This window comes from Phodopus roborovskii, unplaced genomic scaffold (assembly GCF_943737965.1).
Source record: "Phodopus roborovskii unplaced genomic scaffold, PHOROB, whole genome shotgun sequence".
Taxonomy (NCBI): Eukaryota; Metazoa; Chordata; class Mammalia; order Rodentia; family Cricetidae; genus Phodopus; species Phodopus roborovskii.
In genome coordinates, this window is record NW_026126434.1 from 29039509 (window position 1) to 29105922 (window position 66414).

General features: G+C 53.4%; 6 protein-coding genes across 10 annotated transcripts in view; 2 read left to right on the forward strand and 4 right to left on the reverse strand.

The window, feature by feature from the left end:
* Positions 1 to 7338: 7338 nt before the first annotated feature.
* Ring1 (ring finger protein 1) lies at positions 7339 to 10786 on the reverse strand. Its single transcript, XM_051187226.1, has 7 exons — positions 10705 to 10786; positions 10492 to 10617; positions 9542 to 9702; positions 9223 to 9438; positions 8482 to 8871; positions 7882 to 8155; positions 7339 to 7728 (listed from the first exon to the last, which is right to left on the reverse strand). The coding sequence occupies exons 2-7, from the start codon at positions 10567 to 10569 to the stop codon at positions 7627 to 7629; spliced, it is 1221 nt and encodes a 406-aa protein (XP_051043183.1). The 5' UTR covers positions 10570 to 10617; positions 10705 to 10786; the 3' UTR covers positions 7339 to 7626.
* Positions 10787 to 12210: 1424 nt separating this feature from the next.
* Hsd17b8 (hydroxysteroid 17-beta dehydrogenase 8) lies at positions 12211 to 14147 on the reverse strand. Of its 2 annotated transcripts, XM_051187227.1 has the most exons (9): positions 14088 to 14147; positions 13714 to 13931; positions 13516 to 13632; positions 13313 to 13405; positions 13141 to 13226; positions 12973 to 13057; positions 12794 to 12836; positions 12556 to 12630; positions 12211 to 12402 (listed from the first exon to the last, which is right to left on the reverse strand). In XM_051187227.1, the coding sequence occupies exons 1-9, from the start codon at positions 14131 to 14133 to the stop codon at positions 12386 to 12388; spliced, it is 780 nt and encodes a 259-aa protein (XP_051043184.1). In that variant the 5' UTR covers positions 14134 to 14147; the 3' UTR covers positions 12211 to 12385. The 2 variants fall into 2 exon arrangements, with proteins under 2 accessions (XP_051043184.1, XP_051043185.1); XM_051187228.1 differs by lacking the exon at positions 12794 to 12836.
* Positions 14148 to 14350: 203 nt separating this feature from the next.
* On the reverse strand, positions 14351 to 17511 carry Slc39a7 (solute carrier family 39 member 7). Its single transcript, XM_051187232.1, has 7 exons — positions 16923 to 17511; positions 16668 to 16836; positions 16507 to 16560; positions 16235 to 16375; positions 15971 to 16117; positions 15636 to 15832; positions 14351 to 15165 (listed from the first exon to the last, which is right to left on the reverse strand). The coding sequence occupies exons 1-7, from the start codon at positions 17340 to 17342 to the stop codon at positions 14893 to 14895; spliced, it is 1401 nt and encodes a 466-aa protein (XP_051043189.1). The 5' UTR covers positions 17343 to 17511; the 3' UTR covers positions 14351 to 14892.
* Positions 17512 to 18077: 566 nt separating this feature from the next.
* Positions 18078 to 24087, forward strand: Rxrb (retinoid X receptor beta). 3 transcript variants are annotated; one of them, XM_051187231.1, is made up of 10 exons: positions 18078 to 18356; positions 18918 to 19132; positions 19610 to 19766; positions 20103 to 20282; positions 21617 to 21789; positions 22268 to 22397; positions 22593 to 22725; positions 22829 to 22932; positions 23181 to 23286; positions 23386 to 24087. In XM_051187231.1, exons 1-10 carry the CDS (start codon positions 18131 to 18133, stop codon positions 23531 to 23533), a joined length of 1572 nt encoding a protein of 523 aa, XP_051043188.1. In that variant the 5' UTR covers positions 18078 to 18130; the 3' UTR covers positions 23534 to 24087. The 3 variants fall into 3 exon arrangements, with proteins under 3 accessions (XP_051043188.1, XP_051043186.1, XP_051043187.1); XM_051187229.1 differs by having other exon boundaries at positions 18084 to 18356; positions 22841 to 22932; XM_051187230.1 differs by lacking the exon at positions 18078 to 18356 and adding an exon at positions 18388 to 18731.
* Positions 24088 to 25472: 1385 nt separating this feature from the next.
* Col11a2 (collagen type XI alpha 2 chain) lies at positions 25473 to 52047 on the forward strand. Its single transcript, XM_051187233.1, has 66 exons — positions 25473 to 25782; positions 28103 to 28252; positions 28348 to 28558; positions 29204 to 29366; positions 30989 to 31180; positions 31927 to 32004; positions 32625 to 32687; positions 33309 to 33485; positions 35713 to 35772; positions 35877 to 35918; positions 36130 to 36192; positions 36494 to 36568; positions 36987 to 37073; positions 37313 to 37369; positions 37638 to 37691; positions 37778 to 37831; positions 37915 to 37968; positions 38128 to 38181; positions 38341 to 38394; positions 38478 to 38522; positions 38628 to 38681; positions 39121 to 39165; positions 39404 to 39457; positions 39622 to 39666; positions 39788 to 39841; positions 40047 to 40091; positions 40323 to 40376; positions 40459 to 40503; positions 40690 to 40743; positions 41052 to 41159; positions 41571 to 41624; positions 41887 to 41940; positions 42063 to 42107; positions 42336 to 42389; positions 42486 to 42530; positions 42629 to 42682; positions 42769 to 42822; positions 42961 to 43014; positions 43323 to 43430; positions 43552 to 43641; positions 43820 to 43873; positions 44065 to 44172; positions 44291 to 44398; positions 44511 to 44564; positions 44679 to 44732; positions 44869 to 44976; positions 45070 to 45123; positions 45338 to 45391; positions 45562 to 45615; positions 45740 to 45793; positions 46082 to 46189; positions 46892 to 46945; positions 47137 to 47190; positions 47304 to 47357; positions 47892 to 47945; positions 48186 to 48293; positions 48393 to 48446; positions 48548 to 48601; positions 48833 to 48940; positions 49068 to 49121; positions 49296 to 49331; positions 49536 to 49589; positions 49705 to 49972; positions 50850 to 50962; positions 51201 to 51407; positions 51847 to 52047. Exons 1-66 carry the CDS (start codon positions 25701 to 25703, stop codon positions 51985 to 51987), a joined length of 5208 nt encoding a protein of 1735 aa, XP_051043190.1. The 5' UTR covers positions 25473 to 25700; the 3' UTR covers positions 51988 to 52047.
* A 6747-nt stretch (positions 52048 to 58794) lies between these two features.
* LOC127224272 (HLA class II histocompatibility antigen, DP beta 1 chain-like) overlaps positions 58795 to 66414 on the reverse strand; it is an 8815-nt gene continuing 1195 nt past the window's right edge. The window contains exons 2-5 of one of the 2 annotated variants that reach the window (XM_051187236.1): positions 64503 to 64769; positions 60866 to 61147; positions 60266 to 60376; positions 58795 to 59371 (exon numbers count right to left, since the gene is read on the reverse strand). In XM_051187236.1, the coding sequence (XP_051043193.1) occupies positions 59322 to 59371; positions 60266 to 60376; positions 60866 to 61147; positions 64503 to 64769 (710 nt within the window). In that variant the 3' untranslated portion in view covers positions 58795 to 59321. Of the gene's footprint in view, positions 60377 to 60865; positions 61148 to 64502; positions 64770 to 66414 lie in introns of both variants that reach the window. The other variant, XM_051187235.1, reaches the window with a different exon arrangement.

The following is a 66414-nucleotide window of genomic DNA, read 5'->3' on the forward strand; positions in this document are numbered from 1 at the left end:
CTTGTCCATGGATTACCCTTTAATCCTCAAGGACAAGGGATTGTAGAGCGAGCTCATCGCACCCTAAAAGAATGCTTAATAAAACAAAAAGGGGGAGTAGGCCAAGGCTGAACTCCCAAGGAAGGAATATCTTTAACCCTTTTTACCCTCAATTTTTTAATTTTGGATGTTGATGTCCTTTCTGCCGCTGATCGTCATCAGTGGCAAGGAGGGAGCCTAAAAAGCTATGTGAAATGGAAAGATGTGATCACCGGGTTATGGCATGGTCCTGATCTGGTGCTGGCATGGGCAAGAGGGTCTGTTTGTGTTTTCTTCCAGGATCACCAACAACCGTTGTGGGTCCCGGAGAGGTTTATAAGAAAGTGCAACAAACATGAAGAGCCTGCTGTTGCTGTTGATCATCAGCCTGATTTGGCCACCAGTGCAGATGGAGTCACTATGGGGGATCCTGTCGGTGTTCCCAAGACCCATGCCGATACGCTATGATGCAAAAATGTTTCCCCGACTTTTTAGTACTAATAAGAGCTTAAATTTACCTTATTTGCCTTATGATAGTGAGATTGCTAGTATAAATGAAAATAGGAGTTTTGTTTTAACAGGAAGCCTATGCTTTTATGTGATATTAGTGATAAGAATCAGTGCATTATGTTATTTAACCAATCTGCAGCTTGGTTTGTTGTGCCCACCACGGGAGGCCCCATTAGGGAGGTCAAGGCCTCCTGGGTAAGTGGATGGTGACCTGCTAAGAGTGAGTTTGACAAGCCAGCACCCCAAAAGCCTAAGTGGGCCCCTCATTGTTTGAGTAAACAAGGAGGTGGTTTCCTTCCCTGGACGGGATGTCAATCAGGAGAGGTTGTTTGGGCGAGCAAGGGATATTTTACCTTCTCGCCAGGTATTAGTACCAGCTTCAATAAAACCTTTGCTGGGAGAAACTTTACTGATCAGGATCCACAGCAGGTGGATATTTCCAACCCTTTTGATCTCTGGCTCTTGTGCGGCATTAATGGCAGTTGCACAGATTTGTCCCCTTTCCTTATGATAAGGGGCAGAGTTCATGGGGTGGCCGAATTTGCTTGGTCTACCTCTGAGCGTTTTGGTGAATGGTTCAATCCTAATCCTCCTCAACCTAGCTGATGGATTCCCGTGCCTATTGATGCCCTGAGTGCTATGACGGTGTTTAGGCGACAGAGAGATTTTGGCATTACAGCAGCCATAGTTGCAGCTATCTCTTTTGCAGTTGTGGGTTCAGTTGTCGGGCGCTATCGCCTTGCCTGCAAGAACGATGCTCAACAACAGGATTCTTCTGCAGCTATGTTTATTGCGCAGCTCATTACAGCAAGTTGAGGGAAGACCCCGAGGAGGAAAAAGGGCTCTGCTTATATAGAGGAGCTGTGTCCGTTACTGATAGTTGCAGAGGAGCTGTGTCCGTTACTGACAGTTGCAGCCTGCAACGCTCGTAACTGTCACCCCATGATGTGGATCGCGCATCCGCGCCTTGCTGGCTTATGGACAGGAAACCGGCACCATCTTCGGGAATGGCACCGGTGGCTCTCTACATCTCCCCCTTTTTTGTTTTATAAACGCAACAGGCAAGGGTAGTGGTCTGATCTCCAGTAACGTAATGAACATTGTAATGACCCTGAATCCTGGTAGTCAGCCAAGTCAGTGCCATACCCGTCCGGCATCTTTTCCCTGGAGGTGGGGCCTTGGACACCAACCCACATGCAACCAGACTTGCCCTTCTCGGAGCTGCTCATAGCTAGAGTCAACACGGAGTGCAGTGCTAAGCCAAATAGCCTGAGCGTGAAGAATTTATTACAGTAGGCTAAACTAAAGAAGCACCTGTCTGCCTGCAATGGGAAAAAACCCCACAGAGCATTAGGGCTGTTTCTGGTAAAAAGTGGACACCCTAACCTGGTGCAATGTCATAGAAGACTCAGGGTGCAAGGGCTATCCTATTGGACAATTAATGTCCATTTTTAAACATGCTTAGCCACATAGTGGGAGAGGAGCCTATCTCCATAGCAGCTAGGGCTTGAGTGATAACCACTTTGTCATGTGTCTGTTGAGCACGTAGCTTACACACCAACCAGAGCAGGAGCACCACCCCACCACATAAAAGCAGGCCAAACCCCATTACACCCGCCCACTCCTTAAAGTGGGAAAAAGAGGTGGAGATCCAGGAGAACGATCCTTCTGATAGAGAGGCATTCACACGGGTGGAATTCACATGGACGATGACCATTCGAAGTTGGTCCATCAGGCTATCAAATTCTCCTGTCCATTCACCTAAAAGATACTGAAAAAGTTGTTTAGAGAGGTTTGCAGCTCTTGTATAATTTTCATATTGTACACTGGTGACACATAAATTGGAATATTTCCATTGACAGCCCAGTTGGGCTAGCTGCCAGAGTGTGTCAATTTGTTCCTGCATCAAATCAATTCTCTGATTGACTACCATCAATCCTCCTTTTAATCGTGAATCAATGGAGGCCTGTGATTGGCTAAGATCATGCCATATGGCTTTCCATTCCAAATATTGCCCCATATTGAGGCATGCTTTTGACTTTTGATATGGCACAGAGGTCACACATAGCCCCGTCATCTTCCATTCCCATCCTATTTGTGCCGCCACAAAGTGTCAATCTGTTCCTGAACTAGATCAATTCGCTGATTTAAGACCATAATACCACCTTTTAATTAAGCAGTGGCTACTTTCGCTGACAGGTTATTTAAGGCAGCTGCAGTCAACAGTGGAATGCATGGCAATGGCAGCCGTGGTGGCTCCCACTACTCCAGCTGTAATGGCAACCACGATAGCAGCAGTGATTCCAAAATCTCTCCTCTGTCTAAAGAGGGTCATGGTGCTTGGCTCTCTACAGGAACAGGAACGTACCTGGGCATTCTGGTCACAAGGGCCAAAGGAAATTTTCCTCCATCCCAACATAAAGAATAGAAGCATACTTGAGGTGTACAATATAGCATTCTCTCACTAGAGTTTGCAAAGGTGCTATTGCTTAATCACAAACACAAAAGGATTAGAGGCTCCACGTTGAGCTGGGTTTTGATTACAATAAGGAGCCCACCTGGGTTGCTGGGGAATAGTGGAGTTACCCCTCTCCCGGGCTCTAGGACATCAACCTCTAATCCAGGTGGCATTACTCTTCAAAATGGTTTCACCATGTGGCGATTAAGACCTTTCACCTGCGCTATTGCAAAAGCAGTAGTTATTTCAGGGGGTCTGGCTTGCTCAAACCACATTAGTTTGGAAGGAACCCACAGCTTTTTATTTTCTGTGGAAACAAAAATAGAAATCCTTTTCCCCAGTAACTTGTCCTTGAACTTAAATTTTGGAGTCAAAACATTTTTAAAATATATAAATTGAATTAATCCAGCAACATTTCCTTTAACAGTTGTTTCCTCAGCAGTCAAACAATACAAAGACAATATAATACCGTACAGTATCCAGATTCTCTCCATCTGTGGCTTTTTTATTATTCTGTTTCTTTTCTATTTTATTTATTTATTTATTTATTTATTTTGATCAGTCTCTCAGGGCTCATTCACTTTCTCTTTGCTAGCCTTTTTCTTTTTGCACACACCCAACTTTTCTTCACGTTCTGCTTCTGACATGCTTTCCTGATAGCATGTCTATCAGAACTTACCTTATTTTGTTACCTATCTGCCACAGTTCTGAATCCTCTCCAGCTGACTGAAGGGTCCCCCTTGTGCCGCTGATTTCAGGTTCCTGGGTTTCGGCACCACTTGTTGAGCGCTATCGCCTTGCCTGCAAGAATGATGCTCAACAACAGGATTCTTCTGCAGCTATGTTTATTGCGCAGCTCATTACAGCAAGTTGAGGGAAGACCCCGAGGAGGAAAAAGGGCTCTGCTTATATAGAGGAGCTGTGTCCGTTACTGATAGTTGCAGAGGAGCTGTGTCCGTTACTGACAGTTGCAGCCTGCAATGCTCGTAACTGTCACCCCATGACGTGGATCGCGCATCCGCGCCTTGCTGGCTTATGGACAGGAAACCGGCACCATCTTCAGGAATGGCACTGGTGGCTCTCTACATTCAGTCACGACTGCAATAGCCATGAACACATCAGTATAGACAGCCTCTAAGTTAAATGAATTGTCCAAGAATGTGGCTACCACCTTGGATGCTCAGTCCACAATTGGTGCTCAGTTAAAAGGAGGTCTTATGATTGTGAACCAAAGAGTTGATCTGGTGCAGGAGCAAATAGATACTTTGTGGCAGTTGGCACAAATAGGATGTGAATGGAAGATGACAGGGCTATGTGTGACCTCTGTGCCATATCAAAAGTATTCAGTGGCTGCCAATATGTCTAACTAGCTTTCTCAGTATCTTTTAGGCAATTGGTCTGGAGAATTCCATAAGTTAATGCAGGACCTGAGACTTTCCATCGTGCATGTGAATTCTACCCAGGTCAACATCTCAGTTGCAGAGGGACTATCTACATGGATCACTCAAGCCATGAACCACTTGAAAGAGTGGGCAGGAATGGGAGCCATGGCTATCCTCTTGCTGCTTATCTCCTTTGTGGGCCTGTGGTGCCTTTGCAGGCTGAGGCTTGCTCAGAGACGGCATGCAGCCATGGTTGTCCAGGCATTTACAGCCATTGAGGAAATGTAGTCCCCCCCCCCCCAGGCATGGCTTGCAGTCATGAATAAAAGTTGATCCTTCACGCTCAGGTTGTATGGCTTAGCACTGCACTCTGAGTTGGCTCTGGAAGCCAGCAACTCCGAGAAGGGCAAGTCTGGTTGCATGTGGATTGGTGTCTGAGGCCCCACCTCCAGGAAAAAGATACCGGACAGGTGTGGCACTGACTTGGCTGACTACTAGGATTCAGGGTCATTACAATGTTCATTACGTTACTGGAGATCAGACCACTACCCTTGCCTGTTGCCTTAATAAAACAAAAAGGGGGAACTGTAGAGAGCTGCGAAGTGCGGCGCCTTAAAGATGGCGCTGGCTTCCACCTTCCACCTTGTGAGCGCTCTCTGTCATAAACAAGTCCTTATTTGGCTAAGCCTGTTCAGCTTGCTTGCTTCCGTATAAGAGCAGCCTATCTGCAGGGTCCACGTGGCTCACTAGGGTTGGTCAGTGCAAGGGGATTTAAGCCTGTGCAGGCATTTCCCCGGAGTTAGAAGAAGCTTGTTCAAGGATCCTGATTAAACTGCTAGAAGAAGATCTCCCCCGAGTTGCGTCTTCCTTGCTAGTCGAGGTTGGGTGCGACATCTGACCTTGAACTTGCCATGTGGACAGAGTGGTTCAGAACTCCTGGTCCTTCTCTCTCTCCTTCCTGAGAGCTGGGCTCCCCATTTTGCAGGCCAGGACACCACAGGAAGATCCAGTGCAGGCTTGTACAGGTGAAGCTCCTGCCCACAGTTGCCTCTCCATCTTTCCCTACCTCCATCCTTCACACCAGTCCAGCTGTTCGTGTACATACTTTTCATCTCTTACCCTGATGCATCAATAATACTGCCTCAGACAGAGGATAATGTGGGGAGAAAACACCCCATTTAGGGGTGGTAAGCTGAGAATTTGCCTCCTCCTCCTGGCACTGGGGAAGGCTTGCTGGCAGAGTGGGGGACACTTACCCAGGGAGACCTGTGGCAGGCCCACACATGGTGTCTCCGAAGTAGGGAGCCATGCCTTTGAAGGTCACCCGTTAACACTGGGGAAGAGGAGGCGGGAAGAGGCTGAGAATCTGAGGAATGCTGAAAGGAAGCCAGGAGGCAACCCTGATAGAAGCGCTAGGGTCTAGGGATCGTGAAGGCAGGCTTCCTCCTCAAGCCCCTCCCTACTTCTCTACCTCAATTCTCCTGGATAAGGTCTGCTGGCCTGCTTCCCAGCCTATGCATTGTTGGGGATGCACAAGTTAAGGGGATGCAGCTGGGCATGGTGGTGCCAGCCTTTGGTACCAGCACTCAGGAGGCAGAGGCAGGCAGATCCCTCTGAGTTCAAAACTAGCCTGATCAGTCAGCCATGGTGGCACAGTGAGACTCTATCAAAAACAAATAAACAAACACAAACAAAAGTGGGTTCCAGGATAAACATTGTAAAATGGGGCTGCATTGAGGAGAGCGCCTTGTACCACTGTGGGACAATGGTGTCACATTGATATGTCCCCATACTCAAAGGGACTGAAGATGGGTGGGCTGTAACTGGTGATACCAGGGATCACACAAGAAAACCCAAAGTTCCCAAGGGAGCCCACCCAGCCCCACCTGCAGCATCTTGAGGCCCTGACTCCTTAGGGCAGAGTGGTGACAGACAGGATGCTGGGGACAATGTGGGGGGCAGGTACAGAGGCCATTCATTCTGCTGCAGAAATCCTGCCCCTGGAACCCTAGACTCATTTGGGACTCCAGGCCCCAAGGCCACAACGGGTTCTCACAGTTGTCCCTCTCTCCTTTTCAGACATCAGTAACGATGGAATTTTCTTCAAGCTTCACAGCTCCATCTTGTCAGTGGCCAGACAGACTTTACTGTGGAGATCTAGCCTGCACCTCCCCCAGGTTGACTGGATCTGACCTGGTCATCAGGAATGGGCAGAAAAGCCCACCCCCTTCATCCTCTCCTCCAGCTTCACAGACTGTCCCTAGTTCCTTTGTCTTCAGGCTTTTGGAGATTGGGTGTAACTAGTCCAGGCTGGCCCAGATCTCATCATGTAGACCAAGCTAGAACAAGCTGGTTTCACACTGGTGGCTCTCTTTTTGGCTCTGCCAACCAGATCCTGGGATTAAAAGGATTTAAAGACCACAGCTGGCTCCTCCCTCTTTTCATTTATATTTTATAAGAGGGTAAGGGAGATATAGGGGAGTTAACCTCTGCCATCACTTCCCTACTTCCAACATTGATTTCCTGACTTTAAAGCTTTCCTTTCCAATTTAAAAAAAAAATTGTTTTATATTTTGAGACAGGGTCTCACTATGTAGCCTTGGCTGTCCCAGAACTCACTCTGTAGACCAGCCTGCCCTCAAAGTCACAGAGATCCACCTGCCTCTGTCACCCGAGTGCTAAAATTAAAGGTGTGTGCCACTACGTCCTGCTTATTTTTTAATTTTATACATCCAGGTGTTTTGCTTGCACAAGTCAGTGCACCATGTGTTCCTAGTGACTACAGAGGCCAGAAAAGGGCATCCAACCCTGAAACTAGAGTTACAGATAGCCGTAAGCCACCATGTGGATGCTGGGAATCAAACTCAGGTCCTCTAAAGAGTAGTCAGTGCTCTTAACCGATGAGCCACTTCTCCAGCCCTCGCCGCCTTTTTTATACACCCTTGACAGACACACACGGAGGACTGCAGGTTTCAAAGAAGTAAGCAAATTTGTTGTCGGTAGGAGGGTGGGGAGGGGGCCGTGTTCACCTTCCCTTCACCTGCAGGGTGGGTAGTTAGAGTCAATAGAAAAGGCAGTAGTGGGCACAGGTCCTGTGCTGTACAATATAGAAGAATCTGATATAGATACTTTGTATAAAAGCCATTTGTCCTTGTTTGTGTCCTCCTGCTGTCCGGCACTGGGAGATGAAGCTGGCAGGGTGAGCTGGGACACAAGGACACCCTGTGGTCCCAATCCTCTGACTGTCCCCTTATGAAATCATTTTGGGTCCTTAGTGGGGGCATAGCAGAGCTCCAATGGCCTGGACACCTTCCAGAACTTCTCATTCACAAGCTCCAAGGTCAGTGAGCCATTCAGCGTCTGGAGGAGTGGGGGAGAGAAAGTAGGAAGAGGAAATGAACAAGAGACAAGCGAAGAGTAAAGAAAGGGGTGGGGGCAGAGACAGAGAGACAGAGAGAGCAGGGCAGTAACAGGGCTCACCCTGGCCCACTCTAACTATCAGCAGGCACTCACCGTGAATGCTCCGCCTCCAGGTGCTATGTAGATGGTGTACTGCTTTTCGCTGACACCTTCCAGGCTGGGTAGGGCAGGCTCCTCAGGACCTTCACGGCCTCCGGCAACCCCGCTCTCCCCACCACCCCCATCAGGTCCGCCAGTGTCCAAGGCGCCCCCTCCAGGCCCTCCGGACTCTGTGGTTTCTTGCTGCTGCCTCCGCTCCAGGGCAATGCGCAGGGCCAAGTACTTGGAGAGATGGTCCACTGTGGCATTCCCAGTGGTCTTCACGTACCTGGAGGGAGGGCAGAGAGGGGAGGATACACAACAGAGTCCTCCAATGGAGAGCTGCCTCCAAAAGGCCTGGCTGGCAATACAGGCACCCTGGGCTGGCCTCTAGGCCGCTATGTAGCTGAAGGTGACCTTCAGCTTCTCATCCAGTCTCTGGAATTACAGGTGTACACAACCACTCTTGGTTTACATGGCGCTGGGGAAGAAACTCAGGGTTTGGTGCCTGCTTGACAAACACTCTACCAACTGAACTATAACCCCTGCCCTCAGGTCTGAAGCTCCCCTGATTGGATCCCTGAATTCTGGTTCCCAGGCGGCAGGGCTCCTCACCTAGTCTGGCAGTATTCTCCCTTCTCCACAAGCAGGGGATGGGGCCGGAACACAAGTTCGATCTCTCCGCAGGGCTCTGGAGGGCTGGGAGCCCCGGGAGGGCTTGGGGGGCCCAGGGTTCCCCCTCCCAGGGTGCCACCCCGGTCACCAGAGTCTTCAGAACCAGCACCCCCGCAAGCCCCACCGGCAGCTCCGCCCCCAGTCCCTATACTGCTGCCCCCCGCACCCCCTCCACGGGGTCGCTTGGGGGCAGGGCCCGGGGCGGAGTCTGGAGCGGAGTCAGAGCTTACATCCTCTCCTTCCCCTTCTCCCTCCCCAGGGTCTCCTTCCCCCCCACTCATCGTGGTGGTCTGATCCGATCCAGGCATTGGCCGCCTTACACGCTGAGCCCTGCAGAAACACATGGTCCCAGTTAGAATGGGCGGAACTCAGGGTGGGCATTTAGGTGTTAAAACTTCAGCTGACTGTGAGACCTCGGACATCCTAATGGTGATGTCCGAGTTCACTAGTCGCTAACAATGCACCAAGCACAGTTACATGTTTATCTCTATTTGATGACTGAAGAAATAGAGAGGCTAGGGTCATTTCCCATCACTTATTTGAGAACACAGCACCTGCCCTCGAATCAGCCATGCGCATAGCTGCATGGTCAACACCTGGCAGCTAGAAGAGTATGAACTGTATGGACAGTTCACATTTCAGACAACACCAACAGGAAATATGGTCTCCAGATCTCCACACCTGTGCATGGCCTGCATCCGAAGCCCCTCCTCGATACTGGAGCTCAGCGCCTGCTGGTTGTGCAGGCGGCTGAGGCGGATGAGCACTCGGTCTTGATGGGCCTCATATTCCTCCCGGCTAGGGTAGATTTTGGAGATCAGGGCATCAAAGTTTGGGTCTGGCCGTAGGGACCGCTTGGAGACCAGCTTTTTCCGGCAGGTTGGGCACTCCTTGTTCCTGGGATGGGGGTGGGGAACGGAATGGGAGCTCTATAGAGTCAGTTCCCGTCACTGATGCCCACGGGTCCCCTTGCCCCGTTGCAGACTAGGCCCTCCTTTACCCGCTCCGCAGGGCGGTGACAATGCAGTCAGAGCAGAAGCGATGGAGGCACTCCTTGGTGGTCATTGTGTTCTTCAGCATGTCCAGGCAGATGGGACACATGAGCTCTGAATGCAGCGACCGAGGAGAAACCGCAATCTCTGTCCCATCCATAATAGCTTCCTGGGCCGTTAGCAGGTGGCAGAGGATTGGGGAAAAGGAATTTCAGAAGCAAGCTTTGAGAAAGATAAGGTGGTAGAATCTGGAGGGCATGCTGGCCAACTGTGGAGGATGGAAGTTCTGGGACGGAGGAGACCAAGGGCTCCGAAATTACCCAGAAGGGATGAGGATGCACTCACAAGGGGTTCTGCAACAGAAGGACCTGACATCTGGTGAGATACTAGGGTTGGTGTACAGATGGCACAGGTCTATGGCTTGGCGAATATTTATTCAACAAACTAATTTTTTTGTTTGCTTTTTTTTCGGGGGGGGGGTCTCAATATGTGTGTAACCCTAGCTGCCCTGGATTCACTATGTAGAACCAGGCTGACCTCAAACTTACAAGGTCCACCTGCCTCTGCTTCTGGAGTGCTCTACCACACCCAGCCTCGACCGGTATTCTTAAAACTCAAAGAAGCAAGTGTACCTATACTAGAATTTCAGGTGCCTGTTAAAACAGATTCCGATGTCCCGCTGCACTAAGTCAGAATACTGGGGAGAGAGAGTTCTACTCTAACTCGTAGGACGAGTCTGTGTACACTGACACATGCAAGCAGAGACGAGAGAGAAGGTAACTTCTGGCGTCTGCTTACCGTGCTAGCTGCTGTAGCTAGCTCCCTGACATGGCTGTTCTGAGGGGTTAAATCGGATTAAATAAGGTATGTGTGGAAGCGCTAGGTGATTCAAACGCAGAGTCGGGGAAAGCACAGTGTGATGGGGGGGAGGAAGTTGGGACTGGAAGATCCCTGTCACCTGCGGGGTCCGGTGCAGCTCGTAGAGACTCAGTTCCCACGTTTTGCTGGCATTCTGGGCATTCGCCGGCGTCGTCATGGTGACGGGGCACAGACCCCCTCCAAGCTGGGCTCGGTAGAGGGAAGTCTGCGGAGGGGGAAGGGGACGCTGTCGGGGCCGCCCCTCTGCAGACCCCGCCCCCAGGCCCTGAGCGCGCGCCCCGCGGCCCCTCACCCGGCTCCGGCCGTCCCGCTGCCCGGCCGCGGGCCTCTCCCCGGGGAAGCCCGGGCTCCGTCGCCCTGATCCGCTCGATCCACAGCTGCCACTCACGCCGCAGCTCTCGCAGCAGCCGCCGCCGCCATGGCCCGGGCGCTGAGGCCCGACGTCACTTCCGCCCTCCCTGCATCCTACCCTGCGACGGAGACGTCACCGCCCTCACGTCGCGCGTGGAGCGTGCCGTGGAACCGGGTTCCCCTCCCCCGCGGGGCGCGAGCGGAGCAGCCGGGGTGGGGGTGCCGGTACACGTGGGGAGCTCCCCTCCGCGGCGCGGGCGATGATTCCCCAGCTTCCCGCAAGCCCTGCCTGGGATGCCTGGAAAGCCACGCGCAGCTGCACCGCTGCTGCAGGGCGCGCGCCCTGAGCTCCGAGGGCTGCGGCGGGGTCCCGGGTGTCCCGGGCCCGTCCCCGCGCTCTGTCTGGCCTCTCCCCCTCGTGGTTTGGGGGCGGCGGCTCGGGACGTCCAGACGCAATTCTCGGCCGGAGCCAGAGACTCGAGAATTGCGTTTGGACAATCAGGAGCCGCGGCCCGGGGCGGGGAGGGAGGCGCACCGGAGGCACCTGGGATGGAGACGCCACGCGGAAGCGGGGACTCAGATGGAGCCCTGGTGGGGGAGTCGGGGAACACACGAGTGAAATGTGTGGCGTGGGAAGGTGGGCAGGGCTTCTCCGGGACTCGGAGTGAAGGAAGCGGGCGGAGAGGAGCGAGAAGAGGAAGGAGCCGGCCATCCCGGTTGAGGGCAGGGAACGAGGGGCACCGGGACGGAGACCGTGACGGGCGTTGTCGCCCGCCAGCCTGCGCTGCGGCTGCCAGGGGTGGCCTGTCTGTGGGACAAGTTATCAGTGGGTCCCCTCGCCCCCAACCCCAGTTACCCCCTACTTCCCTGTTCTCTCCTTCAGTCCGTGGCCAGTCCTTATGTGGGCGCCAGAGTCGATTAGCGTGGACCCCCTCCCCTTCCTCCTCCTTCTCCCAGCCCCCTCCCTTCTGCTCTTCTCCAGCCCCTTTCATCGGCTAGTTCATTCCCCTAATCCTGGCCCCCTCCCCTAATCCCCCCCCATCGGACCCCAGGCCGGCTGCAGCTATTGTAAGGTGGAGAGAAGGGAGGGGAACAGAGAAAGGAGGGGTGGGGGTGGGCCACCTGTTCCAAGACCCCCTTCCAAGGCCAGACTGGACACCAGGATGGGGCCAAGAACAAATCACCCTTGGGGGCCATGAGGACCCGGGGAATGGGGGGCATGACTGGTGCTGCAGATGCAATGAAAGGGTGGTGGGCACAGAATCCCCTCTGAAAAGACCCAGAGTGTCAGGCACACACAGTGACAAACACTCTTTACTCTCACACCCGGCGGCGGGGGTTGCCCTGGGAGACCAGGCAGTGAAAGGGAACAATCCTTCGGAAAGGGGAGAGAGGGGGAGGTGGGAAAGGGTCTGAGGGCTTGGACACAAGAAGAACCGGACGGAGGTGGCAGGGAAGAGGATTTGGAATTTATTAGGGTCACAGGCACCCCTGCCTTCCATATTCAGCATGCCTGAGCTGCACACTACCACCCCGTTTGAAGCCTGGGAACTTAGCGTCCTCATCAGCAGGAGGCCAGGCGGTGGTGGGGGAGCGAGCAGAGTCCAGCTTCCATGCTGCAGTTACATGAAAAGACCTCCTGAGAGGGGCGGAAAGATCCAGACAGGTGCATGGGTGGTGACGTATATGGGTACATCCACTTCTGTCCCTGGTCTAGTTAAGGGACCTCTGCCCCTCGGGCTGCAGGGTCTCCTCACTTTCTGTACCCGCCCTCCCCACGAAGGCCTCATACCAGTGACTTCCACTGCGGCCCCTGTGATGTATCCACTGTCTTCAGATGCTAAGAATGCGACCACATCTGCCACATCTATAGGGAAGGTGGGGGAGGGGCAGGCTCACTTCCTTTGATACAGAGTGGCTATGCTCCCGCAAAACCCAGAGCCTGAACCAATCATTAATTCCTATGCGACCCTTTAAAAATATTACAGATTTAAGGATCTCCTTAGAGCCTTCTCCCAACCCATGCTCACCCTCAGGGTCCCCCATGTGTCCCAACGGGATCATTGCAGTTACCTGTAAAGGAAACATGTGGCTGGAAGTTTCTTTTATGGACTTTTGTTTTCTTATTTTTTCATTTCTCATTAAGTGTATGTCTGGAATACTTACTGTTTGTACTGTGCCCAGCAATCTCCCTCCATCCACAGCCTACCTTGTCCTTCACTTTCTCTGGCATTTTCTGGGTCATGGGTGTTGCAATGAACCCTGGGAGGACTGAGTTACATCGGATCCCATGTCTGCAGGAGGAAGAATGGATGCTGACCCTGGAAAGAATACTGGCCAACCCCTCCCTCAGCAGGGTGCCTATGGTCTGACCCACCGTCCAAGTTCGCGCGCTGCAGTCTGGGTGAGCCCAATCACTCCTGCTTTAGAGGACGCATAGTTTATTTGTCCGATATTCCCCACCTATGGTGAGTCAGAGACCTAGGGTGAGTCAGGAATAGCTTCCCAGTGCCCACGTGGCTTGCTGGCCCAGCCCGACTCAACCTGACCTTTCCAATGATGCTACTGATATTGATGATGGAGCCGCGACAGCCACTGGACACCAGAGCCTGGGCTGCAGCCTGAGTGACTAGGAAGGTACCCTGGCACGAGAGGGTAACAAGGCTAGCGGAATCAGCCGGGGTGGCAGCCCTTCTCCAAGCCCTTCCCCAGGCTGGGGGCGGGCACAAGTCACGGGTTCAGAGGTCACCACCTTGAGATTGATAGCTATGACTCTGTCCCAGTCTTCTTCTGACATGTGAAGCAGAAACTCATCGCGTGTGATGCCCGCACAGGACACAACGACAGATGGCGGGCGAGAAAAGCAGGCCTATGGGAGGGAGGGAGGGGGGGCTAACACCAAAGACCACAAAGGCCGGGCCGAGGCTATGCTGCGCGGTGCTTGGTTCACCTGTACTTGCTCCAGCAGGTGCCTGACTGCGGGGGCATGCGACACGTCCGCCTGGAAAGCAACGTGCTTCCCACGTGGCGTCCCGTCCTCGCTCCCCGGGACGCCCAGCAGACGCACGGTGTCCTGTGCTGCTGACCCGTCCAGGTCGCAGGCGGCCACGGCGGCGCCCTCTTCCGCTAGGCGCACGCTGATCACACGGCCGATGCCGCTACCGGCACCTGAGAGTCCGCGGTAGCGGAAGGAGACGGGCGGAGGTCAGAGGTCACGGAGCGCAAAGTTAATGAAACTCGGACAAGAGGGACAGGGACCCCAGGGATGGCGCTCACTGACATGGCCTAAGCACTCCAACCCGCCCGGGGAGGGAACCCCTGAACCTGTGACCAGGGCCAGCGCGGAGCGGAGCCGGAGCTGAGACGCCATGGCTGATGGGGGTGGGCGGGGCGCTGAGCCCAGGCCAATCTGAGCACACTGGGGGCGTGACAAGAGCCGAACCCGACCCAATGGAAAACACCTTTAGCCAAAGTGACACATCGGACGACATCCCACTGTGGGGGCGTGGTCACCATCACGACCCTTGGGGACTTGGGGAATCAGGAAGACTGGAGGCCTCACTCCCCCAAAAAACAAAGACTGCATGTGAAGTGGAAGATCCAAGCACTTTATTTAGGGTCACCGTTCCTCCCTACCCATTCAAACAGTGATATAAAAGGAACAGAAACAAAACTAAATCAGGTTGTGAGATTTTACCAAGGAGCACTCTCCCACCCTGCTACTTCCAAATCAGGACACACGATTGATGTCTACCCCACTCCTTCCCTCAAGCCACCACTAACCAGTTCAGAAGGAGAGGGACCTTGGAGGACCCTGTGTGGCATGTTGATGATGGGAAAACAAGTAGGGTAGGGACCACCAGATATGCTACTGTCACCCTAGTCTTCTCCATGGCCCCATTCCTCCGAAACCAACAATACTGTTGGGCAGTGTCCAACACTTTGGACCCTCTGACCTCTTATACTCTGTGTTGACTGTCATACCTTTAAGGCCCCAAATACCAGACATCATCCTCCAAGGTTAAAACTCCTTCCTCTGGCAAGTAACACTGGCCAGGGCTCCCAACTGTCTTTATCTGGGAGGTAGGGGTGGAGAATCAGGGCAGGGTAGGACAGACTACTCCACCCCTCACTCAAGGTGGGCAATCAGTACCATCATGACAACTCCTCCCAGGAGCCCCAGCACCTCCAAAAGTGACTGTAATGGGGATGCCTCTCTCAACAGCTCAGGCAACACAGACACTGTTGCTACATAGATAAAACCACCTGCAGTGAATGGCAGAACCCAGCCAGGACCCGCCCCACCTGCCACTTCACTGCCCACTGTCCCTCCTTCGGTGACAAGGGCACATGCTGTGCCAGCCAGTGCCCCTACTGCGGTCAGGAGCTGGAGACGCATTGCCTGGTGGGCAGAAAAGAGAAAGACATGATCACCAACAGCTATGAGTCAAGTGTGACCGGTGGGTCAGCTGCATAGGTGTCCACATTTCTGGAGAATCAGAGGACAGCTAAGGGGCTGGGGACATGGCTCCATTGATATGCTTCCTGCATGAGCGTGAGGGCAGGAACCTGGATCCCAGGCACCTGCACAGGAAGGCAAGTGTGGTCAAGGTGCTCACAATCCCAGCACTGGGAAGCAGAGGCAGGCAGCTGTCTGGGGCTCCCTGGCCACAAGGCAAGTGAGACCCTGCCTGAGGAGCACTAGAACAGACCAGGCCCTTCCAGACTGTGCATCAAATTGTACACGTGTGAGGGTCACAGTGCAGCAATACAGAGCATGGGCAAAGGAAACAACTCACCCCGATCTAATAAAAAGACTTGTTGACGGTAGTACAGCTTGTAAGGAACTAATGACAGGCTGTTGGCACCAACCTGTTTTTTGCTGCAACCAGACTGGACCAAGATGGCAAAGTCCCCGACCTCATGAGGCACCTCATGCAGCAAGACTGTCATTGTGGTCAGGATCCCTAGTCCTCGGCCCCCACGGAAGGAAGCACCGATGGCCAAGCCGTCTGTGAAGTTGTGTGCCAGGTCAGCAGCCAGATTCAGATACCCAGACACACGAAGGTCTTTTGCAAAGAGAAGACAAGACGATTGAAGGCCACCATCACTGGTCCTAGTGTCCCTTCATTAGAGGGATTATCTAGATAGCCATCCATCACCTCCAGCACACACTCTGTGAAATTCAACAACCACTCATTCTGTACCTGAACCTGCTTTTTCTTCTTTTTCTTCTTCCCGATTCTGAGGTTTCGCTGGCCCATCCCTGGAGCCATTTCCTCCTCTCCTTTTCCGCAAACCCCCCATTTCCTTTTCTTCTTCCTCTGAGCTGGGCTTTTCCTTTGCAGGACACTCTGAGGGAGAAGAAGAGTTGATCAGAGCAAGGGCAGAGCCTCTGATGTGTTCTCCATAAGAACCCCGCTCCAACAGAGGAGCCTGAATACATTCTGTGGCAGGCAAGGTAGGCTCACCCTGTTTCCCATGTCCATGGCTTCCATGTGTGTGACTGTGCCCGTGCCCTCCTTTCACATGTCTCACAAATTTCTCCACCACGAGGAAGGCGACAATCCCACCGAGGACCCAGAGTCCCACAGAGAGGATGGGGCCCTGGCCTGGGAGCAGAGGCATTGAAGCATGAAGGGAGGCACAGACTCTGGGCTCCTCCTCCAGTGTGAGGTGAAGATTGGCAGAGGCAGACCTTTCCCAGCATCCCAATCCCTGTTCCCATCAAGATCCTTCTCACCACTGTGGGAGTGTCCATGTCCGTGCTGCTGCACAGTGTGGTGAGAATGCGGCTCTGCAGAAAAAAAAAGGGGATGCACGGCACATTGGATGGGTATTTGAGGACCATTGGAAAACCCGAGAAGGCAGAGTAAGCTTTTTGGCAGAGTCGAGGTTACTTACCCAGAGCGTGAGGGATAAGGTGCAGGAAGGCATCACCCAGGAGGCCCCCAGAGGCAAAACTGAGCAAGATCTGGAGCAGAGAGCGATGCCTGGGCGAGTTTGACTCCACTGGGATGAGGAAGAGCACGAAGAATGGAGCCGCGGAGATGAGCACTGTGGCCCCCAGTGCCTGGGGAACGGGAGTCACAAGTCAAACACCGAATTTTCCAATGACTAAAAACCGGTCCCTCTTCCCCACATCCCCTGGGGACTCACATAGGCCCAAAGGGTGACAGTGTCCAGGTGGTGTTTGGCGCCTGGAGCCCGAGTCTCCTTAGTGGCTCCATGGCTATGTTCATGGGCATGTCCATGTCCTCTGTGGTGGAGGCTATCATGGGAGTGGTGGGAGTGGCCGTGGCTATGGCCATGGTGCAAGTCCTCATTCGAATGTTCATGATCGTGGCTGTGGGCAGGCCCGTGCCAGATGCTCTCATGAGTGTGGCCATGGCCGTGGGCATGGCTGTGTCCATGGTGGAAATCCTCATGTGAGTGCCCGTGGCTGTGGCCATGGAAATCCTCTTCTACGTCTTTGTGTGGGTCACCATGACCCCCGTGTCCGGCCACCAGCAGCCCCGAAGCCGCCCAGGCCAGCAGAGCCACAGCCACCCAGTGGGGGGCCCAGAGGCCCCTGGCCATCACGCTTACCAGGGGGACAGAGACAACGACTCTACTTGACTCCCGGCTCTACCTATGCGGGGTCCGCTCCGCTCGTGCCCTTCGACCACTTCTATGGCTTTGCTCCCCTCTTACATTGTCCCCCCGGCGGGTTCTCTGTCCCGGGACACCCTACCCGGATGCAGGCCTCCCCCCCCCCCCACCACCGATACCGCTCTAGCCTCTGATCCGCTCCGTGACGTTCTCTCTGGGCCCTCGTCTCTATGACCCACTAGCTTGGGGGAAAGGCCTGCCAAGCACCGTCAGGGAGCAGCAGGGACGGCTCACCGGCTCCGGGATCCTCTCGGTGTGCTGGGACGTGGCAGTCACGACTCGAGCTCCCGCGAGATCAGGAAGTTCCTTTTTTTTTTTTTTTTTTTTTTATTTATTTTTTTTAAATGGCTGCACCCCGCTACCTTTACCAACATGGCGGCGCCCCGGTGCGGAGCGGCCGTGTAAGCAACGCGCATGCGCAGAGCCGGGGTCATCTGAGGGCACGACGGGCGAGAGCGTTGACGGACGGAGGGCCCGCCTCCTCCGTTCCCCCCCTTCGGCCAGGGGGCGGGACCTCGCAACGAGACTTCCCGTCTGTACCAAGATGGCGGCCTCAGCGGTGCTGTCACTCCGGGGCCGAGCCGAGCGCGGCGCCTGAGTCGCGCTGCCGCAGGCTCGAGCCCATCGTCCTCGGAGGTGCCCTCGCGGTCCCCGAGGCCCCCCGCTCAGCCCCCTGCGCGTCCCTCTCCGGCAACTCCACCCTCGGCCCCGGCGTCATGTCTTGGGCGGCTCGTCCGCCCTTCCTCCCGCCGCGGCATGCCGCGGGGCAGTGTGGGCCGGTGGGGGTGAGAAAAGAGATGCATTGTGGGGTCGCGTCCCGGTGGCGGCGGCGGCGGCCCTGGCTGGATCCCGCGGCGGCCGGAGAGCAGCAAACCCCGGAGCCGGAGCTGGAGCCGGAGCCGGGGGAGGCTGGCCGGGACGGGATGGGCGACAGCGGGAGGGGTGAGTGTCCCGTGGGTCCCGGCCGGCGCTCCCGCCCCCTTGTTTGTAAACACGCGCCCTCTCCCTCCCGAGGCCCAGCGCCCTCCCCCGGGGCGGGGCGCGGCGCGGCAGGGGGAGCTTCCGCCCTCCAGGTGCGGCGCGCCGGGCCTGCGTGCGAGGTACCGGGCGTGGGAAGGACACTGTTCCCCTTGGGCTGGAGGACTCGGGGCGTCCGAGGGCCGAGCTTGCGCCCCGGGACCGAGCATCCCTTCCGTACTCTCTGCCCCGAGTGTTCTCAGTTGGGAACGAGGGCTACACTGGTCCACCGCACGTGCTTCTCCACCCCCGAGGTCAGCTTCGGATGACCCGGTAGTCTCCGCCTGAACTGCCTCTTTGGTTAGCTGCCTCCCCTCGCGGCTATTACTAGAGGAATTGTTTGACAACTCTCTATTTCTAAACTCAGGGATTGTGGGGGTGTGGTGGGTCAGGGAGAATTAAAGTGTCCATTTGGATGATCAAAAGACTCAACTTTCTCTTCTTGTTTCTCCTGTCTGTGTGTGCCTGTGTGTACCTCCCTCTCAGATTCCCGAAGCCCAGACAGCTCCTCCCCAAATCCCCTTTCCCAGGGGATCCCTCCCTCTTCTCCTGGTCCCCCTATTACCCCTTCGGCACCCCCGCCTCCAATGCCACCCCCTCCACTGGGCTCCCCCTTCCCAGTCATCAGCTCTTCCATGGGGTCCCCTGGTCTGCCCCCTCCGGCTCCCCCAGGATTCTCCGGGCCTGTCAGCAGCCCTCAGGTGAGAGGTTGTGACCTACTTATTGTTTCTCTGCTTTCATTTCCTGGTTTCCACCGTCTTTTGGTGAACTTCCCCATGACCCATTGGCCTTTCTGGTTTTCCAGTCCTAGCAAGCTTGTGGTCCCAGACCTTGCTCTTCCTGAAGTGAAGTCTTGTTTTGGTGCATGCTTCTTCCTAGCCCTATTTGAAAACGAACAAAGACTGGAATCCCAAAGGGAGTACCTGTGATGTCCTTTTCAGCTCACAGTGACTTTCTGCCCTTCCAAGACATGTGCCCTTCAGGGCTGCTGTGTTGCATAATTGCGGAAGGGTGGATGGATATCCATGCTTGGTGTGATACTTCAGGAAAGGCCCTTGATATTAAACCACAATAGTACCCTCTGTAGTACGTAGTCATACAGGGGACTGATTTTCCAGACACCTGAGCCTCTTCTTCCAAATGAGCCTCCTGTGATTTCCCTGTTTCCTCCACCCCAGATTAACTCCACAGTGTCGCTCCCTGGGGGTGGGTCTGGACCCGCTGAAGATGTGAAGCCACCGGTCCTAGGGGTCCGGGGCCTGCACTGTCCACCCCCTCCCGGTGGCCCTGGGGCTGGCAAGCGGCTATGTGCAATCTGCGGGGACCGAAGCTCAGGTATGGGGCTCAGCACAGGTGTTGGTGAGGAAAGAATATGTGCTGTTTATCACCGCCCTTGGCTTCCTGAGGCTGCCATGGCTTCTTGAGGTTAGTCAGAACAAGGAGACCCATGGGACCTTAGCAAATGCAGGTAGGGCCAGTCAGGGAAAGGGGCTGGTACAGAGGCTCTGGTTGCTGAGGAGTAGACTGAATTCTCTCTCACCTTTGGTGTGATTGATGCTCTATATTTGGGGAGGATTTAGACTTAGTTATCCCCATGGGCTGATTGTCAAGAGACTCGGTAATGGGAGGTCTTCTGAGGCTTGCTTCCTGCCACGGAGTCTCCCCCTGTAGGCAAGCACTATGGAGTTTACAGCTGTGAGGGCTGCAAGGGCTTCTTCAAACGCACCATTCGGAAGGACCTGACCTACTCCTGCCGCGATAACAAAGACTGCACAGTTGACAAGCGCCAGCGGAACCGATGTCAGTACTGTCGCTATCAGAAGTGCCTGGCCACTGGCATGAAAAGGGAGGGTAAGGACCTGCCTCAGCCAGGCCAGCAGGCACAAGCCCTTCTTCCACTCTGGGAGCCCAGGGGGGTAATGGGACTGTGGGAGAGCCCAGGGGAGTAATGGGACTGCTGAAGGATCCCTTGGCCTCCTTATCTGTGGGACTGTGCTCTCCCTCCCTCCCTTCTCCCTCCAGGGAGTGAAGTTTCTTATTTCTCTTTCCTATCCTCAGCTTGGTGAGGTGCCTGGGTGCCTTGCTCTGTCTCTGAGTTTAGTTCTAATCTTAGTGGTTGCTCCTCAGGGTTAACCCTATGGTGCTATGCACCCTCCCATCATGCTTTGGTCTTACCCAGGACTGGCCTCTGCTCTCTTTTCTCCACTTCACACATCACCTTTCTCAGTTTGATTCTATGTTCTTCCTCTGGCCTGGCCTCAAGAATCACTGCAAAGGTCAGGTCTTGGGATCTTGCTTCTTTCTCTAAGTAAGCCTGATCCCTGGAATTCTAGGAGACACTTTAGGACTTATTTTTGGTCTGATCCCTCGTTAAAGAACATGAATCTCGGCTTTCCCAAGGTCACACAATAGCAGATGGTAGGACTAGACTCAGAACACATACCTTCAGAGACCTGGGTCACCAAGATCATGACATCGTCTTGAGTCAGCAGAGCACAGGGTTTGCCATCGGGCATGTCTGGAGTCAAATGTGTAACTGGCTGTGTATTGTGTGAATTTAGGGCCTATTTAATGTCTGTAGCCTCAGGTTCCTCATCCTTAAACATGGGGGGGGGGGGCAGGAACCCACAACGCCGTTAAGACACTCTAGTACATGTTAAAGCCCGGTAGCTTTTTTTTTTTTTAAGCATATCATCAGCCCTATACTTTTTAAAATATATTTATTATGTACATAGTATTTTGCCTGCATATATGCCTACATCACCCATTACAGATGGTTGTGAGCCATCATGTATGTGGTTGCTGGGAATTGAACTCAGGACCTCTAGAAGAGCAGCCAGTACTCTTAATTACTGAGTCAGCTCTCCAGCCCAATCAGCCCCATTTAAATGCAGTTTCTTCTCTGATTCTTTCACCCTTATATTGCCAGTTGGAACTGTTTATCTGCCTCTTTACTTACATGTGTATTTATTTGTGGTAATGGGGATAGAGCCTGGGGTCTCGTGTATGCTTGGCAGGTGCTCTCACCGAGAACCCTTTGCTTTCCGATTACCCCAGCCTTCCATTTCTAACCATCTCCAGTTTCTGTATCTCCCAAGGGACATCAGCCCTGAGAAGGCCCCAAGCCAGTTTCAGACCCTCATAGCTGGCTTCTAATTTTGCATTTCTCTCTCCCCACCCCACAGCGGTACAGGAGGAGCGGCAACGGGGGAAAGACAAAGATGGGGATGGGGATGGGGCTGGGGGAGCCCCTGAGGAGATGCCTGTGGACAGGATCCTGGAGGCAGAGCTTGCTGTGGAGCAGAAGAGTGACCAAGGCGTTGAGGGTCCCGGGGGAACCGGGGGTAGCGGCAGCAGCGTGAGTGATGGGGTCGATCCCTTCTCCCTCGGGTGGGGGTTAGGGAAAGAGTCCAGGTGTGCTCTATCTCTCCTCCTCCCTTCCTTCAACCCCTCTGCACCTACCTTGCCCTGAACTGGAAGGCCTCTCAGTGTGTGAAGTAAGTAAGCTAGGTATAGTGGCACTTGCCTATAATCCCAGCACTCGGGAGATAGAGGCAGGTGGATCTCTGTGAGTGCAAGGCTGGCCTGGTCTACAGAGTGAGTTCCAGGCCAGTCAGGACTACATAGTGAGACCCTGTCTCAAAAAGTCTGTCTCTGATGTGGGGTGACTGCGCCCTCTACTCTGCTTCTACTGTCCCACTGGAAAGTCCAGAACAGAGAGTAGTCTGAATCTCAGAGATGGGTTCCTATGGGGCTTGAAGGGATAAGGAGGGGTGTGAAAACGTGTGCCAAGGAAGGTGTCTCCACCCTTCCCATGCACCTCCTGGTCTCTGCAGCCAAATGACCCAGTGACTAACATCTGCCAGGCAGCTGACAAACAGCTGTTCACACTCGTTGAGTGGGCGAAGAGGATCCCACACTTCTCTTCCCTGCCTCTGGATGACCAGGTCATTCTGCTTCGGGCAGGTCAGTGATCTTGGGTCTCTTTGACCTCTTGACATTTAACCCCTCTGTGTCCTCCTGACCTTCAGTGACCCTAGTAGCCTTCCTTCTCTTGCATGGTCAGGGACTTGACTTGCTGACTTGTCCACTATTTCTCTGTGCTTTGGATTCCATGGCCTGGTGTCTGGCTGCTGACCCTTGGTGCCCTCTGGCCCCTAGGCTGGAATGAGCTCCTCATTGCCTCCTTCTCCCATCGGTCCATTGATGTCCGAGATGGCATCCTCCTGGCCACAGGTCTTCATGTTCACAGAAACTCAGCCCATTCCGCAGGCGTGGGAGCCATCTTTGATCGGTCAGTGGCCCTTGGCCAGGCTGTCCTGTAGCTAGAAGGGGTGGGGCAATAGGCTGGTCCGTGTCCAAGGCTGGCTGAGCTGTGACCTTTGAGTGACCTGCAGGTCCCTCTCCAGGGTGCTGACAGAGCTAGTGTCCAAAATGCGTGACATGAGGATGGACAAGACAGAGCTTGGCTGCCTGCGGGCAATCATTCTGTTTAACCCAGGTAAGAAAAGGCCACCCAGCCTCTCGGCCCAAGGCAGCCCTGGAGTTTCCTCTTCTCCAGCAGCGCCTCCCCCACTCCCAGTAAGACCCTCAACCCAGAAATCTCTTAGCTGACCCTGACAGAAAACATTTCACTGATGCCTTCCCCTTCTGACCGGGTCCCACAAACCTGAGGGCCCCATCCGCATGTCTGTCCTGACTCGCCTCACCTGCCTTCTTCCCCTTGTTCTCCCTCCTTTACTGTCCCAGATGCCAAGGGCCTCTCCAACCCCGGAGAGGTGGAGGTCCTGCGGGAGAAGGTCTACGCATCCCTGGAGACCTACTGCAAACAGAAGTACCCCGAGCAGCAAGGCCGGTGAGGGGGGCTTCGGGGCTGTGGCCCTGCAGAGTGAGGCTGGGGTATGCCCAGGATCTGGCTGGTGCTGGCTCTCACTCCCACCTGTCCCCACCTCAGGTTTGCCAAGCTGCTGCTGCGTCTTCCTGCCCTCCGCTCCATCGGCCTCAAGTGTCTGGAGCACCTGTTCTTCTTCAAGCTCATCGGCGACACCCCTATTGACACTTTCCTTATGGAGATGCTTGAGGCTCCCCACCAGCTAGCCTGAACCCAGACACACACGTGTTCCTCAGCAGTGGGGAGCACCATGGAAGAGGACTTGACCTGGGCAGGGTGGGAGGGGCCAAGGGCCCAGCCAGAGCCTTGGGCAAAGGGTGCAGAGACGGAGAGTACTTCTGTAGCCTGCAAGGGATCTGGTGACCCTGAGCAGGGTTTGCCTGGTCTGCAAGTCAGAAGGGGCCCCAGATCCCTGTGATGACTACATGTCTACCTTCAGTGGCCTTGAGTCTCTGAATTTGCCGGGCTCTCCCTGATGTGGGTGATTCTCGTCCTGGCTCTCCAGCACAAGCACTGGCCCTGCTCCATTCTCTCTCTGCCTCACTCCCTTCTCAGGAGTGCAGTGGAGCTCCTCTAGAAAGGGTGTTGTGGGGCAGGACCCCCCCCCCCAGCTGATGTCTTGGAGCAGGCCAGGGCTGATAGCCCTTCATCCCCCTAACTTGACAGATGGGGCAGAGGGAGGGTGCCCACCTCCCCCTGTCAGCCCCTTTATGCAGCACCTGCAGTCAGACTGTCAATAAAGGGTGTGGTGAAGGGGCTGGTGGAGATGGAGGAACCCTTGGCTAATTTTATTTTCTTGTGAGGAGAGACTGGGAGTTAGACTCAAAGAAGTACTGTACATCCCCAGGTTGATGGCGGCAGTGCCAGGGCTGGAAGTGGTATGTGGGCAAGGAGGCCCCTCAGTTGGTCTGTGGCTCTCTGCACTGCAGCCTCCCTCATCTCGCTGGCCCATGGAAGGGATCTGGGCTGTGACTGGGGTGCTGATTTGGGTGACCTTTCTTTTTACAGCTGTCCCCAGCACACAGGCTGGGGAGGGAGGATTGGTGGGGATAGCCAGCTTTCAGAGATGGGTGCTGGGCTGCATGGTTTTAGCCCCGGGTCTCGGCGGGAAGAGGGGGTCCCTCTCCCTCTTTCACTCACACATAAAATTGCTTTCCAGTTAAAATAGCTGTTTTCTGGACTGAGGTGACTGGGTAGTGGGCACCATGGCATCGCCTAGGTGTAAGGATTTTCAAGGAGAAACCCTGCCGTGCTCCCTGAGGTTGCAGAGGCTGTGCAGGGTGGGAGATACAAGGCGTGCTTTGTCGGGAGGGGGAGAGGGTGTGCCAGGCTGGGGGCGGGGCTGCCCACGGGGGGAGGGAGACCGGCTGCTTCTCAAAGGCGCCTTGTTCGCGGGCGGGCGGTGGCTCTCCTCACTCAGGCTTTCTCCCTGGCTGCGCCACAGGCTCCCGGGCAGACCCGGCACTGTGCCTGCACGTAGGGGCTCACTGGTCTAGTCTCAGCGCTCCCCTTCTGGAGCGGCCATGTCCCTGAGTGACCCTTGTAGCACCATCGCCTGTCCCCCTCATCACAGTCCTGTGCCCCCTTTCGCTGTTGTTCCCAGTCCGGTATTTCCGTCTAGTTGGTGATTAGCCAACTAGCCCATCTCTGGCCTCTACTCTGCAAGGCGACTCCGCAGCCCCCCCCCACGTTTGGGTCGCTATCTATAGCTGGGTCTGTAAACACCCCGCCCAGGACTGCTCTGTAATTACATGGGGCGGGACGAAGGAGGTAATTATAGAGACCTGATTACGAGTGGGCGTGGGGCGGTCGACTGTAGGCCCGCCCCTTCTGTCCCACTGTGTCCTGAGTCCCTCCCGGACTCTACAGAGGGGTTCTTGTCCCCCAAGGGCTAGGACCGTTTGTGTGACTGGATCATAGGGTCTTAAAAAGGAGGGGGGCTAGAAAATATACATTGTTCCCCCAAAGACAATCTGAGGGTGCACACAGGCCACCTAATCCCTCCAGAAGTAGGAGTGCACTATTCCAGAGGCAGCATGTGAGGAACAGTTCTCGCCCCCATACTCCCTTGCCCAGGTGGAGCTCGGGGGTGGGGTTTCCCCTTGGTGACTGTGGGCGGGCAGCTAGAGGCGGGGGCTGGACTTAGGGGCGGGGGCGAGCTGGGGTCTCTGAGCTGCCAGGGTGGCCAGGGGCATACAGTAGCGGCCACTGAGGAGCAAGCAGCTGTGGCAAGCAGAGGTGTCCTCAACAACATCTTGCTGCATGGAGCTGACCGCTGAAAGCTGCTGACATCCCTGGGTCCTGGTTCCAAGGCTCAGCACTTGCTGTTTATTGTCCGCACCAGAGTTGTCTGGGTTTTGGACCCAGCATTCTGAGCCATGGAGTCGGGCAGCGGCTGCCACAGTCTCCTACTGCTCCTACCTCTGGTGCTGGGGCTGAGTGCTGCCCCGGGATGGGCAGGTAAGAGGAGTCCTGCCTGGGTCAGTCAACTGGAGGTTGGAGAATCTGCCTGGAAGGGAACCATAGATGCCTAGAGTAGGAGCGTCTGAGTCTTAAAAAAAGGATTTGGGGTGACCAGAGTTTAGGATGAAGGATGACCCCTTGAGTTCCTTGGAGCCAACATGGGACTGTCCTCCTCCTTGTAATGACTGATAAAGGACAGGTAACACCAACGGATGGGGACCATAGCCCGGAGCCTGAACAGGCTGGGTTCTTGGTTTGGGTCCTTAGAAGGACCCAAGGACGGCCAAAGCCAAACTTGACCAGGCTTTGCTGATGTCAGGGCAGTGAATACCAGGTTTGATGGGTAAGGGAAGCAGGATGGACATCTGTAGGTCAGAGCCTAGAAGGCTACTTCCACTGTCCCATCCTCTTTGGGTCCCCCAACCCCTCCCTGTGCCCAGGATGCTGCCACGCGGCTGGCTCTAGGGAGCATCGGGGCTGGCTGCCAACAGGACGGCCGCTGGACAGGCCAGGATCAGGTGTCTGAGGCCAGAGCCAACTCTTTGCATTCCTGCCCCTCCCCTCCCCCTCTGGCCAGCCGGACTCCTCTGGGACCCTGGTGTCCACAGGCCCAATCTTTCCCCCTTTTTCCTCCAGAAAGGAAAGGCTCCTAGAAAAGAGGATTTGGTATCAGAGCAGAGTCTGGGAGTAGTGGATATAAGCAGCATGGAACCAGCTCTCTCCCAGAATGGGGTGCGGGCAGGAGCTGATTTTGTATATATCTCCATTATTCATGTTTTCTCTTCTCTGGGGAGGATATAGGCAGAGTGACAGTGTAAAGGATATAGATTAGACCAAAGAAATAACAGAAAAATGAAGTGCAGGGGGCTGACCAAGATAACTGTCTCTTATTTGGGGGCTGAGTGGGTGGAGGAGGAAGGCCAGGGAAATGTGTAAGAGTTCCTGAGAGTAGAAGACAGGGCATTTGGGGGCTCAGGGCAATTGATGGGTGCCAATGGGCCTGAGACAGTGGGGTTAGTATGTGGCTTGAGGGGGGCAGGCCTGTGGGCAGTGAGTGTGGTGTGGGACTGTCCTCCACTGGGCTTTGGTGGAGGGTGGAGACCTCTGGGATCTCCTTAGCCTGGGGTCTCTGTGAGTCTCTGTGTCTCTGTCTCCCTCACCTTAGCCTCTCAAAGCTGCCCTTGTGTGTCAGTGTTTGCAGAGCCACCACACTTGGGGGCCAGGCTCCTCAGGGGCGGGGGAAGGTCGCGGTTTCCTCAGCTCCTGGACTCAAAGGGCCTTTTCTCTCCTGCCACCCCACCTCATCCACCCCACCCAGCTCTGCTCTCCTGACTGCCCTGGCCTCTGCCCCGCCCCACACTTCTACCAACACTTGTAAGCACACTCTGTGGGAGCTCTCTGCTGTGGAGGGTTGGTGTGAGAAGTGCATGCTTCCTGGGAGTTTGGGCCCAGGAAGCTGAAAGCTAAGGTTACCTGGCTGATGGCCGGCCACTTGAATCTTTGGAGTCAGATGGTGGGGGATGGAGGGGCAGGACCAAGGTTCCAGGTGTGGGGAACTTGCCTAGGGTTTGGGCAAGAACTCTGATGGCATCTACAGATGTATGGCTTGGGGCCCTGGACCTGCTCCTGCTCTGCGTGGCAGCTTGAGCTTCCCCTTTCCCAAACCTATTCACCAAACCTAAGGGCAAAGGCTTCTGGGTCACCCCATTCTTCTATCTCCTTCCTTAGCCCAGTCAGAGCTGCCCTGCCCCCACCCTAACCCAGACTTAAGCAGTGGGAAGACCTCTCTTACACAGCTGCCCCTCTGCCTCCCTGTACCCAGGATGATCGATTGCCCAGATGTTGTTTGTGCTAGAGACCAAGCAGATGCCAGGAAGCCAGAAACTGGGAGATATAAAAAGGGAGGGAGAGAGAGGGAGAAAGAAAAGATGGCAGGGTGTGGGGGACAAGGGAAAACGGAAGAGGGATGTGAGGGAGGGTCGGACAGGTGTACACACAGGAGTATGGGGCAGAGAAGGAGGGGGAGACAGAGGGAGGCAGGGAATGACAGTGAGAGACCTTAGCTGAGATTCACAGCTTAGAGACAGATTGATGGTGGGTCTGAGACACAGACGCTGGGAGAGCGAGGGTGTAAGGGCATCCAGTTGCATGCCAGCCAGGGCTAGCTATGCTGCCACTCTGGGTCACTTTGCTTCCCGTCCATATAGGGTCCTTTCAGGAGAATGTAAGGGAGACTGAGTAGGAGATCTGGGTGTTCCCCATTGAGACCATCCCTGAGACATGTTCTGTGCCCTGACTTGAGCCCCAACTCTGCCAGGTGCACCCTCTGTGGATGTACTGCGAGCCCTGAGGTTCCCCTCCCTTCCTGATGGTGTCCGGAAGTCAAAAGGGGTCTGTCCATCTGATGTAGCCTACCGTGTGTCACGACCTGCCCAGCTCAGTGCACCCACCCGCCAGCTCTTCCCAGGTTTGAGCAGTGAGACAGAAGGTGGGGAGGGGAAGTTTGGGATCTCTTCACCTCTCACTCCATCTTTGTATCCCTCTCTCTCTCTGGGGTACCAGGAGGCTTTCCCAGAGATTTCTCTCTGATGACTGTTGTCCGGACCCGCCCTGGCCTCCAGGCTCCCCTCTTCACTCTATATAGTGTCCAGGGAGTCCAGCAGCTGGGCCTTGAGCTCGGTCGCCCAGTCCGCTTCCTGTATGAGGACCAGAGGGGACGGCCACAAGCCGCCTCTCAGCCGGTCTTCCGAGGCCTCAACCTAGCAGATGGCAAGTAAGTTTGTCCCTTTGGCCTGCCTAACCCATGCTGTCAGCAGAAAGTGCCTCAGAACCCCCAGTCTCTAAACTAAGGGACTCTGCTGGCTCTTTGGGCATACTAGCCCACTGATTGAACTTGTCACTTTTTAATTAGATTTTGAGTCTCAGAGTCTGTGTCTAGGAATGGTAATAAAAAGGTACCTGCTGGCATATTGGTGGTGTCCTTAACTTTTTGAGCCTTAGTTTTTATGTCTATAAAGATCATCAAATATGATACCCCCAACTAGAAAATGATTGCAGGGTACCCATGCTATAAACACTTGATAAGTGATAACCCTTGCTTGTAATTCTTTAAACTTTTTAGTTTAATTTATGTGTGTGGGTGTTTTGCCTGCACTTAAGTCTATGTACCATGTGCATGCCGGGTACCTGTAAATGCCAGAAGAGAATGTCAAATTCCCGGGAACTAGGTTTACAGATGGTTGTGAGCCACCATGTGGGTGCTGGGAATTGAACCCAGACCCTCTGGAAGAGCAGCCAGTACTATTACAATTGAGCCATCTCTCCAGCCCTATCATTGTAACTTTTAATGCCATTATCACCGCCAACTCTTCTACTAGCTTTAACCATCAGTTATATGAACTCCTTACCCCATGATTAGGTGGCACCACATAGCTGTGGCTGTGAAGGGTCAGTCTGTCACCCTCATTGTGGATTGTAAGAAGCGAGTCACCCGGCCCCTTCCCCGAAGTGTGCATCCGGTGTTGGACACCCGTGGGGTGGTGATCTTTGGTGCCCACATCCTAGATGATGAAGTCTTTGAGGTAAGCTTGGCAGTAGTCTGAGGAGCGTGATTTTGGCCCCATATCTCAAAGCCACACTTCTGGCTTCAGCCAGCCGTCTATCTCCCTATACTGAAGCCTTCGTTTTTCTTCCCAGGACTTTTTATTTCCATTTCTGGTCTTCAGGGCTCCTCCCCCCCCCCCAATGAGCATCAAAAACTGCTTATATAAATACAGTTTATAGCTATTTACTCAGTGATTCATCTGTCACTGTCCACCATTGATCTATTACTTCAACCAATTTACTTGTTTATTCACCTGCCCCCTCACCTAGTCACCCACCAACAACCCCTCTTCAGGTGTCCACCACCCATTCATCCACACAGCCAGCTGACACCACTGGCCTACCTCTGGATACGCGTGCCATCTTACCTGTTCGCCCGTTCACCCGTCTGATCATCTGCCCAGGCGCCTCTCTGCTCATGCACTTAGGCCCATATTGAGCTGCTCACTTATCTTCCCCCTCCCCCCCACCCGTACAATTCCTCCCTCCTCAGACCAGCTCAAACCATTCATCTGCCCACCCATCTATTCACTCCTCCACTCACCACTCACTCCATGGATGCATGCATCAGTTCACATATCCACATGTCCTCTGCAAACCCAACTGCTGCAGGTTCACCCACTCATCTCACCACCCAGCCACACATTTACCATGTATTAGCCCCATCCATACAGTTAGGCAGCAGTATGTGCACATTACTCTGTGCCTCCCATTCATTTGCCCACATGTCTGTCCGTCCATTCATCCATCCATCTATCCATCATCTTTCTTATTGCACTTGAACCCCTTTGCCCATCTACCTTTCCACTCCATCTATCCATTCATCTATCTACTCACCCACCCACACAGCCAGCTACCATTTTCTGAATACCTAGTGGTGGAGGAAAACAGTATGACAGTGTAAGGCCTCTGCCATCCCAGGGATGGGGGCTGTCTTTGTTTTGCTTTGAGATGGACCAGTGTGTACGCACCATGTGTGGACTCATACAACTGCCACTGAGATTCAGAAGGAAAGAAATTCTCCATTTCTAGAGGTCCATCTAGACAGCTTTCATCATCACTGATGCTGCATGATCAAGGCCCCCAAGGCTCTACCTGTCTCTAGCAGCCATGTGGAAAGGCCCGTGTTTGACCATAGGAGCAGGGAAGAAATGCCCTGTATGGAATCTAAAGTTGGAAGGCCTAAGTTCTAGTCCTGACCTGTTGCTCTGAGTGATTTTGGCTCATCATTGCCTTTTTGAGATATGAAATAAAGGGATGAAAGTCCTTTACCTCCTGACTGTTCCCACTGTCCCTATAAGCAGATTGTGGCCTTCTCCCATGATACTACTGCTTAGTCCCAGACCATTGTATAGATACAGCTTCTAGCAGCTTATTCAGACAGATTTGCTTGTTTATTCACCTTCCCAGTCACCCATAGGCAGCCCCTCTTCATGTGTTCACCACCCATCCATCCATCCACCCTGGCAGCAGACACCACTGGCCCACTCTGGATGTGTGCACCGCCTTACCTGTTCACTTTATCCCAGACCATTCCTCTCGCGTCTCCAGGTCCCTCTGTCTGTTTTTGCATCATTTTTCTCTCCTTATGTCTTTGCAGGGAGATGTTCAGGAGCTCATCATTGTCCCAGGCGTCCAGGCTGCCTATCAATCTTGTGGACAGAAGGATCTGGAATGTGAGCGGGCACAGAGGGATGCACCTCAGACCCAGAAGCCTCACAGAGCCCAGAGATCTCCGAAGAAGCAGCCATCAAGACTTCATAAGCCACAGAGCCAGGAACCCCAGCGACAGGTGAGGGCGTTGGGCAAACTGAGACTTCAGGCTGTAGGACAGGGGGTTCTCCAGGGCATTTCCCTGCTGTGTCCCACTCTGCTCCATCCCATCCTCTCCTTAGCCCCCAGCAGCACTCCTATTCCCATCATGGCCTCCTCCCAGTCCTCAAGTCATCAACCTTTTTATTTTCATATAAAAATAAAAAGAGTCATTATGAAGAACCCCCAGTGGGAGCTATGTGCCCTGCCTGAGTGGCATCTTCTTCCTGTCTGCCTTGGGTTTCCCATCCCTTTCTTGAATTAAGAGGTTGGAAGACATTAGGGGACAGGTGAGCCCTAAGGTGTGGGGACAGGAGGATGAAGCTGAGAAGTGATGTCAAGGTGGGGGGCTGATAGGGAGGGACTAGAGGTAGAGGGGTCTGGAAGTGTGGGAGCAGAGTCTCTGGCTCTTGCCAAGTGCCTTGGGCGGATGATAGGAAAGGTGAAGGTCTAGGTTGTTGGGGGGTCCAGGTGGTTGGGGTGATAGATATGTTTTGGGGACAGTGACCTGAAGCCTGGAGGGTCCATCTCTTAATTGTGTCTGCTTCTATCTACATGGGGATCCACTTCCTCTCCCACTTTCTCTTTCCTTGCTGTTACCCTCTCCTTCCTCACCATCACCCTCAACTCTCACCCTCCAACCCCACACCATCTCATTGTCCCTCTGGAATCTCCCGCCTTCACTTTCCCCGATCCCTGCCCTGTCTGTCCCCTCCCTGCCCTCAGCCCTCTGAGCCTCTCTACTATGACTACGAACCCCCCTATTACCAAGTGATGACTACTGGGACGGCCCCCCATTACCAGGTAAATTTGAGGGCCCCTTTCATCTCTCCCCCTTTCTCCCAGCACCCCCTATCAATATCTCTTATGCTAAGTCCCCGTTGGCCCCAGTTTCCGGAAGAGACACTAGGTTATGGAGCGTCACGCGCTCACTGCCCACTCCCTATCTTTCTACTGCAGCGTCCTCAGAGCTCTAACCGCAGGGCTCCCCCTTCCCCTAGAGGGCGTCGGACCTCTCCCCGAAAGCCTAACCCTCCTGCCAAGAGGTCGGCAGCCAGGCAGGCGCCCCCCTCACCATCCAGGAGGCTCTCTCCAGCTGGAGGTTCTGGCAAAGCCCTCAGCCAGCCTCACCCCTCCCGACGCCCAGCTCCAAGGGCAGCCTCTCCCACTGCCCGGGCCCTCCCCAGGACCAGAGGCAGCAGTTATCGGCAGGTAGAATGGGCATCCAGATCTTTGCCCCCAACTTACAGACATTGGAGATTGACTCTCATCAAACTGTCTTCCTCAAAGGGGCTGCAAGATCTGAGATTTCCCCCACCCCCATCCCAGAGCCGGCCTGTGGTGGGGACAGGTTGCTGCTTTTTGCTTTCTTTTCTGCTAACCTCTCACCTCCCCCCACTCCTCCCCTTCCCCCTTGGGGCTAGTACCCTGTCCCAGGTGAAGAGGAAAGAGCCCTAGATCCCAGCCCCTTGCCATTCCTTCAAGAGGTAACTTCATCCCCCCAACATCCCCCAGCTGGAACCCTCCACAAAGCATCCTGATGAGAATGCCTCCCTGGCCTGGGGTGGGGGTTGGGGGGGCTTTATATTCCCATTCCCACTCAAGGCTTCTCTGGTCCCTCCAGACCTGCCACCTGCTTGTCTGAGAGTGGCCCATTTCTTCTGATGTCACTGCCTCATCGTCACTTTTTGACTAACATAGACCCTCAATGTTGGTGTTAAATGAGTTCCCTTCCTGCATCATGTGCCATTTGTGGGTCGATTTTCTGTCCAACGTTCTCGCTGCCTTCTTCTTTCTGATTTCTGTCTTTAGTCTTGGGGTCCTCATCTGTCCTTATGTCCATGGACTGTCCTGTGCCCAGCCCTCTGGCCAGCCTTCTTGTCCTCCCCGATTTCCCCCAATCACACCCATTTCCAAACATCCATCTTGTGGTCAATAGTCTTCCTTTCATTTGTCCCCTCCCCTTGCTCATTGCAGGGAGAAAACTCCAGTCCCAATGCTCTTCAGGTTCTTTGGGGTAGAAGTTGTCAAACCAGGGGTGAAGAGGAACCCTCCTCTCAGGCCTAACACCCCCCATCTACTCCTTCTTCCCCCCTGTCCTTGGGAAGGAGCAGACAGATCTCCAGGTCCCCCCCACAGCTGACAGTTTCCAGGCAGAGGAATATGGGGAGGGTGGCACAGACTCCCCAGCTGGGCTCTACGATTACACCTATGGCTATGGGGACTATCGTGAGGAGACGGAGCTTGGCCCTGCCCTCTCTGCGGAGACAGCTCACTCAGGAGCCGTAAGTGAAAGCAGCTCCTAGCCCAACCTTCTCCATCAGGGGGCGCTACGTGGATGGCTTCTTGTTTGATTCTTGTTGGCTGTGAGCTACTCCTGTTGGCTTGTGAGAGTCTTTTCACGTGGGATGTCTGTGTGGCTTGAGAAGATCCCTTCCTGCTTTCTCTTGTCAAATGTCTTACCCCGTGTGCCTCCTTGTAGGTCCTCTGTCTGTGGCAATGGCCATTTTGCAATATGATGACCACTTCCTTTCTTTTTTTGGCCACTTCTTGTCTAAATGGAGACAGATGTTATAAAGCTTTTCATCAATAAACAACTGCCTTGTGTCCAGTTTCTGTCTGTCTCACCCATCTCCTCTTGCTTGAAACAACTTCGTGTCCACGTTGATGGTAAATTTCCTAACTTCCCATATGACATTTTTTAACCTTCTTTCTTTCCCTGTCTTCTGTAGCCTTGATGTCCCTCTTGGTGACTATGTGAATCTGAGTTAAAAGGATTGTTTGTGTGTTTTGATTTTTCATTGACAATAAGCTACTTCTTAGATACCTCAGAGTATCAAAATTATAATATCCATTGTGGACCTAGAATTTATTGTGGCCATTTCCTGTGTGTCCTAGCCTGGGTGTTGGTGTTTTGTTTTTTCTGGATCTTGCCTTTCATCCTCTTAATTCCCTTTGCCAGAGTCACTTTCTATTTGTTTTGTGAATTTCTTTTCTCTCTTGGTCATGGTAGCCATGTTGTTTTAGAAGGTCCACTTCCTGTCTCTCTAACCACTTCCTGTTTGTTCAGTGTGTTTTCTAGCCATCTTGGCTGTGCTTGATTTTTCTTGGCTCTGGTATCAGTCTTGCTTCCAAGTCTGTGTCCCTTTGTTTTATCTTTTTAGTGGTGTCCCGGTCTTCAGACGTCCATCCCTGTCTGTTGGATTGCTTCCCATTGCCTCTGCCCTGTGCTGCCTGCTTTGCTGTCATGGTTGTCCCCTTGCTGCTGCGGCTGCTGCTCTCTGTACCCGTTTACCTGATCCTGCCATCCTTGCTGCTTTTGGAGCATGCTGCTTTCTGAGTATTTGGGGTTGAGCTGGGATTTGGGAACTAATCATGCCTAATTGTCCAAGATAGGGGTGGAGTGGGGAATTCTGAAGGTCTTTGTTGGGAGAATCGGGGGTGGTAGGAAATGACTTTCGTCCTCTCTGTCACTGTCTTTGGTTTGACCTAGAGCTTGGGGTGGGAATTGGGGTGGAAGATTGGGAGGGAGAGACTGGTGGACTTGTAGTATAATTGGGGGTAGGAGGAGGGAACTAGGGGACTGTGAGGGTTACTTCTGAGGTTTAGGGAACTCACCCCCAAAGTTGTATTTTTCCAAAATCCAGTTGAGAGGCCAGAATGTGGGATACCAGTGGCAACAGCTTTCTGAATCTCCTTCATGTGTATGTTTTGCCTGTACACACAAGCACACTCACACATATATACACGTATACACACATACACATACGTATGTGTTTATGTATATGTGCACCACATGTATGCCTGGTAACTGTGGAGGTCAGATCAGGGCATCAGGCCCTGTAGAACTAGAGTTACAGGTGCTGTGAGCCACCATATAGATGTTGGGAACCAAACCCCGGTCCTCTGTAAGAGCAACAAGTGAACCCCTTACAGCTGAAAATTACAGTTAGAAATAGGCATGGTGGTGATGCCTATAATCCTAATGCTTGGAAGGCTGAGGCAGGGGGACTGAGTTTGAGGACAGCCTGGGGCACACCAAGTTCTTTTCTTAGGAGTGTCTTGAGACAAACAACAAAAAAGCTATAGACAAACTTCAGTACATTAGGGCACAGGCTTCCTATTTTCTGGAGGAAAACCCATAGCTTTTAAGATCAGATTATAGTTCCATGCCCCCCTCCCACTCCCGAGAAATAAACCTACCTGCTTTCTCAGCATGTGGGGTAAGGCTGAGGAAGTGGATGCCTCTTCAGGTTTGAGGACTCCTAGGGTCAGAAGGAGAATTTGGTGACAGGGTAGGGTTCCCTGGAAGAGTAATGCTGGGGTTTGGAATCTAGGAAGGGAAAGTGGCTCTCAGAGACACAGCATATGCTTGCTTTGGTAGGCTAGGGAACTGGTACAGAGTTTGGAGGTTGTTTCCAGGAGGTCCTGGAAGTGAGGTTGGAGTTGGGACGGAGCATTTGTCCTGGCTATTCATGGGCCCCACTGGGGTTACATGTATGTCTCCCTCAGGTTGCCCACGGACCCCGGGGGCTGAAGGGAGAGAAGGGAGAGCCTGCGGTGCTGGAGCCTGTAAGTCAGACTGGTCACAGAACTGAGGGAGGTGGACAGGAGGAGGAAGTAATGGGGTGAGTGCTGGCCCTGTGGCCTCTAACTTTGGACGTCTGACTCCACAGGGTATGTTCGTAGAGGGACCCCCTGGCCCAGAAGGCCCTGCGGTGAGTGTGTTATATAAGCCGCCTTGCTTTTATTAGAGACATTCCCTACAGGTACTTCTGTGACTTGCCTAAGTATGTCCAGGTCCCCACTTTGAAGAATGCCTCCAAACCATGCACAGATTTTCACACCTCTGCTATAGAGACCACCCTCAGTCCAAGCCCCTCGTCTGTGTGATGTCCACATCTGACTTTCCTGCTTTTTGTTCCTCAGGGATTGACTGGACCTCCTGGCATCCAGGGAAACCCGGGCCCAGTTGGAGACCCTGGTGAGAGGGTAAGTGAATGTTCTTGGGGTGGGGACAGCTGCAGAGAAGCCACTGGTACCCCATGGGGTGCTGTGTTCAGTGATCCCTTATCAGCTGGCTAATTGAAGGCCCAGCTGTGCTCCCTGTAACCTAGGGTGTGGGAGCAGACTCTAGTTAGAGAGGACAGTAAGCTGATATCTCCCTACATTTCCTTCACAGGGTAGAGCACCCAGGAGAGATCTAGAGATGTCTATGTTGGTCCTGTAGGGAAGCATGTCACATCTCTGGCATGCTCCTGACTCCCCCCTTTCTTTATTCTTTCCCACTCAGGGACCCCCTGGCCGGGCAGGGCTCCCCGGATCAGATGGAGCCCCTGGTCCTCCTGGCACGTCTCTGATGCTCCCAGTGAGTTATCTTCTGGGCTTTGAAACAAGTTGTGGGGGAGTGCTTGTATTACCAAGAACCAACTGTGAAGACTGTGCAGGAGAATCTGGGCATGATAGGGCAGGCCTGGCCTCTCAGCACATGGACAATGATGTGGAAAGACCTGAAGTTCATAGCATCATCTGAAGCAACTGGTCTTTTGGGGTGGGAAGATTGCAGCCAAACTAGAACCAAACTTGGATCATCTAAATCAGGGCAGAGAAACCTCTCATTTTAGGAGATGAAGAACCAGAGCAGAGTACTGGAATGGCTAATGTGGGGAGGGGTGGGAGGGACTCTAGCCAGACCCAGGGGAATGGCTGTGATGTTGGAGGGCATCTCTGGCTTGAAGGGCATGTGGATTTCCTGGAGGGGAACTGTGTCTTTTGTTGCCCCTCAGTTCCGGTTTGGCAGTAGTGGAGGTGACAAGGGCCCCGTGGTGGCAGCCCAGGAGGCCCAGGCCCAGGCCATTCTGCAGCAGGCACGGGTGAGCAGGGACAGAGGTCCTGGTAGAGGGAGATGTGTGGTGGAAAGGGAAGGTGCTTGGGGGCTGCAGGGAGGACTAGTGTGGAAGGAGGACAGGCCAGCCTGGCTTCACTTAGGCTGAGGAAAGATGGAGGAGAGCTCATGAGGTAAGGATTGGATAAAGGAAGGACCAATTTGGGGGTGTGCTGGGGCTCTCAAGTTGCCTCCCTCTCATTTCTGCTGTCCCTCTTGCTCCTCTAGCTGGCACTCCGTGGGCCTCCTGGCCCCATGGGATACACGGGCCGCCCTGGACCCTTGGTGAGTAGAGTTGGATGTTTCTGCTGTTTTGTTTTGATTTTGGTTTTTTGAGTCAGGGTTTCTCAGTGTAGCCCTGGCTGTCCTGGAACTCGCTCTATAGACCAGGCTGAGTGAGTTGGTTGATAAAGTAGTGTTTATTTGTGTGTGCAGTTGTAGATAGTTTCAGCAAAGAACCAAGTCGCTTCTTTGGTTGGGGGCGCGGTGGGATGGGGTGGGGCTTTGGGGTGGGTTTTGGTTGTGTCCCTCAGTATAGTCTTCTCTCTTGCAGGGTCAGCCTGGGAGCCCTGGGTTAAAAGGAGAATCTGGAGACCTGGGCCCTCAGGTGGCAACCCCCACATCTAATTTGCATCCCAGTCCCCCTCCCCCCCGCCTATGCCCATTACCCATCCCTGTCTCTCCCCTTACTAGGGCCCCAGAGGTCCTCAGGGCCTCACAGGCCCTCCTGGCAAGGCTGGACGAAGGGTGAGTCCTCTAGGGGTGGAGATGGAGCTGGGAGGCTAGTGGTCAAGTCTCCATTTGCTCTCACACATGCTTTGCACCCCCAGGGTCGAGCTGGTGCTGATGGAGCCCGAGGGATGCCCGGAGAACCTGGTGTGAAGGTAATGTGCTTATGCTTGTTGGCACCTGTAGCTGCCTGGCCTGCCCAGGGCTCGCTCACCAGTTTCTGGTGGGATATAGCTATAGCACCTCAGGACAGTAGGAGGGGTTGGGATGGGAGATGGCTGGACCCTCACTTTGCTTTTCCCTCTTCCTCCTAGGGTGACCGAGGTTTTGACGGACTTCCAGGGCTACCTGGCGAGAAGGGTCACAGGGTGGGTATGATAGGGGCTGGCTGCCCTGATGGGACAGAACTCCTGTTGGGACCTCAGAGTTCAGTCAAAGAGGCCTGGGGGCTCAACAGCTCCACAAAGGGACCTGTCTGCCTGTAGGAGGGAGCTGAGGCTGCCCTTCACTGCTGCCTCCTTTTTCAGGGTGACACAGGTGCTCAGGGCCTTCCTGGGCCTCCTGGCGAGGATGGAGAGCGGGTAAGTGCCATGGTCAGGACAGGGGCTGGACTCAGGAGTCTAGAGGGCAAGACTGATTTGTTTAATATGCCTTTCTTCTCCAGGGTGATGATGGAGATATCGGGCCCCGGGGGCTGCCTGGAGAATCAGTGAGTGTCCTGGGGTGCCCTGGGGAATCCACAGGAAGCAATGGGAACAAAAGGAACACATTTCCTATTGCCCACTCATGCTGTCCCTGTCAACTCTGAATACAGGGACCTAGAGGACTTCTTGGCCCCAAAGGTCCACCTGGTATTCCTGGACCCCCCGTAAGTGACACCCTGATTTCCAGCCCCGACCTTACCCCTGAGCTCTCCTGTTCCCTACCCCTCCTGACTACTTTCTCCCTCCCTTCCTTCCTCCTCTGCCCATGACCTTTTCCACTTCCAGACCCCCCCCATTCTGCTCCAGTCCCCTCCCCCACCAAGAAGTACTTGGTGAACCGTATGGTGCAGTGTACCAGGGCTCTGGCTGTAGCACAAAACAACAAAAACCCTCAAGGAAAAACAAAACAGAAACCCTCAAACCCACAGGCCCACACCCTGCAGATCTGGACAGGCTGTGCCAGACTGGGTCTGAGACTAATGTGTGGTCTGATCGGGTGTCTGCCATCCACCCTCTGGGATGACCAGGCAGGCTCCTCAGAAGTCACAGTGCTCCTGGCTGGGCTCCAGCTTCCAGCCCTGCTAACCCCATCTTGTGTTTCAGGGAATTCGAGGCATGGATGGTCCCCATGGCCCCAAAGGGAGCCTGGTGAGTGATTGGCATAGAGAACCTATACCCATCCCTCCCTGCAAGTCCCCGACCCAGTCCTGCTAGCTGCCATTTGTAACCTCTTCCTGTTTCCTGACCCTGTCTTCTTAGCTGGCCTTGATGCTTTCTGTCCTCTCTCTATTCTGTTACTGTCTTCTGACCCATGCCTGACCCCTGCTGACCGCTGCCTGAACCCTGCCTGGCCTTGGCCTGGCTTTCTCTGGCTGCTTGATTCTAGGGACCTCAAGGAGAGCCAGGGCCCCCTGGACAACAGGGCACTCCTGGGACCCAGGTGAGTGGTCCTGTCCTCTTCCCTAGTGACTGGCACCTAGGCCTCACTGTGGATCACTCTGGGTGGGGACAGGCCACTGGGCCCCTCTTGCTCTGGTGCTTAATGGGGGTGTAGAGGGTGGTACAGCCCTGTGGCTTGTGTAACTTCTCTTTCTCCACATGCAGGGCCTCCCCGGTCCTCAGGGTGCCATCGGCCCTCATGGAGAGAAGGTGGGTGACCGATTCTCAGGGCATCAGGTTCTAGGCCCGTGTGAGGAGTACTCCCTTTCTCCTGGGACTTTGTGAAACCCCAATTCCTCTAATGACCATGGTCTTCGTCATCCTCCTGCAGGGTCCTCGTGGGAAACCAGGGCTTCCTGGCATGCCTGGCTCGGATGGACTCCCGGTAAGTGCTCCTTCACTCTACTCTACTCAGTAGGGCACAGACAACTCCCTCAGTGGCTGCCTACCCAGTGTCTACGTTTCCCTGTAAGGTCACTCATGGCAGCTGCCTGTGGTTTTGGTTGTTAGCACACAGGGCAATTTGGTGCAGGAACTACGGGGTCGGAGCCAGGGCTCAGCCTTACAGTCTCTGTAACTCCTTCTTGCAGGGTCACCCAGGGAAGGAAGGTCCCCCTGGAACCAAAGGGAACCAGGTGAGGCCCTCCACACTTCCTTTCACCCTCTGAGGGTGACTTCAGACTTGGGGGATGGGCTCGGAGTCCTTGGGACTGCCTGTCATCCTTCACTTACTCTGACCATGTGATGTTCTGTGTCTAAGTCCCATGAACCCCAACCCCAGGGCAGCTACTGTGTTCTCCCACCCCCTAAGGCCCCACAGGGACATCTGAGGACTTTTTTGTATGTCCCTCTCTTTCTTCTTCTAGGGTCCCTCTGGACCACAGGGTCCTTTAGGATACCCAGGCCCTCGAGGTGTCAAGGTAACTACCTACCAGCGGATGGAGGGGGCTCAGTACGCTAACTTAGCAGGTCACTGGATCTCTGCTCTCCCTCTCTCTCTAGGGTGTGGATGGAATTCGGGGCCTGAAGGGCCACAAGGGTGAAAAGGTAAGCAAGCCTTGTGCATGTCTACCCGCCTTCCCCTCCCTCACTACCCACCTGGCCTGCTCTCCCTCAGTCCCTCCCTGCCTTCCCATTTCTAAAATCCACCCTTTTGCCCACGATCCCAGAGCCCATGCCCAGCTCCCTGAACCCTTTCCCTCTGTGGCGCCTGCTCACCTCTGTCTTTCTCAGGGCGAGGATGGCTTTCCTGGGTTCAAAGGTGACATAGGTGTAAAAGGAGACAGGGTGAGTGGAAGTTCCTACTCCCCTCAAACCTCCCAAATCCCCCTCCCCCATCCTCCTGCTCCTCCATTTTGAGCCACCTGCCCTGTGCTTCACTGAAATGGAAAACTTCTCTCGCCATTGCTGTGTCCTTAACTGCAGGGAGATAGCAACTCTCTCTTCATGTGGGACACTCTTTATTGCTGTCCTGAAGACACCTGCTAATGCTCCCCTCCACCAGCCTTGCTGGTGGCTCTCTCTCTTTTGGGGACCTAGACCCTTCTCTGTCTCTGACACTCACCCCTGTCCCCCACCCCCGACTCTCCCCTCAGGGTGAGGTCGGAGTCCCTGGTTCCAGAGGAGAAGATGGCCCTGAAGGGCCAAAAGGACGCACAGGACCCACTGGGGACCCTGGGCCAATTGGGCTCATGGGCGAGAAGGTGATGGGGACAAAGGAGATGGGTACCAGTGGCTCGAGGGGTTACATGAGAATTAGGTATGCAGGTTCAGGGAGGACATGGGGGTGCGAGTTGGGGTGAGAGTGTGGAGAGGGGAGTCGAGGAGGAGGAGGGGAGGTCTGTGGCCTTGTCCTGTCCATTGACCCTTTGTCATGGACATTAGGACGGCTGTGCACCCAGCAATAAAGGGCAGAGCCAGGCTGAGGGCTGTGCATTCCTACCACAGCTCTGCAGCCTCCTGGTCAGGATGATTTGAAGAGCACTAGGAAGACCATGAGGGCGGAGCTGGGCTGGTGCTCCCTTCAGAGAGGGGAAAGGCTGTGAGAGGTCTGGCTGGGTATTACAGGGAGTATTACTGATAGGTGTCTGCAGCTCCTGTCTGTCCTTCTACAGGGCAAGCTGGGCGTTCCTGGTCTACCTGGCTACCCTGGACGCCAAGGTCCCAAGGTGATGTGATGCCCCTTTTCTGTCCCTTCTCGTTGTCCCTTCCTTGACCTTTGACCCAGGAAGCATAGACTAATAGAGTATGGGGTTCCCTAGAGTAGATTTAGCTGACTCCTTTTTAAGAGGCATCAGGGGTCTTTTTAAGGCCACTTACTTGCTGGCAGGGCCCAGGTGGCACCATAGCTGCCTTCATGGCCTCTCTTCACCCCCTTTGGCCTTTCTAAAATCCCTTCTGCTCACCTTCTTCCTTCTCCATCCTTACCAGGGGTCCCTGGGATTCCCTGGTTTTCCTGGAGCCAGTGGAGAGAAAGGAATGCGGGTAAGCTGGGAGACAGGGAGGGTGCAGAGGGAGGAGGTGCAGGGAGGGGTTGGGGAGGCCACCTTGAGGGGTGGGGTGGGGTCTTACCTTGGCTAAGGTTTGCTTGACTTTATTCCCACCAGGGTCTGTCTGGGAAATCAGGACCTCGGGGAGAACGGGGCCCCACGGTGAGTGCTATGGGCAGACCCAGTGGCTCAAGAGCCAAGAGGTAGGCTGGGTAGGTAGCTCAGTGGGCAACGCACAGCATGTGCACACAAAGCCCTGGGTTCTAACCCCAACACCGCATCAGTTGAGCGTGGAAGCAGGGAGATCAGATGTTCGCGATCACCCTCAGCATCATGGTGGGTTCCTCAAGGCTCAGGGATGTTTCTAACATTCCCTTTCTGTCTTCCTAGGGCCCAAGGGGTCAGCGGGGACCTCGAGGTGCCACTGGGAAGTCTGGAGCCAAGGTGAGTGGACTCTGTAAGGGTGTGTCCGTTTCCTGATGCTCACCCTGGTGGGTGGAGGGTGATAAATGTCCATCTCACTCCCTATTTCCCTCATAGGGAACATCAGGTGGTGATGGTCCCCATGGGCCACCTGGAGAGAGGGTGAGTGGCTTGAATGTTCTGTTCCTGTGTTCCCTGGGGAAGAAACTGTGCTCCTCTGTTCAGCGCCTGCATGTCACTCACCCCATCCCCGCCTCTAGGGTCTTCCTGGCCCTCAAGGCCCCAATGGATTTCCTGGACCCAAAGGTCCTCCGGTGAGTTGACTTGTGACCACATCACTTCCTTTCCCCCCCACTTCTCTTCCCTGTCAAAAGTTCCCCTGACCCCAAACACTTTCCAGGGTCCAGCAGGGAAGGACGGACTGCCAGGACACCCAGGCCAGAGGGGAGAAGTGGTAAGTGATTCCAGAGGTGCAGGGTGGGGAGGGTCTTGGATCCTGCTGAGCCAACTGCCCCATGTTGCACTTCCTGCCCGACAGTCACCCCTACCCTGTCCATTCCTGCTTTGATTCACTGTACTGCTCTCCTCCCAGGGATTCCAAGGGAAGACCGGTCCCCCCGGGCCACCTGGAGTGGTGGGACCTCAGGTAGGTTTTCCCCAGGAAAGAGTGTGCACCCCAGACCTGGAGTTAGGGGCCTCTTCCCCCAGTCACACAGCCCTGCCTGAATTTTAGCTCCTTCCTGGGTGGCTCGCTCTCTTTGAGAAGTTTCCCAGCTTTGATACAAGGTGGCATCATCACACCACACTGGGGGATGGTGCCCCAGGAGCCAGGAGATCACCATCAGTGTCCCAGTGACTTTTCGGGGAAACTAAGGGGCTCTAGATGGGCACTTTGCAGGGTGCAGAGTGGGGTCTCGGGGTGGCAGATCTGAGCTTAGACTGTGCCTTTCCCAGGGAGCAGCTGGGGAAAGTGGTCCCATGGGGGAGAGAGGTCACCCTGGCCCCCCAGGACCTCCTGGAGAGCAAGGACTGCCTGGGACAGCTGGAAAGGAGGGGACCAAGGTCAGTGAGGGGCCGGGCAGCAGGGAGGTGGGGGGGCTGGGAGGCTGCCAGCAGTGGGCCAGTGTGGATCTGAGGGCCAGAGATCTCTGTTCAATGGTTTATCACCCTCCTTTCATTTCAGGGTGACCCTGGTCCCCCGGGGGCCCCAGGGAAGGATGGTCCGGCTGGTCTGAGAGGCTTCCCAGGAGAGCGAGGCCTCCCAGGCACTGCTGTGAGTATAACCCCAAAGCCCATAGCCTATAAGGTCACTCACCTCCTGGCCGCCTTTTGATGCTACCCCCTGTTTTCACCCGCTGAGCCCACACTTCCCAGTATGTGTTTTTGGAGTCTCATATACCTGTGGTATCTACCCTTTCCATCTCACCTGTTGCCCTAAATCTGGTTCATAGGGTGGACCTGGCTTGAAGGGAAATGAAGGTCCCGCTGGCCCTCCTGGCCCTGCAGTGAGTCTGGGGACCCTGGGAGGCTATGGGTGAGGTGGATACTGGGCAGGATGAGGCATGAGCCATGAGCCTGGGCAGAGGGAATTTGGGGTCAGCCAGAGTGCATCTGATTCACTGTTTTTCTGAGATCCATGGTCAGGGGGCCTGGAGTCTCCTTCCCAGAGGTCTGACTCCATCTCTCTCTCTCTCAGGGCTCCCCTGGGGAGCGAGGTGCAGCAGGATTAGGGGGTCCCATTGGTCCCCCAGGGCGTCCAGGCCCCCAAGGTCCCCCTGGAGCAGCAGGAGAGAAAGGAGTCCCGGTGAGTATGGGGCAGGAGGAAGATGTGAGCTGTGGGTGATGGGTACCAAGGTGTTTTGTGGAGGTGCTTAAAGGTGAGGCTGCATCCAAGTGGTCACCTCTCCCCTTGTTTCCTGCAGGGTGAGAAGGGCCCTATTGGTCCCACTGGTCGTGATGGGGTACAGGGTCCTGTGGGGCTTCCTGGCCCGGCAGGACCCCCGGGTGTGGCTGGAGAGGATGGGGACAAGGTGAGAAACCCTACAGATGTGCCCAGACTTCTTTCTACAAGAGACTGCTGGCCTTCTGACCTTTGTCTAATTTGCATATATCCTTTCTCTTGATTCTTATTACCTTCTGCAGGGTGAGGTGGGAGACCCAGGACAGAAGGGTTCCAAGGGGAACAAAGGCGAACATGTAAGCATCCATGACCTTGACCTTTGACCTCCTGACTTTTAATCTCCTCCCACCCTTGATATGCTCTCTTCCCTTTGACCTGTCCTGGCATCTCTGACTTCCTTTCTTCCCTAGGGCCCTCCTGGCCCTCCTGGTCCCATCGGTCCTGTGGGGCAGCCTGGAGCTGCGGTGAGTGCACTGACAGACCTTAGCCTGCCTCAGTTTCCCCTCTGGCCTTGTACCTGGTGCTCAGGTCTGTGTGAGTTTATGGATGGAGGACACATGACCCGTGGCCTATATCATTCTGTCCTTGCGTCTGCTCCAGGGAGCTGACGGGGAGCCTGGAGCTCGGGGCCCCCAGGGACACTTTGGAGCCAAAGGCGATGAAGGAACAAGAGGATTCAATGGGCCCCCAGGACCCATTGGCCTCCAGGTGAGCTAGGATGGGGACAGAGGGGCGTGGGGGACAGAGGGCTGAGTGACAAGGTTGGGTGTTGGATGACTGGTCACCTGGGTCTGTGCACAGGGCCTGCCAGGACCTTCTGGGGAGAAGGGAGAAACAGGAGACGTGGGACCTTTGGTGAGTGCAACCTTCACTGGCCCAAACCCACCTGCCACCCAGCCTGCCCCAGCCTGACACTCTACTGCTGACCTCATGGCTTGCATGTAGCCCCGCCATCTGCCTTCTGCCTGGACCTCTGCTCACCCAGCCCTACCATCCTGCTCATGCCTGGAGTTCCTTCTCTCCCTGCCTTTCCTGTCCTGTTGTATTTATACCCCACCCACCCACCCAGGGACCACCTGGCCCTCCAGGACCTCGAGGCCCCGCTGGACCCAATGGTGCTGATGTGAGTCATCTCATCCCTTGTCCCCCTGTCCCTTAGAACATAAACCCTAGTCCTATCTCAGGTACCAAGAGATGCGCCATGGCCCTAGGGTGCTGCTGCCACCTCCCTGCTGTGCTCAGGTAGGCCTCCATCTCCCTTCATAATGACCTTCCCTTCTCTTCCTCTTCCAGGGCCCACAAGGTCCCCCTGGAGGTGTTGGGAACCTGGGTCCCCCTGGAGAGAAGGTAATTGAAGAGGGGTGAATGGACAAATCTTGGCAGGGGGGTGAGGGTTAGATTTCTGCCTGTTTTTGACTGAGATGTGGGGTTGTCAGGATTTTGGGGGACTTTGATGCTCATCTCTTTGTAGGGGGAGCCGGGAGAATCGGGGTCTCCAGGCGTCCAGGGAGAGCCAGGTGTCAAGGTGAGTGACAGTTCTGAGGCTTTGCCCTCCAACTGTACTCTTATCTTTCCTGTCTCTTGATCTGGGACTTCCACAGCCAGGAGTCTGCTCCTGGATTGATCTCTGGGTCTGAAGGAACCCAGCCCCATTTCCTTGAAGGGAGGAGGGGTCAGGGCACTCCTTATAGGCCTGACTCTGACTGTCCCATTGTCACCGAGTGACTTAGGGGAGGCTGAGGCTGTCTTGAGAGTAGGCCATCTCCCTGACTTTCAAGACCCCTTTGAGACCATCCTGCCACTTGCTCTGCAGGGTCCACGTGGTGAACGCGGTGAGAAAGGAGAGGCTGGACAGGCAGGAGAGGCTGGACCACCAGGGCCTAAAGGTCCTACAGGCGATGATGGCCCCAAGGGGAACCCTGTGAGTTTGGGGAGTGAAAGGAGGAACTCTGGGAATGGGAGACCCTGGAATACTGGGGTGTGTGGGCATCAACACCTTGGAATGTAAGGAGCCCAAGGGTGGGGGGTGACACCTGGAAGGGAGGCTGTGGGAATGTGTTCTCCTATGGAAGAGTGAAGAAGGTAGGGAGAGACCTCCCATAGTCAGAGGGAAGGGAGAGACCTCCCATAGTCAGAGGGTAGGGAGAGACCTCCCATAGTCAGAGGGAAGGGAGAGACCTCCCATAGTCAGAGGGTAGGGAGAGACCTCCCATAGTCAGAGGGAAGGGAGAGACCTCCCATAGTCAGAGGGTAGGGAGAGACCTCCCATAGTCAGAGGGAAGGGAGAGACCTCCCATAGTCAGAGGGAAGGGAGAGACCTCCCATAGTCAGAGGGAAGGGAGAGACCTCCCATAGTCAGAGGGAAGGGAGAGACCTCCCATAGTCAGAGGGAAGGGAGAGACCTCCCATAGTCAGAGGGAAGGGAGAGACCTCCCCATAGGAAGTGAGAGATCTCCATGATCAGAGAGAAGGGAGAGACCTCCCATAGTTAGTTTTGGAACATTAAGGCAGGGAAGAGTAGCACAGGAGACACCCCCCCCCAACATGTGTCCCTGAGGCTCTGTGTTGGCTCTGGATGGCCTTAGGGAGCTGTGATGTTGATCTTGTTCTCTCTCTGGATTAGGGTCCGGTTGGTTTTCCTGGGGATCCTGGGCCCCCTGGAGAAGCTGGCCCACGGGTAAGTCTTATTGAGGGAGGGGAGAGGCCAAGATAGTGGGGTTTTGTGGGTTGGCCTCTGTATGACAGGAGGGCCTCAGTCTCGGGGAGCTAGGATTTGGAAGGGTAAGTAGCAGATAGCAGGAGTGACAGTCTTAGCTGAGAAGCCAGCCAGGTTGGGGACCCTCCTCTGACTTTGTTTCACCTCTTCAGGGCCAGGATGGTGCTAAGGGTGACAGGGGAGAGGATGGCGAGCCAGGACAGCCTGTGAGTGACCAGTGCCCCACTCTTCCCACTGTGCCTAAGCTTTGGGACCTTACCTGTTCCCAGAGGTCTCTTGGCTGGAGATTACTCACCCTCTTCATATCCTCCCTCCTTAGGGATCCCCTGGTCCCACTGGGGAGAATGGGCCCCCTGGACCTCTTGGAAAGCGGGTAAGTGATGTTAATTCAGGCACCTGTCCTTGGGTAGGGTGGATGGAGGTGAGGCAATGGCAAGTAATGGGCAGGGAGATGCTATCTTCGACTGGGGTGCAGTACATGCAGCTGGCCATCTTTGGTGTGCTTGCTTCCTTGTGTGCTTTTATCCCTAGGCTTTGGTCTGTGTTCCTTACTGACCTATCAAAATGGACACAGGGATTCTGGAGAAGCCTGTATTTGGGCTTAACCTCTTAGTTTGCTGGAGCAGGAGGTGGGATGAGGGGAAGTGGCCCAGTGGCTCTCTTCACCACATTCACAAAGCTCCTATGCTTTAACAGTGGGTGTGGTTGCTCCTGTCTTCAGTATTTGTCAATGGGCCTTTCTGTGTGTGCCTGTGCATGTGCAAATGTATGCATGTGTGTGTGTGCATGTGTGTGTGCATTTGCATGCATGTATGTGTGTTGCATGCACGTGCGTATGCTTGAGGGTGGGAAGGGCTGAGTCGAGCCTGGTTGTCTGCTATAATTTCCTCCCTGCCCTCTTCTTCAGGGACCTGCTGGCACTCCTGGTCCAGAGGGACGGCAAGGAGAAAAGGGAGCCAAGGTGACAGAGAGGCCACACTGGGTGCTGGGACTTACCCTACCTTCTTCCTCCGAGTTGTGTCTCCAGACACCTTCCCTATGCCCACCTCTTCCCTGTTGAGCCCCCCCCCACCCTACCCCACACGTGTTCCTTTGTCAGGGCTCCTGAGGCACAGCACCCTCCTCCCTGCCCCATCCTTTCTGCCTTAATCTCCTTTGTCCTCCTTTGCCTTTGAGGACAAATTCTTTCTGTGTGTTTCAGGGGGACCCTGGTGCTATTGGGGCCCCAGGAAAGACAGGCCCTGTGGGTCCTGCAGGCCCAGCAGGAAAACCTGGCCCTGATGGTCTTCGGGGGCTCCCAGGTGCAGTGGTGAGTTGCAGTGTGAAGGAATTGGAGGGTGAAGGCCATGGATGGTGTGTAATGTGGGGATAATCTTCCTGACCCTGGGGTGTTCTCTCTAATCTCTAGGGTCAACAAGGCCGCCCTGGAGCCACAGGCCAGGCTGGGCCCCCAGGTCCTGTGGTAAGTGACTGAGGGTGGCTCTGGAGTAGCCAGAGGCAGGGAGAGAGCAGAAGGTGAACTGGTCCCACTTTCAGGGAGAGTGACCACTTTTCTTCTCACAGGGACCCCCAGGGCTTCCTGGCCTCCGGGGTGATGCTGGAGCCAAGGGAGAGAAGGTGAGTGACAGAGACATGATCATGCGTCCCAGCCCCAGATCCTATGGGGATGGCTAGTGCCCACTGCTCAGCTTTAGGCCTCTGATACCCCTTCCTTGGGGGTTTTTATCCATGGGATCATGGGAAAACTGAAGCTTTCTCTAAATTCTGTGTCCATCTCCCTGTCTTCTTGCCCATCTCCATTTGTTTAAGTTCTTTTAGCATCCTATGAACACCTTCCCTCTTATCCAGGGTCACCCAGGTCTCATCGGACTGATTGGGCCAACTGGAGAGCAAGGGGAGAAGGGTGACCGGGGCCTTCCTGGCCCTCAGGGCTCCCCTGGACAGAAAGGAGAGACGGTGGGTACAGGAATGGCTTGGAGAGGTCTGGGGGTGGGGTGGAATTCATGCTGATGATGGGGATGGGAACTGGGCTGTGGGGTGGAGGGACTAAGGGACCCAGCCTCTCTCCATGCTGTTGTTCTAGGGTATCCCAGGAGCATCTGGCCCCATTGGTCCTGGAGGGCCCCCTGGCCTGCCCGTAAGTACCTTATTACTTCTCTTCATAACCCCTTAACCCTACTGCAGACTCCCACTGTGATCTCAGCATCCCGCAGTCTCTGCCTTCCATGTCCTTCCTGTAGAACCCCAGGGTCCTGTGGACTTATGATTTTGTCTCTCCATGCCTGTGCTGACCCCTTCTGTTCATTTACAGGGACCCGCTGGCCCCAAAGGAGCCAAAGGAGCCACAGTGAGTGATGTGACTTATAGCTTTGACTTTTGCCCTCCCTGGGCTGGCCTTAGCCCTGTGTCTCCAGGTCAAATACACACATTTCCCCCCTTCTCAGTGGGGAGCCCCTCATTTCTGCCAAGAGAACGATTTGACCCTTTTGTGACCTTGATCCTATGCTTCATCTCATGATCCCCTTCTTGACCTCATGCATTCCTTTGTTAGGGCCCAGCTGGACCTAAGGGAGAGAAAGGTGTGCAGGGCCCTCCAGGACACCCGGTGAGTGAGGAGAGAGGGGCAGGGATCTTTGCTCCGGCTGGGCAACACCATATTGCACCCATCCTGCTTTATGTTCGTTCACCATGACCTCAATGAACCCTCTGTCTCCACCTAGGGGCCACCGGGTGAGGTGATCCAGCCACTGCCCATCCAGATGCCCAAGAAGACCCGCCGCTCTGTGGATGGAAGCCAGCTGATGCAGGACGATGAGGCTGAGCCCACTGGTGGTGCCCCAGGCACTCCTGCAGGGCTGGAGGAGATTTTTGGCTCACTAGACTCTCTGAGGGAGGAGATTGAACAGATGAGGAAGCCGACAGGGACCCAGGACAGCCCTGCTCGCACCTGCCAGGACTTGAAGCTGTGCCACCCAGAGCTCCCTGATGGTCAGCACCAGCCCCAGGCCAGGGCACTGGAAGTGGCTAATTGCTGGGAGTAGGGATCTTAAGGAAGGTGCTGGAGTGGGGTGAATATGGAGTAGCTTATAACAGAGACTGGTTAGCTGGGCATTGGTGGCACACACCTTTAATCCCAGCAGTTGTGAAGCAGAGGCAGGTGGATCTCTGTGAGTTCGAGGCCAGCCTGGTCTATAGAGCTAGTTCCAGGACAGGCTCCAAAGCAATACAGAGAAACTCTGTCTTGAAAAACTAAAAACAAACAAACAAACATAACCGGGACTGGTTACAGATTTGTAACTGTAATAAGTTTGTAATAGTTACATGTTTGGAACAGTTACAGGTTTGTAACTGCAACAGGTTTGTAACAATTAGAGGTCTGTAACAGTTACAGGTTTGTAACTGTAACAAGTTTGTAACTGTAACAGGTTTGTAATAGTTACAGGTGTGTAACTGAAATAAGTTTGGAATTGTAACAGATTTGTAACATCCATTGGAGGAGAAGTGCTTCAGGATCTCACTAGCTGACATGGCTTCATCTGTGCGCAGCAGTGTTCATGAAAACACACATAGACACACACACCTGAATTTATACATATAGCTACCCATTACTCTCCTCCTGCAGGGGAGCCCGTGTCAATACTGGAGTTGTAGGCACCAACTAGAGACTGGGGTGGGCTGCAAGGCGATAAGGCAAACTGAGACAGGGCAGGAGATGTCACAGGGCTGTGAGTGGGAGAGCACTGGGGGACTGGGCTCTGGCTCTGGCTGGGGACTTGGGGCAGAGGGAGGGAAGGAAGCATGTGGATCAGGAGTATCTTGGAGCATGGGACCTCATGACCCTGGCCTCCATGTTCCTCACCAACAGGAGAGTACTGGGTTGACCCCAACCAGGGCTGTGCTCGGGATGCCTTTCGTGTGTTCTGCAACTTTACAGCAGGAGGGGAGACTTGTGTTACACCTAGGGATGACATCACACAGGTGCGAGCTGATTGGCTCTCAGTCTGCCCACCCTTGCCCATCCTGACCCTTTTTTCCTTTTTGTGTGACCTATGATGCTTTCTTTGTCATTTTCCCTGGAATCCCAAGACTGAAGTTTGTTGTTCCTTACCCCGCCTGTGGCTGCTTCCCAGAGCCCACGTGTCTCCCCTGACCCTTGCCCCATCTGTTCCTGTTCCTGGAGTGTGCAGTGTCTTCTCTGATTCTTCTTTCTCCTCAGTTCTCCTATGTGGACTCTGAGGGCTCCCCAGTGGGTGTGGTCCAGCTCACCTTCCTGCGCCTGCTCAGCGTCTCTGCCCACCAGAATGTCTCCTACCCTTGCTCTGTAGTAGCACAGGATGTCCCCCTGAGACTCCGGGGGGCCAATGAGGATGAATTGAGCCCTGAGACCAGTCCCTATGTCAAGGAGTTCAGAGATGGCTGTCAGGTGAGAACTGGAAGTGCTGGGTGGGCTACAGGAAGGAGAAGGAGAGAAGCATTTGGCAGAGTGCCTAGGATCAGCTGGGAGGAGCCCAGCTTCCCAGTGTCAAATGCACCTGAGGGGAGGGAGCTTAAAGGGTTAAGGAGGAGGGAGGGAAAAATGGGAGTCAAACTTGTGTGAGTCATCTAGCTGGCCTCCTATGTGTATACACACCAGCACTGCATGGAGGTACACAAGCTCTTGCAATTGTAGACATTTAGATGCCGAGCAGAGTCACACAAAAAACACAAACCTATGCCCTTGACACTGGCATACCTTATCCATCCATCCAGAGCCATCTGGATGTGGTCAGGATTCTCAGGAGAGACGAGCCTGGGGCTAGGGTTGGGGTTCATTGAAGGATGCTTCACCATGTTCACATCTCTCTTTCCCCGGCTCTGTCAAGACCCAGCAAGGCCGGACGGTGTTGGAGGTGCGCACACCTGTGTTGGAACAGCTGCCCGTGCTGGATGCCTCCTTCTCAGAGCTGGGAACCCCCACAAGGCGGGGAGGAGTGCTTCTGGGGCCTGTCTGCTTCATGGGCTAGGCCGTTCTCTGACCCTGTCAACCAACAGATGGCCCACCCGGAGTCACACAGTATGGACTTCATGCCATCTCCCATGAAAACCCCTTACCATCTAGGGGGTCTTAGGCCAGGGCACCTCGAGCCTCAAGTCCGGGGCAGCAGCCGGGGTGGGGTGAACCAGGGGGTGTCAGGGAAGCCCAGGGGAGGGGTGGCACCTGGGCATCCAGCTCTCCCACTGTGACCCATTAGAGAGCTGAGACCTTTATTTAAAATATTTCCCTGTCACCCCAAAATAAGTGGAAGAGAAAGGACACTGTGTATTTTGTATTTAAAAAGAAGTAATTATATTAATTATTTAAAGAGTGAAAAAAAAGAAGATAAAGAGAGAAATGCAAAAAACAAACAAAAAAAACAAAACAAAAACAAAAAAACCCAAACCAAAAACCCAGCAGATACTGGGGACTGGTGCTGCAAGGGTGGGCCAGCCCCCCTCCCCTCAGGGTTTTCCTTAGTGCCGAAGGTGTGGCTTTCTGGGATGATCTCCCCTTCCTCACATTCCACCTGGGGCACTAAGAATGCTGGAAGAAACATGCACCCTCTGCCTCAGCGCTCCAGCTCTCTCTCCCCAGGGTGGAAGCTCTGTCACACAACTGTCCCTGTCGGGAATGGCCTGCCACTTAAGACCAGGCCACTTTTCCAGGGAACACCAGACCAGAGGGCCATGCAGGGCCTGCCTTGGGCAGGTTATTGAGATTCTGAAGCTCTTCCAGTGGCTGAAGTCTCTGTGGCTCTGAGCACTGTCCCGGCCACACAGTCCCTCTCTTGGGCACCTCCTCACCTCCCTGACCTTGAAAAGAGCTAATAATGTCTATCTTATGTCCAGAAGGGACTCCCAGGACTCCTCTAGCCCTATGCCCAAGTCCCTCCTGACTGACTGATGGTTAAATAATGTGATTGTCTCCTCCTGGGTATATGTTGGTACTTGAGTTGTTATTTTGGTTTCCTCCAGGCTCCATACAGCACTCCCAAAAGGCTGGCTTCATCCTACACACAGGTGTTCCCCAGCAGGTCCTACTGCTTATACAGTCTGGGTGGCAAGAACAGACTCCCAAATGGATGCCCCTAGTGACATCATACACAGGGCCCTGATCCAGTACAGGCCTGCCACTTGTTATGTGAGCTTTGCCTCCTTCATCTATCCTCAAATACACCTGCTCTCAGGTCTTCAAGGTTAGAAGGAACTCTGGATGGTTCAGCCTAAATTCTGTGCAAGTGGGTAACTATGCCCACTTTCAAGACATCTATTTTTGCAGTTTTTCCAAGTCACACCGTACCCACAGGCTTGCAATGTTCTGTTGTCAAAAGCCGGAACTGAAGGCAGGCCTCCTACATGTGCATGTTTTCACATATAAGTGCCTTTATTCTGTGAGGTTTTGTATATGTGTACAGTTTCTCAGCCTGGAGACTCCTTCCTTCCCAAGGTGCCCTTCTCTGGGCTTGTTCAATAGCTCAGGTTTGCTCTGGTTAGGAGACCCTTAGGTGCTGAGCACTCCTTGGTGGGGGCAGTTCCTGCTCTCCTGGGGCTTCCCATCCTTACAAAGCATTGCTTGCTCTTGTCTGTCAGTTGGAGGTTGAGAGTTACTCCAGGGTCTTATCCAACGGGGATGCCCTCCTTACTAAGGGAGGAGGACTGCATCTGTCTGTTTGTTCAGTCCATCTATAGCCTGAGGATGGGGTGGTTAGATGTCATTCATTTGCATCCAACACTTACCTCATCCTCACCCTCATTGTCAACACTTAGCTGTGGGGAGTCCCAGTCTTCAATACTTAGGTAGTCTGGGCTGAAGGACAAAACCATGGGACCTCAAACCCTACTCATTTTCGATCCTAGGAGCTCCCCATCCTCTGTGCAGATGCAGACTCAGTGGAAGTAAAGACTTCACTGCAGGTGTAGACTCAGTATAAGTGGAGAATTTAGTGCAGGTATACACCCAAGTGCAGATGGAGACCCCAGTGCAGATGCAGACAGTGCAGGTGCAGACCCCAGTTCAGGTGGAGATCCCAGTGCAGGCAGAGACCCAAGTGCAGGTGGAGACAGTGCAGGTGGAGACAGTGCAGGTGCAGACAGTGCAGATGGAGACAGTGCAGGTGCAGACAGTGCAGGTGGAGACCCCAGTGCAGGTGGAGACAGTGCAGGTGGAGGCAGTGCAGGTGCAGGCAGTGCAGGTGCAGGCAGTGCAGGTGCAGGCAGTGCAGGTGCAGGCAGTGCAGGTGGAGACCCCAGTGCAGGTGCAGACAGTGCAGGTGGAGACAGTGCAGGTGCAGGCAGTGCATGTGCAGGCAGTGCATGTGCAGGCAGTGCAGGTGCAGACAGTGCAGGTGGAGACAGTGCAGGTGCAGGCAGTGCAGGTGGAGACAGTGCAGGTGCAGACAGTGCAGGTGGAGACAGTGCAGGTGCAGGCAGTGCAGATGGAGATCCCTCCTGCATCTGAGTGCCCCAGTTCTGCCTTTTTCTCTGTGTTGTCTTCTACTTAAGTTGTCTTCACCATTGCAAAATAATCTGAATAATCCAGTCCCTAGTTGGGGCATGATGGCAAATGACTTTAAAATCTGAGCGTTGGGAGGCAGAGACAGGTGGATCTCTGAGTTCAAAGCCAGCTTGGTCTACCCAAGTTCCATGCCAACCAGAGCTATATATAGACACCCTGTCTCAAAAACAAACAACAAACAACCAAGAATAGTGCAGTCCTTACAATATCACTAAATCTTTTCTTCTTTGCCCATCAATTTATTCTCTATTCCTCAAACCTTAGGAGGACTGAAGTATGTCTGTGTGTGTGTGTGTGCACGCGCGCGTGTGTGTGTCCGTGTGCGTGTGCGTCCATGTGTGTGCGCGTGTGTGTTGACATTATCTCATCAATCTATTGTCACACTGGGTGGGATTTTGGGGATAACCTTTCCATGTCTATAGTCAAGTCCTGAGAGAGACCTTCCCCTCCCTGGCCCTCTCCCTAGCCTCAGAAACACCCTCTGCACCCACACTCATTCCCAGCAGGGTTGAGCCCAGAGCTGAGGTTTGGCCAGGGCTCTCTCTGCAGCTGGTACTAGACCTCAGAGGTCACCCATAGAGCACAGAGGGGAGTGTCCCCAAAGATCACTTTTGCTTTGTGCTCAGACAGCTTTTCTCTATGGAAACAATGCCACACAGTTACTCAAATAACTTTTACATTTGGAGTTAGGTCCCCAGGCCAACCCACAACAGGCTATTAAATTACTGTGCCAACCAACGGGATCTAAGAGTTCTCTAAGCAACTTGACCAAGTGGCAGCTGAATGACAGGTTCACAACCTCTCCCTGCATTGGCTTTTCCTTCCTTTCTAGGAACCTGGGGCGTGGCTCTCAGTCAGGGTGGGAGGAATTGAAGGGAAGAGATTCTGGGCTGGGGCTGGGGTATAGGAGTGCCTTGGCATGTAGGCATGTGTGTGCTGGTAGTGGCTCTGATGACATGGGACAGAGGAAGTTTCCGTGTGTGTGTGTGTGTGTGTGTGTGTGTGTGTGTGTGTGTGTAGGGATGAGAAGAACCAGAAAGAAAGTGACAGGTAATCAAAGGTTTTGAGGCCCCACAGTGAGTCTGTCTGGGACAGAACACACCAGCTGCTGTAGGAAGCGACCATTCTAGAAAGATTTCAGTCTCCAAGTTTAACTGAAACCTCAAATTAGTGGGAAACATTGGTGTCACCGGAACAGGCAAGAATAGCACAGAACTGTGGAGAGGATGGCAACAGTCGCACAGTCCACAGTCCTGTTGGTAGCTTAGAAGGGGAGGAAGAATAAGAAGGGACAGAAATTGCCAAGAGGCAGTCCCCAGGCCTGTCACACCCTCACAGCTGCTTCTTGGCTTTGGGCATCCCTGATTTATGGGTTAAATAATCTTATTAGCCAGGAGTGGCAGTATATATCTGCAAATCCAGAACCTGGGGAGGCTAAAGCAGGAGGATTGCTTAGTTTGAGATTAGCCTGAGCTATGTTGCGAGTTAGAACCAGTCTGGTTATAGTGTGAGGCCCTATCACAAACAGCATGAAACAACAGAACAAAAATAATGAAGAATACACTTGGGCCACTGTCCTCTGAACCACTGCATATCCTAGAAGGCCGTGGCCTTCCCTTTTCTACCTTGGCTAGGTACATGCATAGTTTCAGATGGACCAGGTTAGTTGGGAATGAAGAGGAGAGGGAAAGGAAGGGAAGGAGAAACTCCCAAGGAAGTTTTTATGTGGTGGGGCAGAGACTCAGATTTGAGGGGTGTGGCCCCTTTTCCTGTGAGCCAGATAGAACAGGACTGTGAAAGTCACATGCCAACTTCTTCCTGTAGGGCTTCTGAGAGCCTTCAGTTTGTTGAGGGGAGGTGACACCACCCAGCCTTGGATGCAGCCTTGGAAGCTCATTGACTGTCTTATTAGTGGCATTGTGGGCTGTCTCTTTGGTCCTTTGTTGTGTAGCATTCCAACTTGTAAGGAAGTGCTAGGTCTCAAGCTGGTCTAAAGGAAGGGGAATATTCCATTCTTTAGGAAAACTCCTTAAAACTCAGGAACTGAACAACCCAAAAGCTCCAGGAAGCCCCTGAGACTAACTGGATTTACCAGGATCTTCCCTTTGAATGCATACGAGCAGACAGGGCTGCTGAAACACTCAGACCCACTGAGCTGCTGGAAGAGATGCTCCAACACATCAGGCTGCTAGCAAGTGGTGCATTGCACTCCAGGTTTCCAGTTTCACTAGCCGTCACCTTGCTGGAGTGGGTTCTTGATAGTGTAGCTGCCATTGACTCTTCTCAGTAACCCCTCATCCACACTCCATAGTAGCCCCAATAGACAACTTATTGGTGGCCCGAGTTGGACTATGGTGGCATCCTTACTTTGCTGTCATTGGCTCCCTGTCTGGGGTTGAGTAGATGTTTATTCTGGCCCCGTCGGGAATTGTATCACACAACATCTTAAATGAAGAATGGGGATAATTCCCTGAGCAGCCCAGATGGGGGAACAAATCAGGTCCCAGTCGCAGTAAAAGGCAGCAAAATAGCTAGCTCCCTTGCTCCCTGGATGCAACCATGTCAGCCCCCACTTATTCTGCACTGTATGTTAATCTGTTCCCAAGCTGCCTCGTTTTCCAAAGTACAGGAGATGAGAGAGTGCACACCATGTTCCACATTCTGGCAGCTCCTGTGAAGGTCATGGCCATAATCTCTTTCATCTATGGAGGGCTCAGAAACCATGACCACTCCAGCAAGTGTGGGGCTCATGGTGACACACTCTCCTGTGTGTCCACATCTCATCATGGAAGTCAGGCAGAGGCTGGCTCTTCTCACTGAAGGTTTTCCTTGGTCTCAGTGGGGACTGCTCTTCTTTTCTTTTTAGACAGTCTCCCTCTGTAGCCTGGGTTGACATCAAACCTATAGATGACTTTCTTGCATCTGCCTCCCAAGTACTGGGGATTACAGGTGGGAACCAATAGGTCTGTTTTAGAATTCTTAAATACTGTCTTTTGTCTAAAAATGTTATTTATTCACTATGTAATAGTGTTCTGTCTCCATGTATGCCTGTACGCCAGAAGAGGGCACCAGATCTCATCACAGATGGTTATGAGCCACTATGTGGTTCCTGGGAATTGAACTCAGGACCTCTGGAAGAGCAGCCAGTGCTCTTAATCTCTGAGCCATCTTTCCATCCCTGTCTAAAATGTTTTGACTGCAGTGTGAAGTATCCCCAGGCAGCAGCACTGGAACAGACTTAGGAGGAAGGATCTTGTGATTCATCTCATCCTGTGAGAGGACCCAGTTTTCAGGCAAAGCTCCTGACCTCAGAGGATAAATCAAAAGAGACACTGAAGTACTGAGAGGCGTTCTTTTAGAGGGTTTGTGTGTGTGTGTGTGTGTGTGTGTGTGTGTGTGTGTGTGTGCATGCTCGCACACACACACTTGTGCACTAGTGTGAGTTTATGTGCACCAAGCACATGCAGCTGATTGTGGAGGTCAGAGATCTGATCTCCTGGATCTGGAGTTACAGGTGGTTGTCATCTGCCTGATGTGGTGCTGGGATTCAAACTGAGCCCTCTGTAAGAGCAGTAAGTGATTTTAGCCACCGTGCCATCTGTCCAGCCACAGGAAATGAGTTCTTAAATCTTTTATATTCTTTGCCTTAGTTCCTTTTCTCACTGCTGTGACCAGAACCCTAACAAGAAACTCATGAGGGAGGAGGGGTTTATCGTGGCTCACAGTTCCTAGGGATTCAGTTCATCATGGTGAAAGAGGCATGGCAATAGCATGAGACAGCTGGTCACACTGCCTCTGCAGACAAGAACTAGACAGCAGACAGGAAATGGGCTGGGCTGTAAAACCACCAGCCCAGCCCTCTAGCGATCCACTTCCTCTAGGAAGGCTCCATCTCCTAAAGGTACTGTGAGTCTCAAACATAGCCACTAGCTGGGAAATATGTATGTAAAATACATGAGCCCGTGTGGGATATCTCACACTCACGAGCCTGTGTGGGCTATCTCACAATCAAATGACAACAGTGATTCTGTAGCATTCCAATGGCTTCTGTGTCTACTGAACTGGGTGGGCTGTGTTTGCTGATCTGACAGCTTGGGGCTCGATTCCTCTGTAACTTTATTAGCTTGCTAATGAGTTTGCTATGCTTTGGGGATTGATACCCTGAAAGCCAATGAACCACTAAGAGATGCTTTATCTCTGCCCTGTGTTCTCCAGTGATTTCATTTTCCCAACTCTCTAGCATCACTTTGCACCCATTCTCATAAAATCCACGCAGAGACCCTTAGACAAATATTATAAACCCAGTCTACCCACTGTGGCAGCTACTGAGTTATTCACAGCTTTACTTAAATTTAAACAATTTACATTGAAATGAAGTGATAGACTTCTGACCCTCTGAATGTCTCTCTGTCAGACAGACAAACAGACATTTGACATCAGAGACTTCCATTGGGGAGGGTGCTCTCTGCATTTTCTGAGGCCATGCTTGAGGTTGGGGTTTGGATCTGGAATATTTCCACAAAGGCTCACATTGGCTTGGTTCGTGATGCACTTTTGTTCAGAAGTGAGCAGTCACAGGGCCTAGAGCTTGACAGTGGATTTGTCCTTTGATGGATTTATTCCTATTTGTATTTATGTGTGTGTGTGTGCTCATGGAGGACAGAAGAGCATTTACAATCCCTTGCAGCTGGACTTACAGGCAGCTGAAAGCTGTCAGACATGGATGCTGGGAACTAAATTGGGTTTCTCTGGCATTTTAGCAAGTGCATAACTGCTGAGCAGTTTCTCCAGTCCCTGTTGATGGATTTATAGTCCATGGAATGCTGGGAGTGGGTGGATACCATGGCAGGCAGAACCTGGTTGGAGGAAGAAAGTCAGAGAGGATATGCCCTTGAAAAGTATATCTAGTTCCCAGACCCCACTGTGTGTGAGCTGGAGAGAAGTCTCAGGGGTTAAGAGCACTTGTTGCTCTTGCCAAGGACCCAGGTTCAGTTCCCAGTACCCACATGATGGCTCATAGCTATTTGTAACTCCAGTTCTAAGGGACCCAGTGCCCTCTGCTGGCCTCAGCAGGCATCAGGCATGCAGGTGTACAGCAATTCACTCACAAAATAAAACTAAATCAATAGATAGTCTTTAAAAAAAAGACTGTGAGCTTGGTAAGAATGCTTACCCCAGCTTCCTTCCTCAGTGGTGGGAACCCCACTCCTCCCTCACACTCCCTCAGGGAGTCAGAGATGGGGGGGTTCAGACCTGAGATCTTACCAGGAATAGACAGACACAGCATCTTACCTGCTCATGGAGATCCCAGAGCTCTCAGATGAGCTGAATGAGGGCTGAATAGGAATGCATTTAGCCACTACATTCCCTTAGGTGGCCAGAGACCCTTTCTACTACCCCACCTCCCTCTCCTTCACAGCATGCTCCCTGCATGAGCCTGGGAACCTGGGGACCTTCTGGTACGATGGTCAGATCCCAGGCTGGGGTTCCCTCTCTCCCTACAGGACAACTTTGCTACCAGTTCCAGTGACTTCTAGAACTCTCTGGTACACTTTTCTGTCTTAAGCCCTTCTGTGGACAGGAGGGTGTATCAGGGAAATGCTAGCTCAGCCACCTGCCAGATTTCTGTATTTCATATCTTTGGTGTCTGGACTGAGCCCAAGTCTCACTGTGTAGCCCAGGCAGGCCTTGAACCTGTGACCCTCCTGCCATTGCTGGGGTCAGAGGCTGCTCCACCAAGCACTTCTCACCCTTTTTGCGCCTCAGGTGCATGGTAGTGCCCACCACCAGGAAGATGAGTCCGAGAACCAGGCCACACACTCCCATCAGCATCTTGTTTCTGGCAGAGTCAGACCCGACCTCTGGAAAAGAGATTCAGAGTTTGCATCGGGTCCAGCAGGCACACATTCCTTACTGTCCTCTGGTAGGGATGCGAGGTACCAATAGGAAGGTCACTGAGAGGGACCCATCAAGGGGAAGAAAATGTAGGAGGTCTCTGAGGTCTAAACCTAGCTTGGTGTGGATTCTGGCAGCTGCCTCTGAGAACAAAGGCAGATTACAGACAGAATGAGGAAGTCATGCCTGCTGTGAGGGCACAGCAGGGGATGTCTGCTTCGTTAGACTTCCTGATAAGGGCAGATCCAGTATCCTCAACATCTACAGGCCAGGGACAGGCTCTCCTCTCAGGTCTCCAGCTCAGAACCAACCTTGGGGCCTCCAGGAAGTACAGGGTGATCAGGGGTCAATCAGGATCCAGCCTACAAACACCTAGGGGAGGATCATGGAACTTGAACCAGGGTGCCGCCAGCTCTACAGAATGTGGATGGAGAAGAGTCCCCAGGGTGACTCACTCCACTCTTCGATGATGGGGCTCTGAAGGCTGGGGTGCTCCACGTGGCAGGTGTAGACATCTCCCCACTGTGGGGTCATCTCCAGCATGACCAGAATCTGGAAGGTCCAATCCCCATTTCGGATCAGGTTGGTGGACACAACCCCAGTAGTTTCCTCCTGGCCATTCCGGAACCAGCGGACTTGAATGCTACCTGGGTAGAAATCTGTTGCGTGGCAGACCAACAGGTCACGGTGCTGCAGGGTCACCTTCTTGGAGGGTGACACATGTACCTTAGGCTGGACTAGGAGTGGAAAAGGAGTGACACGTGAGAGTGTGACTCTGGGACCCACCTTTAATTCCAGCACTTGGGAGGCAGAGGCAGGTGATCTCTGTGAGTTCAAGGCCAGCCTGGTCTACAGAGTGAGTTCCAGGACAGCCAGAAACAAATGATGAGACATTTCCTTTTTTCCAGTGGTGAGACTCCTGCCTTTTCAACACTTTGTCATGGTGAGAAGGATGTAGGATTCATTCAAATTAATTTCTTTTTAAGTTAACTTTTAAAGATTTATTTATATCATTTTATGTGTATGAATGTTCTGCCTGCATGTATGTCTGTGTACCATGTGAATGCCTGGCGCCCTTGGAGGTCAGAAGAGAATGTTGGATCCCTCAGAAATGGAGTTACAGATGGTTGTGAACCACCATGTGGGTGCTGGGAATTGAACCTGGGTCCTCTGTAAGAGCATCCAGTGCTCTAACCACTGAGCAATCTCTCCAGCTCTCAAATAATTTCTTGAAGTTAATGTACAGACAAGAACATCCATTGGCTTTCCAATATAATCATTTTTAAACATTTAAAGTATTTGTTTATATGTGTGTTTGTGTGTGGGTTTGTACATGTGAGGACAGTACCCGAGGAGGGCAGAAATTACAGGTGGTTGTGGCATTGACACGGATGCTGAGAACTAAATTTAGGTCCTTTGCTAGAGCAATTCTCATTCTTAACCTTGGAGCCATCTTCTCAGCCCACCCCCAATCCAATACATGAGACAAGTCTGTGTGACTCATAAAACACTCTGTATTTTACAGCCTCTGGTTTGTATAACCTCCAAGATCTCACTATTCACAGCAACCCCTTTAAAAACACTCTGTGGTCTGTGTGGGGAATTCTCACCCATTCCCAACTTTCCCTTTTTTTTAGGGGGTGGGGTGGGGTTGGGGTGGGGTCGGGGAGTGCTCAGGAAGCCACAAATTGATGTCTCTGCATCTCTCTCCTTGCTCTTTCCTTATTCACTTCCCTGATGCTCAAACTCAGCATCCATGCTGCTGTCCACTTTCTGTGACCTCACAGTGCTGGGAGAGTTGCTACTTTTGGACGTCTGCCACAGGTTGCACTCTCCTTCAGAGGCCAGAAAACAGTCTGCCCTGCAGAAAGGCTGATGCAGGGGATTTCCACACCACAGAGTCCTGGCCCCAAGACCTTATAGTTTCCAGTTTCTACACCAATACCCTGAGAATGGGGACACACTTCTCACAACTCACACTTATGCAACTCAAGCTAATGCTTTTTTGAAGCCGCTTGGGTCACTTTTATGAGCTGACAATTCCTCAGTCAGCTCCTTCCTAGGTTGTGATTTGTGAATTAAGAAACATTCCCCTCCCTTTGAAATCCTGGACTTCAAGTTTGTTTTGTGCCAGATACTTTGCCTGCAGCGATACAACTGACTTCTAGGGGGCAATAGAGCTAAATCTACAGGTCTGTGGGACTTAACTACTTTAACCAATATATTTCACAAAGACAAAAGATTTCCCATGTTGACTGGTCAACAAACATCCACATGATTATTTCTAGAATCGTATTGGTTATCTACACTAGAAATTTAGTCCAGATTGGTGCAGCGATGTAGTCCTGGGAGTCCCAAGCATTCCTAGGGCTTAAAGAAGGAAAAATCTGTAACTCAAGGGCAGCCTGAGTTACAGAGATGCTTTCTCAAGGGGGAGGAGATAATTAAGAGCACTGGCTGCTCTAGCAAAGGATCCAGGTTCAATTCCCACTACCCACATGGCAGCTCACAACCATCTATAACTGTAGTGCGAGGGAATATACACCTTCTTCTGGCCTCCACAGGCACCAGTATAGACACAGTACATAGATACACAGACACGCAGGCAAAACACCTGCACAAATAAAAATAAAAGAATCATAGCCTTTATAATTTTGTTCTCTGTTTTGTTAATTATTTGGTTATTTATTTTGAGTAATTTTAAGGTTAACCACAAAGGTATTTCCTCTCTCATAACTGATGCCATAATTGCTACAGCTAGGATGGTATTTCCTTATCCACTACGCTGACTCCAGCCTTTCCTCTTCCCAGCTCAGTTAACACTCTGAAAACATAGCTGCAACCTTGACATTTCTTACTTCAAAGACAGTTCCCTATAGTGCACACCCAGCTGTAATTCCAGGACTTTCTTGAGGCTGGTGGATGGTTCTAGTTAGTCCTGCCTAAGCTACACAGTGCAACAACAACCACCCTCGGGGTCTGCTAATACTTCCCTGTCATACCATCATCCCTGGGACACTAACTGAAAATCTTTCAGATCTCAGCATTATCATGTGTGGATCTGGATAGTGGTTCTGGGGGATCCGCTGAGCAGAGCAAGTCTAGGACACTCTGATTGGGGTGACTCACCCCCGGCACTCTGCATCTTGGTCAGTGAGCATACTGAAGGAAAGGATGCCAGCCTGCAATTGAGGGCAACCCCTGTGCTTTGGGTACCACCTAGGCTAGCTATTCTGTCATCTTTTCTAGCTCAGGTCACTGTTTTAACTCCCTCCCAATCTGTCTGGATTCTCACTCATTCCCAGGAGTTGGGGCTAAGCTGATGGCTGGGAGTCCCAATTTCCAAGGATAGTAATGTTAAGGGCATGTCCCAGCACACTCACTCCTGTGCCTGTGAAGGCCCTCCCCTGGCTTTTGCTCCCTCAGGTCTCTTCAGGATGCTCATCAGGTTCCCTCACTCCAAAAGCCCAGGGGGAAGGAGCCAGGGACCTTTACTTCCAGCCTTGCAAAATCCTGCACAGCTTCCCTCTCCCCCTCACTCTCTGAGCACCTAGTCTTCCTGTCTATCAGCTCTCTGGCTTCCCAACAGCCAACTTCTGCCTACTTACTTCCTGAAGCTGTTGGTCCCGCTGTTGTCTGTCATTCTCTCTACCTGTGACACTCCTCTGTTCCGGTTTTTACTTCACTTCGGTCTCCTGACAGGGATTGCTCTTAGCCAGCACCGGGTCTACTGTCCCGGGACTCAGCTTCATTCCCTTTGTTGATTTGTCTCCCTAGATGACCTCACCCAGCAAACCCTTCTACACCTGTCCTTCAGGCCTCAGTCCCCATTGCCCCCTTCCAACAGCCATGCTGCTGGAAATGGCACTTGAAGCCCATTTCTCCACAGTACACTGAGATTGTCCCATGGCCTGGCTCCCTTCACCCCACACCTGGTTACTAGACATGACAACGCTCTCGGCATTCCTCACTCCCACCTCTGTGTCTTGCTTTGCACGGTTGGCCCTGGCCCCTTTTCCCCACGGCTCTGCCTGCCCCGACCAGGTCGGTCTCCAGGCTGCTGGCCTTGCTGACCACCCGCCCGGACCTCACCTCGACGCTTCACGGTGAACCCCTGGTTCAGCTCGTAGTTGTGTCTGCACACCGTGTCCACCTCGGCCCTCCGTCGCTCCATGTAGTCCTTCTGGCTGTTCCAGGACTCGGCCCACGGCCGCCCCATAGCTGTGAGCGCCCGGAACTCGCCCACGGTGCTGTCGAAGCGCATGAACTCCTCGCGGTCCAAGATACATCTCATGATGTAGCGCTGAGTCCCGTTATTCTCCGCGTAGCACTCGTGCAGCGCGCGCAGCAGGTGGTTCTCTGTGGGCACAAGAAGCCAAGTCCTGGGGTGCTGGGACCCCACCTTTTCTCGCTCTGTCTCTCCCTCGTCTTTCTCTTTCATCTCTCCTTTCTCTCTTCTCTCTACCGCTTTCTCTTCCCCCCTTCTGTCCCCCCCTCCAAGTTCAATTAGTGATGCCCCGTGTGTGCTTGGCTGTGAAGCACAGGGCACAAACTAATGATCTCACATTCAAAAAGAAATGATTATGGAGTTTGGACAGGGGTGGTGAAAAGCCCTTATTGCTCCTGCAGAAGACCTGCACCCAGATGGTGGCTCACAACTGTCTGTAACTCCAGAGATCATCTGGTCTAGGCATGGAGGGGGAATACTGCCCTGGACTTTAATCACCGAAAATCACCACAATACAGCCTTAGTGGGTCCCTTTATTCCGAGAGGCACTGGCCCCATAACTGTTATAAAAAGGGACACGAGAACTTTCCCTCTCTTCCTAGAAGCTGCCAGCATGTGGGTCCATTCTGTTTGCTCTGTGTGAGTCTCTGTGGGTCTGTCATTATACATAGAGGGAAAATAGAGATGGTGTTGTTGTTTTCGGGTCCCCCCCCCCGAAAATCAGCATCTTAAAGCAAATCCTGCCTTCTTTCTGCCAACAATGAGCTCCAACACAATCCGTCCAGATCCGAAGAGAAAATGGAAAGCTGTTTGTACCACAAGAGGGAGCTCTAAACGTTCATTAACGTGCTTTATAAACAGCAGCCTGGGGCTGGGAGCAGCTTGACAATGGAGGCTTCCCTTGGATTCCATTCCTAGCACTGCAAGTAATAAACACACTAAACTAAATGACAGAAAACGAAACTAAACAAACTATTGCTTCATTTAAAAGAATACCAGGTGTTGGTGTGGTGGTACATGCCTGTAATTCCAGCACTTGAGAAGCTGAGGCAGGGGCATTGTGGAGAGCTGGAGGCCAGCCTGGACACTCAAAAAAAAAAAAAGGATGCCAGAAGTTAAAGGATGAAGTCTTCTCCATCTCACAGCTTCCAAGACCGTGCTATTAACACACCAATAGGACTTCCAGTGCATTTGATATAAAATGCTTGTTAATTAATTAATAATTTTTTTTTACCATGTCAGGGGGTGATGGAGATGAACTGGGAGGTGCTAAAGCCCAGAACCCAGACAAACCTGCGCTGTTTGCTGTAGCTACAAACATTGGGAAGCCTCTTGAGGTCAAGAGCAAACAAGCCTGGAGTGCAGGTACAGGGAGAGATGACTATGGGATGCTCTGGCGTTTTCTATCACCATATCAATGCCAGAACGACTAATTCATCCTGGTGGGCTTGGGAGGACCTGCCTGGCTGGGCCAGACACACGGCAGGGGGGGGTGTGTGTGAGAAAACCTAAGGACACCGTAATAGCCGACACACACTCTACTCAGGAGTCCTGACCAGCCTCCGTGGCAGGTGTCTCTCACTGAGCCCTGAGCCGAGTCCATCACTTCAGACCTGATTCTGCGCATGCTCTCTCTCCCTCTCCAGCCACCTACCTGCCTCTCCTTGCCCCCAATCAGGATGTGGTTCTTATTGTTTTAATCCATTAGCTTCTCTTTCTCCTCGTTTATCAATAAGTAATGTTTTTACAAAGCAAGGGAAATAACTTAAAACTTTT

Coding starts and splice junctions, on each gene's coding strand:
- Ring1 (XM_051187226.1), bottom strand. CDS start 10,569: ATGACGACGCCGGCGAATGCCCAGAATGCCAGCAAAACGTGGGAACTG. Junction 9,703..10,491: donor AGCTGCACCGGACCCCGCAG/GTGACAGGGATC, acceptor CTAACGGCCCAG/GAAGCTATTATGGATGGGAC. Junction 9,439..9,541: donor GTCACCGCCCTGCGGAGCGG/GTAAAGGAGGGC, acceptor CCCCCATCCCAG/GAACAAGGAGTGCCCAACCT.
- Hsd17b8 (XM_051187227.1), bottom strand. CDS start 14,133: ATGGCGTCTCAGCTCCGGCTCCGCTCCGCGCTGGCCCTGGTCACAG. Junction 13,633..13,713: donor ACCTGCTGGAGCAAGTACAG/GTGAACCAAGCA, acceptor TCCCTCCCATAG/GCCTGCTTTTCTCGCCCGCC. Junction 13,406..13,515: donor TCATAGCTATCAATCTCAAG/GTGGTGACCTCT, acceptor CTCTCGTGCCAG/GGTACCTTCCTAGTCACTCA.
- Slc39a7 (XM_051187232.1), bottom strand. CDS start 17,342: ATGGCCAGGGGCCTCTGGGCCCCCCACTGGGTGGCTGTGGCTCTGCTG. Junction 16,561..16,667: donor CCTTATCCCTCACGCTCTGG/GTAAGTAACCTC, acceptor TTTTTTCTGCAG/AGCCGCATTCTCACCACACT. Junction 16,376..16,506: donor ACATGGACACTCCCACAGTG/GTGAGAAGGATC, acceptor CTCTGCTCCCAG/GCCAGGGCCCCATCCTCTCT.
- Rxrb (XM_051187231.1), top strand. CDS start 18,131: ATGTCTTGGGCGGCTCGTCCGCCCTTCCTCCCGCCGCGGCATGCCGCG. Junction 18,357..18,917: donor GATGGGCGACAGCGGGAGGG/GTGAGTGTCCCG, acceptor CCTCCCTCTCAG/ATTCCCGAAGCCCAGACAGC. Junction 19,133..19,609: donor GGCCTGTCAGCAGCCCTCAG/GTGAGAGGTTGT, acceptor CCTCCACCCCAG/ATTAACTCCACAGTGTCGCT.
- Col11a2 (XM_051187233.1), top strand. CDS start 25,701: ATGGAGTCGGGCAGCGGCTGCCACAGTCTCCTACTGCTCCTACCTCTG. Junction 39,842..40,046: donor CTGGCTCGGATGGACTCCCG/GTAAGTGCTCCT, acceptor TCCTTCTTGCAG/GGTCACCCAGGGAAGGAAGG. Junction 50,963..51,200: donor CTAGGGATGACATCACACAG/GTGCGAGCTGAT, acceptor CTTTCTCCTCAG/TTCTCCTATGTGGACTCTGA.